The sequence below is a fragment of the Silene latifolia genome, chromosome X (assembly GCF_048544455.1).
Source record: "Silene latifolia isolate original U9 population chromosome X, ASM4854445v1, whole genome shotgun sequence".
Taxonomy (NCBI): Eukaryota; Viridiplantae; Streptophyta; class Magnoliopsida; order Caryophyllales; family Caryophyllaceae; genus Silene; species Silene latifolia.
In genome coordinates, this window is record NC_133537.1 from 171,295,701 (window position 1) to 171,367,789 (window position 72,089).

General features: G+C 38.8%; 2 long non-coding RNA genes across 2 annotated transcripts; one reads left to right on the top strand and one right to left on the bottom strand.

The window, feature by feature from the left end:
- The first annotated feature begins 22,758 nt into the window (after positions 1-22,758).
- Positions 22,759-23,957, top strand: LOC141621643 (uncharacterized). Its single transcript, XR_012532531.1, has 2 exons — positions 22,759-22,807; positions 23,590-23,957. It is a non-coding gene; the product is annotated as an uncharacterized LOC141621643 (long non-coding RNA).
- A 20,741-nt stretch (positions 23,958-44,698) lies between these two features.
- LOC141623709 (uncharacterized) lies at positions 44,699-46,237 on the bottom strand. Its single transcript, XR_012533529.1, has 2 exons — positions 45,978-46,237; positions 44,699-45,500 (listed from the first exon to the last, which is right to left on the bottom strand). It is a non-coding gene; the product is annotated as an uncharacterized LOC141623709 (long non-coding RNA).
- Between the last annotated feature and the right edge of the window lie 25,852 nt (positions 46,238-72,089).

The following is a 72,089-nucleotide window of genomic DNA, read 5'->3' on the forward strand; positions in this document are numbered from 1 at the left end:
GTGGACTCACCGGATCTTGCCTATATATATATATTCAAAAAAAAAAATCGAAAAAAAAAATCGTGATATTGTTTTGTAATACAATATCACACGTTACACTAAACAATATCACAGCTAACATAAAAAAAAAAAAAAAAAAAAAACTTTTTCAAAAAAAAAAAATTTGAAACAAAAAATCGTGATATTGTTTTGTAATACAATATCACACGTTATACTAAACAATATCACATCTTACAAAAAAAAAAAAAAAAAAAAAAAAAAAAAAAAAACTTTTTCGAAAAAAAAATGAAAAAAAAATTCGAAAAAAAATCATGATATTGTTTTGTAATAAAATATCACACGTTATACTAAACAAAATCACAGCTTACAAAAAAAAAAAATTGAAAAAAAAAATTTCCGAAAAAAAAAATCGAAAAAAAAAACTTTTGAAAGAAAAAATTCGTGATATTGTTTTGTATAGTGCGTGATATTGTTTTATGGGCTAACGTGACCAAATATATAGGTGAATTTCCACTGGGATCTTTGCTATATATATATATATAGGATCCGGTGAGAACGATCACTCGGTGAGAATGGTGAGAACACTATTAAATAAAGATTCTCTCTTTTTATAACAATTAAAAGACCAAACCCCTGGTTACGACTTCTCCTCAATTTTCACCAACCACTTCACCTAACTTCCTTCATCCCTGATTCATCACTCGTCGAAAGATTCTAGACCACTCCCGGCGACGACCTTCTCCTTCGTCTGCCACGCAGATCCCGCCTTCGTTCACATCCTTGGTTGCTCCATTCGCCGGTAAAAACTAACCTCGTCGGCCTTTTATTGTTGCTGACCTGACTACACTGTCGCCTCATCTACTCCTCATTCTGACATAATCCTCATCCTCTCCCTGACCATGCCGGAGGTGAAGCACACCCCACGGAACTCCGACATCCAACAATTGCCAACGTGACAACAACTATTTACTTCGTGCACGACACAACATTAGGAAATTTCGAATTGGATCCACTGTTATTGACCAAACACGACACGATCGACGGCGGTGGTGATATGAGTGGGTTGACGACGACAATGGTGTATCAGCGTATGAGTTGTTTGATTAAGTTGGACCATTTGATGAATTAAATTAACTTGCTGCATTATTTGATTGAAATGGGAATGCTCGTTATTTTATTCCGTTTGAGGTGCTTAGTTATATATTCATGATGTATGGTCTGATCATTATGATCAATATGGTGTAGGGTCTGATCTCTATGGCCGATTAGCCGATGATAATGCAAATTGTGTATGTAATTCAATATTTTTTTTGTCATCATTACTATAGGTACTATCATGTTATTGTCAAGTTAATTATAATTGTCATGATAAGGCGAGTAAATTTGTTCAAACTATGTTGGACGATTGTTGAAGCTATGACCTGATAATGATTTCACTGTGTTAATGTGATGAGTAAGGAGAGCAAGGAATGGGGCTATTAGATGCATTAATTATAATATGAGATACATCAAAAGTGTATAGAATTTAGTAAAAAAAATGTAACTTGGATATATATAAATTAAAGTATATATCTTCATTCTTCAAAAGTATATATAAAATTCAAGTAAAAGTGTACCTACGATAGAAAAAAGTGTATCTAAATTCTTAAAAAATGTATGTAGAATTCGGGTAAAAAGTGTACCTACGATAGTCAATAGTGTATCTGAGATTTGGTAAAAAAAAGTATACCTAGTATGTATTCTAATGTATCTACACTTTATATTATTGTAGATACGTTTTTCACGTAAATTCTATATACACTTTTTAAAAATGTAGATACACTTTTTTCTACTCTAGGTACACTTCTTACCGAAATTCTATATGCATTTTTTTTCTATACTAGAATCACTTTTTACCTTGATTTTTTATACATTTTAAAAAAAAAATACACTTTTTTTCCATTTTAGAAACACTTTATACCGAAATTTTATATACGTTTTATTCTATCCTAGATACACTTTCTTTTTGCTATCATACGTACAATTTTTTCTATATGAGGTTGTTGTGTATGTTTGTTTCGAACTCAGTGTGCCCACTACTGATCAACTTCCTACTCCCAAATATCTATAAAATCTTATTAAAAGTCTAGCCTAAAAAGGCCACGCAGACAATGCCACGTAGGATAAGAAAAAGCCACGTATGCATTTGCAATGCCACATCTTAATCCGCGTGTCACTCTAATCTATAAAATTTTATTAAAAGGCTACTTGAAACACCTATTAAATGTCACGTAGACATCGACTAAAAGTCACCTAGTATTATAAATGTCAAGTAGACATCGAGTAAAAGCCACCTAGCAATAAATTATTTTTTAATCCACTCTTTTTTCCTTCTTTAAAAAAAACCAAAATCGGATTAGTAATCGTTGTTCTTTTACTTCACCCACATATGAATCAATATACAATTTTCAAAATATCATCTTCCCCAATTTTTTGCCAAAATGCCTTTGGATTGCCGATGTCCGCGTTGAAATATATTTCTATCTATACAATATAGTTAAATGACTAACTAAATCATCTACAAAATATCTTTAAAAGACTAACTTGGGTAGTATTTAATTGCCATGTGACAACTCTCAAAAACCTCCTAATATGCTATAATATTTCATGTCTAATTAAGTTCTAATAATAATAATAATAATAATAATAATAATAATAATAATAATAATAATAATAATAATAATAATAATAATAATAATAATAATAATAATAATAATAATAATAATAATAATAATAATAATAATAATAATAATAATAATAATAATAATAATAATAATGTTCCGGGTATAATTCCAGAGCAAGTATCGTTACCACCCGTGGCTTGTAGAATAATGTCTTGGATTAGACCCTTCGTGCTTTTATCGTCTCCCTCGGCCTCCCCTGCAACAATGAACGAGGCGAGGGCTTGGCTTTGTGCAAGCGTACCCACTCCGACGCCCAAGTCGGTGAACTTAGAGGTATAAGTTGTATGCTAATTGGCTAGGAATGTATTGTAGAGAGATAAGAGAGATGTTACCAGATGAATAGTGTATTTAGGTTTAGTTGTGAGATCCTTTCCTCAAAGAAGGTTGAGGAGTATTTATAGGCTTTCACCTTTTGTCACGTAGTGGCCAAGTGGCCAAGTGGCTTATCAGGTGGAAAGACCGTTCTACCCTCGGCCGATGAACCTATGGCGGGGCCGACAGAGGGTCTTGGATATGAGTACGCGGGTATGTGTCCGGTGGCGGGTTGTCGGCCGAGACGTGGCTAGCTGGCCGATGGGATGCATCGGCTAGGCGATCTAAGTCGTTGACTTCTTTGTGGATATCTTTGACCTTGCTCGGTGTGTTGACTTTGGTCACGGTGCGAGAATATGCCCCATCAATTTGCCCCAGCGTAGTCTATGCCGTGGTATGGGCCGGCGATGTATCCGAGCATATATTCTCGCACAAACTTCCGCAAATTTCTGATCGGTGTCTTCTTGTGTACCGGCGTGGCTCTTGTTAGGCCGCACCATATACCATATCCCCCCTCCACATGGATGCGTAAAGGGTATCCGATGTGGAAAAGGAACATGATTTTGGCCGAGACCAGGGCCGAGAGTCCGGTTGACTTTGATTGCCCCGGCGGTGCTCCATTACTTGGTTGATCGGAGCGGCGGAGAGTAGATACCAGGAATTTGCTTGAAATGAACGATCGCGAGAGATGTGAATAGGCTTGTTGAAGACGCTTGGTCACTTTGTTGCATTGATTGACATTCAAGCGTTGCGACGATTGACATTCCGCGGTTGCATGCTTGACACGTGTGTGTTCGCTGATTGGTTGACACTTCATGGGTCTGTGCCCGATTGGTCCCTCTTCATGGGCTTTTCTCTATAAATAGGGAAGTTATTCCGTGATTTTGGCCTCCATTTTATTTTCGAAAATTTTTCTCTAAAATCTTCATCTCTCCAAACTTTCAAGGGTTTTCTTCTTCTTAATCTTGGAGTATCCGATCCGTGCGAGTGTTTTTCTTTAAGGTAAACAAGCAAACTTTTATTTTTTTCTTCTTTGGTAATTTGTTGTGAATCATGTCTTCCGACGCCGGATTGGTACTTTCGCGCGGGGTTCCCCGTCGCGTCTTGATGAGGAGGAGGTGCTGGAGGCCATCCCGCTAAGGTTTGGGGGCCCTAAGTCTCCTTCCCCCGTAGCTGATCTGCCCCTCCTGGAGGAGTTGGAAGATGAGGATGATGATGAGGGGGCTCCCGGTGATGGCGGGAGGATTATCACTCCGGATCGTGGTGAGGGGGCTTCCGTTGGTGGTGGGAGGAGGGCTATTCCAGACCATGGTGAGGCCTGCACGACTGGCCTCGACCGTTCCTGGACAAATAAATTCGCAAGCAGCTCCGGGGAAACTCTTTTCGGAGATCACTTCTTCCTTGGTGAGGGGTATAAAATTGTTTTCCCTCAGGAGGGTCAGGCGGTCTGCTGTCCTCCCCCGGGTCATATCGGCGTGTACATCAGGCAATTGGAGTACGGGCTCCGGTTTCCTTTGAACGAACACCTCGTGCCCATCATCAGAGCTATGAATCTTGCCGTGGCCCAACTGCATCCGTTGGCTGTGAGGACGATAATCGGCTTTGTGTGGCTCTGCCTCTTTAAAGGGGAGATCCCTACGGTCGACTTATTCCGCCGACTTCATAGTCTTCGGCCGTCATTTGCCAAAAGGGTGGGGTGGTACAGCGTGCAGATGGAGCCGGGATATGTCTCCGTAAACAAGCTTACTTCCTGCAAAGACTGGCAAGAGCGATGGGTGTATGTCAAAGTGCCGGAGGACTATCCGTTGCCTCGGTCTTTTCAGGGCCCTGTTCACTTACGGTGTGAGACCCGGGCAGAGTATGAGAAATACGTCTCCCGGGGTAGCAAGGTTAAGATGGACGCTTCTTTTGTCCCTCTTTCGGAGGATGAGAAACGGGCAATGCAGCTATTTGACGCTGAGGAGGGATGGCTGCCCCGACTCGATTATTTTGGGACGAGTGTTATGCCGCGTCGGCCTCATACCCGCCCTCAATCGGGGTGAGTGGGGTCGGTGTGAGGCCCACCCCTGCTCGTTATGTTCCTTTTTCTGAGCTTTGTTTTTACTTCTTTTATGTAACTCTTGTTCGGTTTCTTGCAGATCGATTTGGCCGGGATCTGTCTGAGAGGGACCTGAAGAGGCTGGGGCTTGATAAGGACGGGAAGGTTCTCACCCGTCATCCTACGGCTGAAACGAAAGATCGCCGGCTATCCCCTAACGAGCTCATGGAAAAGCAGTCGAGGGCGTTGGATCGGGAGACGGCTCAGGCACGGGTTCTTGACGGCGTGCCGAAGAGACCGAAGAAGGCGACGTCCAAGTCGGCGGCTGTATCAATTGCGACTCCCTCTTCGACCCCAGCGGCCGAAAAGGCTCATGTGGAGGTGATCAACATTTCTGAGGAGGAGGCAACTGCTGCTAAGGTCCCTTCTCCGAGGAAGAGGAAAGACCCACCGCCTGCTTCCACCGTTGCCGGGAGGAGCTGCTCCCACCTGACCCTCCAAATAAGAGGGTTCAGATGTACGGACTTAACATGTGGTTCGGATTTGGCCGGCTCGTTGGACATTCTGGTGACGAGCTTTACGACGTGCCAACACAAGGTGACATGGATGCTCTGTGTCATTTTTTTGTAGATCAACGTCGGCGGGTGCCGTTCTCACCGAACGGCGAGCGGGGAAGCGACTGAGAAGGCGGTGAAGAAGGCGGCCGAGAAGGTGGTGGCCAAAACGTCGTCGTGGACTCCTTTCCCCAGAAGGTTACCCCCGCCGAGCTCGTGGCGGAGGGCGAGAAGATATATAAGAGGTTGGGGAGATGGAGTCGCCTGGCCGTGTCTCTTATCCAGGAGCAAGAAAGGGCCACGGCCCAGTCCGGACCGGTGATTGCACAGCTCAAGCTTGATCTCTCCGCTGCAAGGGAGGAAGCCGGGAAGGCTCAGTTGGATCTTCGTGTTGCTGTGGGGCGCGCGGAGGAGGCTGAGAGGCTGCTGAGGGCCGAGAGGGCCAAAGTTGAGAATGCTGATGGCGCCACGGCCAAGATGATGGAGGAGCGGGATAGGTACAAAGGTGCCTATGACGCTGTGGTTGCCAAGAGGGACGAGTGGGAGGAGCGATTCCACAAGCAGGCGGAGGTGCTTAGTGACGTGCAGGCTATCCTTGCTCAAAAAGAGAAGGATATTGAAATGCTCCAATGTGATCTCCTCCCTAAAATGTGCGCCCAATTAGGGACCGGCCGAGGAGGCGGCCGGGGAGGCGATCGAAGGTCTGTCCCCGACGGCTCCTTCCCGTGGGATAAATATGATCGGTTCTGGATGAGATAGGCGAGGTGCGGAGACAGCGGCTACTGAGAAGGCGGAGGCGGCGAAGGCGGCTCAGACAGCTGAGGCCAAGGAGTTGCCCGGAGACGGTCAACCTTCCTCCAAGCCGGCCACCGAGGATGATGTTGCTACTGATGGAGGGCAACAGCAGGCATAGGGAGACGGGCGGTCGTCACCAGACTCACCCGGCGTCTCGGATAGCTTCAGCTGTTCGGGGGCCAATTATTGAGCCTTCTCTCCCTGCCATTCTTTTGGCGCTTCAAATCCTAAGTCTGTAATCTTTTGCTTTCCTTTCGTTTCTTTGCTTTTGTAATGCTTTGGTAGGTAGAGTTTAGGCTACCCCAACGGGGACGGCCGTCGTTTGTACTCTCCTTGTGATCATTCTTAATAAAGTTATTTTGTCGGCCTTTGGCTTGGCCGGGGCTTTGATTACGGTTCTCTCGTTCGTTCTTCCACTTTACTAGTTGAGTGCGTTTGTTTTCACACATGACATGGCCGAGGCAGTTTGAATGCACGTCTCAACTGTGTCCAACGTCTTTAGCGTCCGTAACTGTGTAGGCATATTGACCGCTAGATGGGCGTCTCAATTGCGCTGAGTATACGTTTTTCTTTTAGCGTATCGGCCGTCGTGTTCCCCGTCGCTCTCGGCTTTGACCGAGGTAATCGGGGTTGCGGCTTCGAGAAGCGTCGAATCGTAGGCATATTGACCGCTAGATTGGCGTCTCAATTGCGCCGAGTATACGTTTCTCTTTTAGCGTATCGGCCGTCGTGTTCCCCGTCGCTCTCGGCTTTGACCGAGGTAATCGGGTTGCGGCTTCGATAAGCGTCGAATGTGTAGGCATATTGACCGCTAGATGGGCGTCTCGGTGCGGCGAGTATACGTTTTTCTTTTAGCGTATCGGCCGTCGTGTTCCCCGTCGCTCTCGGCTTTGACCGAGGTAATCGGGGTTGCGGCTTCGATAGCGTCCGTAACTGTGTAGGCATATTGACCGCTAGATTGGCGTCTCAATTGCGCTGAGTATACGTTTTTCTTTTAGCGTATCGGCCGTCGTGTTCCCCGTCGCTCTCGGCTTTGACCGAGGTAATCGGGGTTGCGGCTTCGATAGCGTCCCAGAATCTTGTGTAGGCATATTGACCGCTAGATTGGCGTCTCAATTGCGCTGAGTATACGTTTTTCTTTTAGCGTATCGGCCGTCGTGTTCCCCGTCGCTCTCGGTTTTGACCGAGGTAATCGGGGTTGCGGCTTCGACAGCGTTTCTTTCCTCGTCTGGTGGCAAATCTTGGAGGGGAAAGACACTTTGATGGAGAACCTGGGCGTTTCATTCATATGTTATGATTGTGCGTTGGGGTGTCCACAATGGGTTTGGATACCTCCGCCGCTATACAAAGTATTTTCTCAAGTTGTCGGTGTTCCAATGGCTCATCAAAGGCACGCCTCCCATGTCATTCACCGTAAGACGCACCGGCCTCATCTCTTCGACCACCCGTAGGGACCTTCCCGATTGGCCGTCGTTTGCCATGAATGTTTCCTTTGTTGGTGGCGGTGACTTCCTTAGGACTAGGTCTCCTATTTTTAAGTCCCTTTTGTGGACTCTTCGGTTGTAGGCTCTCTTCATTCGGTTCGATATACGGCCGAGGTTCGGCGTGCCGTGTCTCGGCTTTCTTCGACCAGGTCTAGGGAAACCCTTAGGCCCTCCTCGTTTTCAATCGGGTCAAAAGTGGTTGTTCGAATGTTGCACACGTCGCTTCGATCGGCGGGGATCGCCGAGCCGTAGACTAGATGGAAGGGGTGTATCCCGTTGCTTCTTTCTCCGTGGTTCGAAGGGACCACAGGACGCCGGGTAGTTCGTCGGCCCACCTTCCTTTAAGGTCTTCAACTGTCTTCTTCAGGCCGTTGAGGATGGTTTTGTTGGTCGCCTCCCTCGACTTTGGCACGTTACTCTGCGGGTGGCGAGACGGAGGAATACGCGAACTTGATGCCAAGCTCCTCTAGCGATTCATTATCGTCGCTCCAAAATTCTCCGTGGTCAAATACCATAACTTGGGGCAATCCGGCGGGTTATGACGTTTTCCCGATCACCTTTTCGATTTACCGCGGGTCTTTGTGGTCTTTCTTTGCATCGCTACGGCTTCAACCCATTTGGTGAAGTAGTCAACGGCGACGATTAAGAACTTCCTTCCTCGGGAGGTGTTGGGAATGGCCCTAGCATGTCCATCCCCCATTGCGCGAAGGGAAGGGGACTAAGCACCGGTTGTAGGTCTCTGGAGGGAGCATGAATCACCGGGGCGTGCATCCGGCGATTCGTGCACTTCTTGGTCTTCGTTCTAGAGTCTTGAAGCATGGTGGGCGAGTAGCCGGCTCGGAGAGCTTTGTGGGCTAGTGTTCTTGCCCCCATGTGGTGCCCACAGATGCCTTCGTGAATTTCTGTCAGTATCAGTTCTGCGTCGGCAGGACCGACACACTTCAAGAGCGGTCTTATTACGGATCTTCTGTACAGTTCCCCTTCGAACACCAAGTACCTGGCGGCGATCCTTTTTATTTTGGCAGAGGGGTTGCGGCCCTCCTAGATTCACCTGTAAGTTTATATCTCATTATCGGAGTCATCCACGTTGTCTCGGTCTCTATGTTACCTATCATGCCGACGGTCTCAGCGATGCTTTTCGCATTCCTGATATCTACCAGACGGTCGGTGACATTCTTGATGGTTGAGCTGGCCAGTTTAGAGAGAGCGTCGGCTCGGTTGTTCTCGGATCTGGGAACGCACTGGATTTGGAAGGATTTCAATTTTGCTACATCGGCTTTTACCCTTTCCAGGTACCTTACCATTCCGTCGTCCCGAGCCTCATACTCCCCTCTGATTTGGTTGGTAACCAACAGCGAGTCGATTTCGGCCAAAGACAATGTGTTTCGCTCCGTGAGCCCTAGCTAACTCGACCGGTTATCACCGCCTCGTATTCGGACTCATTGTTCGAGGCCGAGAAGGTGAATTTCAGGGCGTACTCAAACTCGTCCCCGTTTGGGCTGATGATAAGGATGCCGGCTCCTGAGCTATTCGTCGTGGAGGAGCCGTCGGTGTAGACCTCCCATATGCCCGGGTTTGGCTCTTCCTGATATGTGCATTCGGCCAGGAAATCTGCAAGCGCTTGCCCCTTTATCGAAGGCCTTGGCTTGTATTGAATGCCGAAACCAGAAAGTTCCACTGCCCATTTGATGAGCCTGCCGGATTGCTCGAATTTTTCCAAGGCTTTCTCCAACGGCTGATCGGTCGGGGCCAGTCACGGGGTGTGCATCGAAGTAGGGTTTTAACTTCCTTGTGGCAATGACAACGGCGAAGGTCGCTTTTTCAATTAGTGGGTAATTTCTCTCGGCAGGCAACAGTGTATGGCTGACGAAGTAGATTGGGTGTTGCTGTTTGTCTTCTTCCCTGATGATCACGGCGCTGACCGTGGCCGAGGTAACTGCTATGTATAGGTATAGCGTCTCCCCCAATATCGGCGGGAGCCAGTCGGGAGGGTCCGAAGGTGAGCTTTTAGTTGTTTGAAAGCCGTGCTCTGTTCTTCCCCCCAGCTGAAGTCTTTATTTCCTTTCAACACTTTGAAGAATGGGGTGCTCTTGTCGGTGACAGGGAGATGAAACGGGCGAGAGCCGCCATCCTCCCTTGGCCAAGATCATAACCTCTTTTCGATTCCTTGGTTCCGGCAGGTCTAGGATTGCTCGGACTTTGTCCGGATTGGCATCTATGCCTCGGGCGCCGACAAGTACACCAAGGAATTTACCCGCCGGACAGAAGTTGCATTTCATTGGGTTGAGCTTCATCTTGTATTTCCTTAGTGAACAAAATGTCTCGTGTAAATCGGCCGGATGCTCGGTTGTCGGACTTGCTTTTTACAATAGCATCGTCGACGTAAGCCTCAATGTTTCGTCCTTTTTGGTTCTGGAACACTTTGTCCACCAGCCTTGTGTACGTTGCTCCGGCGTTCTTCAAACCAAACGGCATCATTTTGTACATGTACGTGCCGTTGGCGGTGATAAATGCACATTTAGGCATGTCTTCTTGACCATAAACACTTGGTGATATCCCCGAGAAGGCGTCAAAGAGGCTCAAGATGGTGTAGCCCGCCGTGGCGTCGATCAAACTATCTATTCGAGGCAAGGGATAACAATCTTTGGGGCATGCTTTATTAAGGTTGGTAAAGTCTACACACATTCTCCATGCCCCGATGACTTCTTCACCATTACAACATTGGCTAACCACTCAGGGTAGGTACAAGGCATGATAAAACCCGCCGCTAGTAGTTTATCTACTTCGGCTTTGATGGCGTCGTCCTTCTCGGCGGAGGAGTTCCTCATTTCTCGCTTGATCGGGCGAGCGGCGGGGAGTACGTTCACTTGTGAACAATCACCTCCCGGCTCACGCCGGCATCTCGGCCGCCGAGTATGCGAAAACATCTTTATTTCTCCTCAGCAGATCTAGGAGGTCGGCTCTGAATTTTGGTTCCAGGTTGACACCGACGGTTACGGTGCGGCGTGGTCAATCTCTACCTCCTCGGTCTCTGCTCCTTCGACCATGCCAATGGTCCGGTCGCTCCGGATCCGGGGTGTATCGATCCGGAAGGTTTTTAGTTCGAAGCGATGGCTCTAACCTCACCAGACACTGATTGTCCCGTAGTCTTGGGCTTCGCACTCGCCTTTGATCTGGTTGGCCGCTAATAGTGAGTCCGTTGTCACCATGATACGCTCTGCTCCGGCGGCTTTAGCTAGCTCAACTCCGGTTATTACCGCCTCATATTTGGATTCATTGTTTGAGGCCAATGAGGTAAGCTTCAAGGCGTGCTCGAACACGTCTCCGTTTGGGCTGATAATAACGATGTCGGCCTTCGAGCTATTAGCGTAAACCTCCCATAAATCGGGGTCTTCGTCTTTCGAGGTGAGCTCGCGCCTCCCCGGTCCGAGACATATATCGTGTCGGGGTCCCGATGGATACCACGGCGTCGATCTCGCTCAAAGTGACCCGGCCTACGAGAACGTTGTGGGCGGACACGCCGTCGATGACTATGAATTCAGACATAACGCTTTTGGTCGTATTCCCTCGCCGAACTTCACCGGCAATCTAACCGACCCTGTGGGTACCGGCCGTCCCCGGAAAAAGTCGTACAATGGGTCGGTGCGGGGTTCAGATCTTCGATCTTCATCCGAGGCCGAGAAAGCATTCTCTGTACATAACGTTTGTGTAGGCGCCGTGTCAATCGGCATCGCTTCACCAAGTGGTTGGCTATGTCCGGCGGATGTAAGTGGTCTGCTATGAAAAGCGACGACTCCATCGTAGTCTTCTTGTCCAATGGTCATGTCCGGGATCTTTGGGAGCGGGGTTCTTTGTGTTGGGCACAAAGTTGATGGCGGATGACGAGGCTCATCCTCGGGGCCGTTGTGCCCATGAGCGGACCCACCGCTTCTGTTGTCCCCGATGACGACATTGACTACTCCTAAACGCTCGGCGGCGGACTTTTTGTTCGGTCCCGCAGATCGGTTTTCGGCCCTTGGCAACATATTTGCCGAGGCTCCCCTTTCGGATTAGTTCCTCAATGGCATCCTTCAGGTGTCGGCAATCGTTGGTAAGGTGTCCGGTGTGGCCGTGGTACTTGCAGTACTGGCTCGTGTCACCGTCACTCCTCGGCCTAGGGGGTCTTTCCCATTTCTGGCCCTCGTTCTTGCTTAAAGCGAAAACTTTGGCACTGATATAACCGGGGGTGTGATTTTCGTACTGTTTTTTGTAGTACGTTCCCGAGCTCCCCCGGGTATCCGCCGGGCTTTGTTTCCAGGCAGGCTTGTCTGACCGCGACCTATCATTCTTACGGCGTCTTTCGTCGGACCGTGACCTGTTGTCGCCACGGCGTCCTTCCCCTGGGTGCTCGGCTTCGCTGGGGCCTACCCAGGCCTTGTGATAGTCTTCTACCTTGATGGCTTGGTCGGCCAACTGCCTGGCGGCGTCCATGCTCAGGCCTCCGCACTTGATGAGCTCATTTTTCAAATCTCCCTTCGGGAGGCCCCTCATCCCGCGAAGGCCGCCGGCTCGGATTAATTTCTCGAATCTGCTGGACCTTTTCATCAAACCTCTTCACGTAGCTCCGGAGAGACTCGCCCCCCACCTGTCTGACGGTCAGGAGGTCAGATGTCTCTACGGCCCTTCTCTTATTGCAGGAGTATTGGGCTAGGAAAGCGCCCTTTAGGTCGGCGTAATAATACACCGAGCCGTCAGGAAGTCCTTTGTACCAGCTCTGAGCCATCCCATGCAAAGTTGTTGGGAAAATTCGGCACCAGACCTCATCGGGCTGCTCCCATACCGACATGTAAGACTCGAAAGCCTCAGCGTGGTCGACTGGATCACCATCTCCCTTGTACGACAGAGGTGGTAGCTTGAGCTTGTTCGGCACCGGGACTTCTAAGACGTAGGCGTTGAGGGGCTGCCTAACCATGTGTCGAACGACACGCGGCGATCGGCTTCTTGCGTCCCTAACCTGGCTCCTTCCTCCGTGACGGGAGGGGCTCCTTCTTCGACTCGGGCTTCTTCTCCAACTCGCCGAGTCGGACTCCTGACGGCTTCTTCGGGGTGAGCCTCGTTCGTGTGGCGGGGACGCTGTCCTCCCCCGAGTGCGGGAAGGACTTAGGTCTACCACGCCCACTTTGGGCTCCCCCGGCGTCTTGATTGGGCGGCTTCTCCTAGTGCTCCGTTCAAATTTCTGAGTCATATTTTGGGCCCTGGTCTCCCGGACAGTTTCCGCCGCTCTTGTCGACGTGACAGTGTGAGCGGGCGTATTACTAATTAGGTCTAGGAGCATCTTCAGCCTTGCCACGTCAACCACATGTCCCATGATGGTGACCTGGTTGGCTGGCAGCGGCGTGTCGGGTATTGATGGCATCCCGAACTCCGGTTGGATTACACCGCCGGTGGAGGGCTGTACGACTCCAGAATTGTGGAAAGTATCATCTTGGTAAAATGCGGTTTCGTCGGTTACGACTGCATCTTGTTGTTTCGACATTTTCTTAGCTTTTTGGGTGGGTTTTTGTTTTGTGTTTTTTGTTTGGGAATGAATGTGACTAGCTTCTAGTGTCTTTTCCCCACGAGATTTGGCGCGCCAATTGTTCCGGGTATAATTCCGAGCAAGTATCGTTACCACCCGTGGCTTGTAGAATAATGTCTTGGATTAGACCCTTCGTGCTTTTATCGTCTCCCTCGGCCTCCCCTGCAACAATGAACGAGGCGAGGGCTTGGCTTTGTGCAAGCGTACACCCGACGCCCAAGTCGGTGAACTTAGAGGTATAAGTTGTATGCTAATTGGCTAGGAATGTATTGTAGAGAGATAAGAGAGATGTTACTGGATGAATAGTGTATTTAGGTTTAGTTGTGAGATCCTTTCCTCAAAGAAGGTTGAGGAGTATTTATAGGCTTTCACCTTTTGTCACGTAGTGGCCAAGTGGCCAAGTGGCTTATCGGTGGAAAGACGTTCTACCCTCGGCCGATGAACCTATGGCGGGCCTACAGAGGGTCTTGGATATGAGTACGCGGGTATGTGTCCCTGGCGGGTTGTCGCCGAGACGATTAGCCGGCCGATGGGATGCATCGGCTAGACGATCTAAGTCGTTGACTTCTTTGTGGATATCTTTGACCTTGCTCGGTGTGTTGACTTTGGTCGGGCGTGCAGAATATGCCCCATCAAATAATAATAATAATAATAATAATAATAATAATAATAATAATAATAATAATAATAATAATAATAATAATAATAATAATAATAATAATAATAATAATAACAACACATTCAAGATGTTTTATTATGCAATTACTCCACTTTTGTTTTTCCTCTTCTCCCATTCATTGTAAGTTCGTAACCTAATTTCAACCTTTCATCTTACTCTTGAATTCTTAATCTTAATGAATGTTATAGCATTTTTTTATATATATATATATATATATATATATATATATATATATATATATATATATATATATATATATATATATATATATATATATATATATATATATATAGAATCGGGATCCGCATTTAACTAAATTAAGTTACGAACCGTACGAACTCAAAAAAAAACAATGACACGGCATCACTTTAAAAGCCCAAAACACGTTGAACCCAATCTACACTCCTTACACTGTTCTCTCTCCATATCCACTCACTAATCATAATACTCCACTGCCTCCCAACATCAATGGCGACACCACCATCGACCACCAACTCTGCCTTCTCCGGCGAAAAAAACAAAGCAAATTTCCATTTTCTGGTTGCAAAATTCCCGATGATGTTGCTGGCTTCGTTAGTTTTTTGAAATTTTACTTCCTTTTTGGTAGATCTAAAATTTAGATCGAATTCTGAAACAAAAAAATCGAGCCTTAACTAATTCCGGTCTCAAAATTCCAGGTGGTTTGGGCCGTCGATGACGTGGCCTAAAAATCGAGCCTTAACTAATTCCTCTTCCGCAGATCTGTTAAAAATGATGGTGAATTTTGAAAAAATAACACCAATGGTGGCTTAATCGGAGAACGTTGAGTCTAAAAGCATCCTTGTCGTCCAAGGTCGAGTCTGCGAGTGTTAGTGGTGGAAAAGGTCTTCGGTCTGTTTCATCTTTGTTTTTCCTTTTTCAAATGTCAAATCTACTGAGAAATAGAAATAATTTCGAAAAAATAATCATATAATTGCAATCCTTGTAAAATTTCCATGGTGGTTGAGATGTCAATGATGGTCATTTGATTGCCGGCTTCATTCCGGCCGGATTGCGATAGTTAGGATTGGAGCTGTTCGGTGGTGTTTTATGTGGCAGTTTTGTGGTGTTCTTTGGTTGGCGTGGCGGTACTAATACGCGCTGATGGCCGGTTCCGACGAGTTAATGTAGTTGGTTCGGTATTTTTTTTGATATTTTACTTCCAATTTGTAAATCTAGTATTCAAATCGGAATTGTGGATAATTTCCGACGAGTTGATGTTGCTGGTTCGGTCTTTTCTTTATATTTTACTTCCAATTACTAAATCTAGTATTCAGATCTGAAATTTTAGAGTCTGAAACCGTCCTTACCGGCGTCGTAATTTTGTCGTGGTGTGTGTTTGGTCTGCGGTGGTGATGGTGGTGGTTCGGTGATGATCGTGATGTTCAATGTGTGGGATTGATACACGGATACAGTAGGTATACAAACTAGATACCGTGGTGGGCTGTGTATCTAGATTTGGTGTTTGTGTATCTAGATTGTTGTGTTTGTGTATCTGAGTAGTGGTGGCCGACACCGTGGTGATGGTGGTGACAGTGATGGTGGTGGTGGTGGTGGTAGGCTGGCAGTGGTGGTGGTGGCAGCGGTGTCATTATCAGTGGTAGTGGCGGTAGTGGGGGCAACGGTGATGGTGGTGGCAGTGGATACACAAAATACCACCCCAAATACACACCGTATTAATACGGGATACATGTGTATCCGACAGTATAACCATGTGTATCTGGTATTAATACGATGTGTATCCGGAAGTATGAACGTGTGTACCCAAAAGTATTATAATGTGTATCTGGCATTAATGTCATGTGTATCCGCAAAAATTATAAAATGTATCCGCAAAAAATATAAAACGTATCCGAGAGTTAGTGTTAAAACTTGTAACAATTTACACAAAGTGTATCCGCTAATAATATAAAATGTATCCGAAAATAGTATAAAATATATCTAGGAGTCAGTTTTAAAACTTCCAAAAAAAATAGTGTTAAAAAAGTGTAAAAGTGCATCTAGAATTGTAGTGTAGAAAAAGTGTATCTAGATATGTTATAAGATGTATCTGAATAAATATTGATCATTAATGTGACAATGATAAAAGGTAACAATATCACTAACACCAACGGCTTGAGAAATAAGGAATCGACCCATCAGGCAACACAAGCCTCTTGAGCAGAGAAAAGTTATGCTTGCCTACAGCATCACTAACATAGATTGGACCACCAGATATAGCGCGAGAAGCAGCATGAAACTCGGCACAAGGGTGCGTGGATTGGAACATATCCCAGTCAGGGTGGGAGCACAATGAGAGAGAAAGTAGTGAGAAACTTTCCTCTCAAATCATGAAAAATCTGAAAAAAAGAAATCCAAATTTTAGAAAGCAACTTTCAAAGTACAGGGCTCCTCCTTCTCAATCTTTTCAAGCCACTCTCACTTTAGCACAAAAACATTCCAGATATTATTATTATGCACAATTTTTTCCTGCTAATTTATTTGTTTTGGTTAGTATCAGTTTTAAACCTCCAAGATCTATCTATTTTCTCTCGATTGAGGAAATTCATGGTGGGAGCTTATTTCTTTCTAATCTGAAGCCTTCTTTTGGTGTGTCACCATGGGTTTGGTGCTCTACCTCTCCTTTAAAGGACTTTCCTTTATTTGGGATGTGGGCTGCTGGTGTTCGCATCGATTGTGTCGATGATCGATTTTTGCTTCCTTCTTTGCTCTTGCCGTCGTTCTGGAGTACAGAGGCTCCATCGTGCCGACTGCCGCTGCCGATGTACGGAAGTATCACGAGTCGACTTGGGTCGATTTCCGACTGGTTTTTGCCGTTTCTTTGTCCTGGGGTTGACGGGTTAGTTCCTAGATCTCCAAGCTTCTTCCAGTACAACAAATCTTTGACGATCCGTGGGATGGATTGTTTTTACTCTCCTCCGAGTTATTATATTGGGGTAAATCTTTTTTTCCCCAACTTGCCCTTGTGTGTGATTATTTTCATCTTTTTTTCAGACTTTTGTTTTGATCTATCCCTTTCTTTCTTAGTGGACACATGGTTGCTCTCCTATTTAGCCAAGGAAAGCTCTATCCAGCACCGTGTCTACTTTGATGAAAGTGTCGATCAAAACACTTTTTCAGTCACAAGATCTTCATTGTCTTGGAACATCATGTCTTACTGTTTCGTACAGTTGAACAAGTTGTTGTGTGGTAATCTTTTTGGTTATCTTGTCTATTATTGTTGGCCATTTTTACTGATCCTTATCAGTTTTCAGCATTTTTCTAACCATCAAACATGTTTCTCGATTTGGCTTCGGCAATGCCTTCTTATTTTGAGTAAGATGGACTTTCAGTTCACTGTTTTTCTTAGGATTCATTGGGAACTTGTCATCTCGTTTAGATGGATTTTCCTAGTTCAAGGATTTAATTATACTGCTGGTTGTCTCATTTGTCGCCACAGTGCCTTTGTCAAAGATAATGCATACCTATACTTTAAGTATGCTGATTTTTATTTGTATGCTACTCAAATGCATTACTCTTGCTTTATCTTAGCGCTTAGTATCGTGTGTCATGATTTCTCGCCTCTCCCGGACACTCTTTTATCAAGTTGTTGTCATGACATAAGATCAATCCAAGCCACATATTTCCTTGTCACTTTTTTCTTCAGCAAGATTGTACTTTATAGCTTTGACCTTATTTGGTCACTTGTTCTGTATTGGGATGAGTATCACTTAACTCTTAGACCATTTGTGTTAAGTACGTTTGGTAGTAATCTTATGGATGAGTTTGTTTTGATTATTGATCAGGTTGTTCTTGTTTATCTCTTTGATAATCAAATGCTTTTTGTGTGGGACAAAAAAAATGTCATATTGATTAGAACTAAACATAGTCTTGAATCTTATATGATTGCTATTACAATCCTTTGTACGTGTAACAGCGCACACGAACTTTATCGGTTATGGTTGCTATTAACTTTAATTAGTTTAGCGCCTTGCGACATTATAAAGTCACTTATGCGTCAGTTTATTTTCATGTATTTTCCATGAATATTGCCTTTTGGAATGTTAGGGGTACTAAAAGAAAGAATTTTGCCGAAGAACTTAATTTCTTTTGCTCGTCAAATGGAATTAAAATTTTAGCTATTTGTGACACTAAATCGGAGTCTAAGCCCCGATTCTCATCGATAGCTAGTTTTGGATTTAATAATTGCGATTTTATCCCTAGTTCAGGTTTATCAGGCGGTATTTGGTTATTTTGGAAAGAGTCTATCTCCATGACTTTTTCGATAAATGTCATTTTTAAGTCCAGAAGATTCATTGCTTGTGAAGTATGTGATTTAACGATTAATGTGAAATTTTGCCTTATTTTTATTTATGCTCCGGCTCAACCGACTGATAAACCAGATTTTTGGAATGAAATTCAAAATTTTGTCCTTAATCTTGATTTGCCTTTCTTATTACTAGGGGATCTTAACGAGATTAAGAGTCCTAGTGAAAAAGATGGGGGCGCAAAGGTTACCAATGCGCGTTGCGTGAGATTAACTAAGTTTTTAAGTAATACAAATTGTATAGATCTCCCTTTTTCCGGTAATTTTTTTACTTGGAGAAAAAAGAAAAGTGGTTCTGAAAATGTTTTTGAAATACTTGATAGAGCTTTAGCGTCTCCTAATTGGATAAGTAGATATCCAAATATGCAGTTTGTGCATCATGCTTTCACTAGCTCCGATCATTGTCCTATCTCTGTGAAGTTTCACGACCAAGTTCATAAGAAAGCCCCTCCTTTTCGATTTGAACTCATGTGGACCCTCCGGAATGATTTCAGTAAAATGGTTAAAAGTAGTTGGCAATACTGAGTTTGGGGGGGATCTTATATGTTCGTCTCTCCCAAAAATGCAAATTGCTAAAACAAAAAGCTAAGAAATGGAATCAGTCTACTTTTGGAAATATTTTTAGACAACTTTCAATTGCTGAAAAAAAGTTAGAAAATATACAAAACCAACTAGGTACATTTCATATTACCAATTTAGAAGTCGCGCAATTGAGATGGTTGAAAAAGCGCGATGCACTCCTTGATTATAAACGTGTTTACTGGCAACAAAAAGCTCGTATAAACAAAGCTAATTTTGGAGATAATAATACCAAGTTTTTTCAAACTCATGCCACGATTAGACGTAGTAGAAATGGTATTAAACAGTTTATAAATAAGAATGGTGCTTGTAGACATCGATCAAAACCTTATTAAGCAAGAAATATCCGAGGAGTTTAAACTTAGGTTTGCGAAAAATCATCTTTGTAATTTCGACAAGAATGAGGATTTTAAGTCTATTTGTGGATTAATTCTGATTTAAGATAACATGATTTCTTACATGTAATATTAGTACGGAAGAGGTTAAACAAACTGTGTTTAGTTTAGCCGCAGATAAATGCCTGTGTCCCGATGGATTTCTACGAGTTTTTTCAAAAATACTTTGGGATATTGTAGGAAATCTGTCACTAAAGCTAGATTTTAGCATTTTTTCATTCGAGAAATTACTAAAAGAAATAAATCACACTTTCATAGCATTGATTCCTAAAATTGAAAATCCTCAAAAAAGCAAAACCATTTTCGCCCGATTAGTCTTTGTTCAACAATTTATAAAATTATTGCAAAAATCTTGACTAATCGTCTTCGAAGTGTTTTGCATAAGATTATACACCCGTTTCAAGGTGCCTTTACACCTAATCGCTTCATTCAAGATAATATTCTTTTAGCACACGAGATTTTTAACTCGTTTAAACGTAAAAAAAGGCAAAGGAGGTTGGATTGCAATCAAACTTGATATGGAGAAAGCATACGATAGATTAGAATGGAATTTTATCGAGGAAACTTTTAAGCAAATGGGTTTTAATGCTAAGTGGATTTCATGGATTATGGCGTGTATAAACACTGTGTCTTACTCAGTGTTAGTAAATGGAACACCGGGAGACGTTTTTAAACCCACTCGAGGTATTCGACAAGGAGACCCACTTTCGCCATATATTTTTATTATGTGCGCCGAGATTTTAGCAAGATCTCTACAAAAAAATAGCGATGTTAGCTCTAGTGATATTGGTATTAGAATTGGATCCGGGGTGGAGAAAATTCCTTTTCTCACTTTTTTGATGATGACACTATCATTTTCGCTAAAGCCTCTAACCGAGTTGTAGAACTATTAAGTCTATTTTAGATAAATTTTGCACGATTTCCGGACAATTTGTTAATTTTGACAAATCCACTTTTCAATGCACTAGAAATATTGAGCGTTCTCTTCGTGAATCCTTTAGAGGCATTCTTCATATGAACGAGGAAGCTCATTTGGGAAAGTATTTAGGATGTCCTATAATTGATAGCAGAGTGACTAAAAATACTTTCGAGAACATTATTCAATCTTCTTGCACTCAATTATCGAAATGGAAAGCGAATTCTTTATCTCAAGCAGGTAGACTCGTTCTTGTAAATGCTAATTTAGCCGCGAAGGGGACTTTTCAGATGCAAAGTTTCCTCCTTCCTTCATCGATCCATAATAGATTAGATAAAATTAATAGAGATTTTCTTTGGAATAAGAATCCTTCCCAACGTTCTCCTAATTTGGTTGGTTGGCATAAGGTTTGTTTACCAAAGTCGGTTGGTGGTTTAGGAATTAAATCTTCTGAAGCAGCTAATAAAGCTCTTCAAATGAAACTTTTATGGAAAATTCTTATGGATAAGGAAAGTATATGGGTCAAAGTGGTATCTAAAAAATACTTGAGAAATTGTTCACTCTTTAATCATAAGCCTAATTCAGCCTCTTCTTGGCAATGGCGTAAACTAATGAGTCTTCGGACTCTATTTAGAAAAGGACTGAGATGGCAGGTAGGTAATGGTAGCAACATTAAGTTTTGGTCTGATAATTGGGTTTTTTCACACCCACTAACAAGCAGTATGGTTGATGATGATAGTAACCGTGATCTTAATCTTTTGGTTAAAGATTTCATAACCTCAGACAAGCAATGGGATGTTTGTAAATTATCCAGTTTAGTGAATAACGATATTGTTAATCAGATTACTAACATTCCAGTGCCACATAATGATATTCCAGATACCCTCATTTGGGGATTGTCCGTAGATGGAAATTTCTCTACCAAAACAGCAACTTGGTTAGCGCAAGGTTTGTTCGATCAAGCTCTTGACAAATGTGAATTTCAGTGGATTTGGAAATTGAATATTCCTCCTAAATTGAAATTTTTTCTTTGGAAAGCATGTGTTGACTGCCTTCCAACGAAAAGTAGACTTCTCAAGAGTCATATTGATGTCCCACCTCATTGTGTTCTGTGCAACAATCCTATTGAAAACAAAGATCATTTCTTTTACGAATGTCCCTTGATTGGGTCTGTTATCCAAGACCTGAACATTATTAGTTTCAACGAGTTTTTGTCAAATTATGATACTATTACAAGTCAAAGTTTTCTAACGAAACTTAATTATCTCAAGGATTTAATTCCAAAAGATGAATTTATAAAGATTATTTTTATTTGGTGGAATGCATGGTTCCATAGAAATGATATTATCTTTAATAATGTTAATTTAAGTATCATCAAACTTATTACTTTATGTAATAATAGCACTAAGACATGGAATGTGACTAGATTTAAGGATCTCAACAATCCCGAGGTAGAAGAGTCAGCTAGAAACAATTCTAGTAAGGGGGAGATTTGGTGGGAAAAACCTACAAACGGTTTCCTAAAGCTAAATTTTGACGGATCGAGAATAGAAGGTAATAAAGCTGCTTTAGGATATTCTATAAGAGATCACAATGGTAAAATTGTTTTGTTAGGAGCAAAAAAGTGCGGATCCAATAGTATCCTTGTTGCGGAAGCACTTGCTATAAAAGAAGGTATTTTAGCAGCCAAATACTTAGGAATCTCAAAGTTAATTGTGGAGGGTGATAACTTATGTGTTATTAACTCGATTCGAGGTACTTGGCAAATTCCGTGGGAAATTTCTAGTATTATCAAGGATGTGAAATTAGACCTTCATTTTTTCGATGAAGTGATAATTAAACATTGCTTTCGTGAAGCCAACAAGGTTGTTGACTTCATGGCTTGATTGGACATTCATGTCCAACTCTTTCGAGGTGGTTTGATAGCAGGTGGCTTCAACTTACCTCCCTCATTCGAAAGGATGAGATAGGTTGGTCCTACCCAAGAGGATCAACCTAGTTTTCTTACCTAATCAAAAAAAAAAAAAAAAAAAAAAAAAAAAAAAAATAAGATGTATCCGAATAAGAGGTGTATATGGTAAGTAGATAAAGTGTATCTAAAAAAAAAAAAAAAAAAAAAAAAAAAAAAAAAAAAAACTACCTAATTAAGCTAGTTCGTACGGTTCAGACGTTAAGGCGGTCGCATTACTGAACCCGCTATATATATATATATATATATATATATATATATATATATATATATATATATATATATATATATATATATATATATACTTCATCTCTTTAAGTGAAATTACATATCTTTTGTGTATATCTTGGTATTGATTTTTTTTTTTATGGTTTTTTTAACATTTCTATTAGTAAATTATAAGTCTCACCTCTTTATTTTTTTGTGTTTTATAGGATTCAATGTCATGATCTTCTTTGATGTGAACGCTTAATTGTTATGTTGTAAGTTACTACTTTCGCCTATTGTTTTATTTTTCCATTTTTTTTATTTGTTTAACCCTTTAATTTTTATATATGTATAGTTTCTATTCTTACCAGCTTTGAGTTCAACATGACAAACAAAACCTTATATTTCACCTCATTCATAAATTTTTTAAAAAAAAAAAAAAAATATAAGTTGCAAACAAAAAAAAAATAAAAAATTGATGCAAACATTTTATCTCCCTCCCATAACTTTGGTTATCAATTTACCCTATTTATTTAACTTTATTATCTTCTTAATGATGAGTTTTTTGCTTTCCCCTCACCATTATATAACAATAATCATAATTTTCATGTTATTCAAAAAATTGGTAGGTAAAGTACAATATTATAAAAAGGCAAGACTAAATATTTCACTAAGTCATCTTACTAAGCCATGTGTCATAAAAAAAATTCATTTTTTATTATCATGTGTCACATGCTTATTAGTAAAAAAATTTAAAAAATATAAAGTCTCAAACATACAAAATAAATTAAAAAAAATTGATTCAAACTTTTTATCTCCCTCTCATAACTTTAGTCATCAATTTACCCTATTTATTTAACTTTATTACTTTTATTTAATGATGATCTTTTTGCTTTCCCCTCACCATTATATAACAATTAAAATTTCCATTTTATTCCAAAAATTGGTATGTAAAGTTTACATAGATAATTAGAATATCTTTTTACTTTTTTTCTTTATTGTATATTAAATTAATTAGAATCTTATTTTTTATTATTTTTGTGTTTTCAAATTGCAGGAGGATGATACATACTCACATAATTTAAAAATATTACCTTAAGCAACTTTTTATTAGTTGAATATGCAACTCTTTTCACTATGAAGTTTCATGCGGCGGCCCTAAAACCCCATCTATAATCTATACAATTTAATTAAAAGGGTACTTAAAATGACAAATTTTATTAAATGTAACATGGAAATTTTAATGTGACGTGGATTATCAATTTATAGTTACATGGCATTGATTTCATTCACTCATCTATAAATAAATCTATACAATTTATTTAAATGGTACCTAAAATGACAAATTTTAATGTGACAAAAGAATGTAAATGTAATAAACTTTTTAGTTTCCTCTCATCTTTATACCTATTAATAATTAATACATTCTACTAATTTAGCATATCACTTTTTTCTTAAATGATAATTTTTTGGCTTCCCTTCTCATTTATACTATCTATACACATTGCCATATTTTTGTCTACGATTATCGTCTCTTGTGTTATCACAATATCTTTACTTGTCTACCTTAAACACCTTTGAGATTTTATTTTGTCGGTCTAAACACTCTAATTCATTCAATTAATAAAGAGAACTTAATAACTCCTAAATATTTGTTGGAAGATAAACTTTCATAGTCCATAATCTTTAAGCAGATTAAAACAATGAATTATTAACGATCCCGTGATTTTCACGGGCTCCAAAACTAGTTTATCCTTAAAACCAATATCTCAAATACACAAGCAACCTATCAGGTACCTGCCCTCCCAATTTCATATATCTAAGATTCCAATTACTATGATCAGTTGTTTGTTCATCCACGATGAGCAATTCCATTCCACAATCACATTTTTTGTATTTTGTTTTAGCAACTGAACTAACAAGTAAGAGACGAGCACAAGGATAAAGTGCCTTGAAGGCGGATAGACACAGACCCACAGAAGCATCGCCGTCGTTACTCTTTCCCCAATATTAAATCTGTGAACAAACGCAGTGACGCACGACTGCAGGAGCCACCATGGATCTCTCCACGAAACTTGCAAAATCGACTAAATTTAAAACATTCAATAGTCTACCACTTCATCAGCCAATAGTTTAATGATTCAATCGATTAGTACAATCGATCGATCATATGATACACAAAATCGGATTCCAAGGATTCAGCATTAAATGACAACAAACCTACAAGTTCAAGCTCTCTGAGCAATGCTTCGACAAAATTACCTTCTGAGAAATAATAAGATGGCCTCCCGGAGTTGTTATCATCGGTATGACGGCGCCATTGGCACGATTGTTTTGGTACAATGATAAGGAGGGGCATACAAAAGGGGACGACGAATAAGGGCTTAGTCGGAGCTCCGGCGATCATATGGCGGGGTGGCGAGATTCTCCGACGAGAGTCTTGTCGGAGCTCCGGTGTTTGGGAGCTCTAGGTGGAAGTGGCGGGTGTAAATTATGAAATAATGGAGGAAAAGAGTGGGCTGCGTGTACATATAGGATGTTTTAATTTTAATCATGGTCGTTCATATTTGTCTAATCTAATGGTAGATATGTGTTCTCACCGTTCTCACTGAGTGATCGTTCTCACCGGATCTTGACTCTCTCTCTCTCACTCTCTCTCTCTCTCTCTCTCTCTCTATATATATATATATATATATATATATATATATATATATATAGGCGGGATCTCGTGAGTTTGGTATTTATGGTGAGTTTGTGCTCACAAATCTTAGCCATTAGATGAGGAGAAATAGACCGTTGAGATTGAATATATAATACTTGAAAAACACGCGGCCTCAATAAGCTAAACACAATTTCGCTCTAAATTGTTTTTCTTCTCTCTTCTTTCATCCCCATTCCTCTTCTCAGATTCTCAAATTAAAATTCTTTATTTTTTACTTTAAACGTTCAGCACTTCCAATCCCTACATTTTCATCATCTTCCTCAAACCGCAATTACAAGTACAATCATATTCACACTTATAATTACAATTTACTACCAACTAAATACCCAGCTTGATAGTAATGTTTTGTGTCGGTCTAAGAGGGTGGTTTTATCGCCCTCGTGTCTTTTAATATGGGTCTTTTAGTATACTTTTCCTAGCATTCGACAATTGGGTACGATGTGGTAACTTGTGCACTTTACCTCGGTTGGACATTCGATCTTAAGGCATGGAACCCGAGAGGCAAATGAAGCACCTTTCAAAGGCCAAGACATGGAACGAGAGGATCACTTGTAACCCGAAAACCAGTTGGGAGAAGTAGGAATGAAGACTAGAAGAAATGAAGGCATCTGAAGAGGTCTAGCTCTTGGAATATAGAAGTCCCAAAAAGCGAGTCTGTGCGCAGCCTGCGCAAACAGGGTGCGCAGGTGCGCATGATTGCGCAGGCAAGAACAGTTCTTACGCAGCCTGCGCAGCTCTGCTATACGGATTTTCTAATCTCCATTTTGGGCTTCTTAAGTGGAAATCTTTCTAGGTTTTCGTGAAGCCATATATATACCCGAGAGTTTGAAGACCTAAAGGATTCACCTACCATCCTATCATCTCATCTAATCTCATTTTGAGGGCTCTAATCTTGTAATAATTTAGAAGACTATTTTCCATTCAAGTTGTAATCTTTCTTTGTTTTTGGGTTTTATGAAGACTATGGAAGGCTAAATCCTTCCCTACTTGGTGTAATCCATTGCAAGCTTTCATCTTTATTATTGTATTGACTCCTTAATCTCTACTCTTTCATTTATTTCAATTTCTAAGTTTCAATAACATGATGAATGTTTTGTTGTGAGAAGTAATTACCCCTGCCTCTTTAATGTTCATCTATTGCTTGTTTATTGCAAAGTTCCTTGCTTTTGTGTTTAGTTGTTGAAGCATCTCATGATTATTAATATCTTGGTTTAAAGTATCAACCTTTGTGAGTAGAAATTGATTATATCATTGAGTTTGTTGGCACTACTACAAATTTAGGCAACTACAACGCCCCTTTAACAACGATTATTCACGAAAATCACAATAGACGTTGTAGAATGTATGGCGCGAATTTTACTAAAATCAATTACAACGGGTATAGTTATAAAAACCGTTGTTATTATTTTTAACAACGGGTCACACATGCGGAACCGTTGTTAATAATTTGGCGCAAAATTGGCGCAAAGTTAGTGAAAAGTAATCACAACGGTTACTTTTGAAACCCGTTGTTAAAACTTATTTAACAACGGGTGTTTTGTACAACCGTTGTTAAAACATATTTCACAACGGTTGTTGTTTAATAACCGTTGTCAATACCTTCCATACTATAAACCACACAAATAAACAGAAGTCTGCTGCTGACCACAAAACACAACCCTTAATACACAAACACAAACACAAAAACAAACACAAACACATACACACTCTCTTTCTCTCTTTCTCTATTTCTCTCTTTCTCATCGTCACTTTATCTTCTCGCCGTCATTGTGATTTCATCGTCTATTACGTTCGTATTTATCAAGGTAAATCTCGCCGTCCTTTGTCATCGTCATTATTTTCTTTTTCTATTTATTTCTTTTGCATATATGTGTTTTTATCGACCATTATGTTATTTGTTTAAGTATTGTTCGCATAATTAGTTACTAAAACAATGAAGAAGCAAGATGAAGAAGTAAGATAAACATAATTAATATATATATATATATATTTATAAATACATAAATTAAAAAAAAAAAATTACATATGTAAAAATGCAATTCTTATATTTTCATGGAGGATCTTATTGTGCTCTATCGTATCCATCCTCTCCTCCTTGGCTATTTGGAGGTTCCGTTCGTGATTGCTATATCGTCATATAGCCGCAAATTTGCTCCGTCAAGCCATCTTCTTTGGCGTGCTTGGTGCGGATCGAGCTTCCGCAAGGTAGCTCCTGAAACTTTCCTCAATATGGAGGAAACGGCGGATGAAGTTGTTGTTGTTCTCGATCATGGTAAGAGTCTTTAGGATGAAATCATTCATTTTCTTAGAGTTTTTTGAGTTTGATTTGAAAGATTAAGTAGAGTTTGTTTTAACGATTAGAGTTTGGAGATGAATATATGAGATAATGGAAATGTTAGTTGAGATATGCAATGTATTTATACTAAGCAATGTGTGGGTTGAGTTAATTGCTTTTTAATTAATATATATGTTAGGAAGTTGTGCCATAATCATCATCATCTCTCTCAATAATGTTGCTTCAAATCCTATTACTAACCCTTCTCATTCCATATTATCCGTTCATATATACGGTGAATGTCGGTAATAATGCATGCATTGGAATTCTAACAGCCGTAATTATGCATGCATCTAGTAATATTTAATTTTTTTTTTTTTTTTTTTTTTTAAGAACAAACAACAACGGTTATTTTAAAACAACCCGTTGTCTTTAGTTATAACAACGGTTTTGTATATTACAACCCGTTGTTATAACTTTCCCCCCAAAATTGAGTCACACTTTCCACAACGGGTTTTTATACATAAAACCGTGGTTAATAGTTTTAACAACGGTTTCCTTAAGTAAACCAACTGTTGTTAAAACCTTCTACAACGGACGCTTTAACAACGTCCGCTTTTTTATATAACAACGGTTTTTGACCGTTGTTATAGCCTGTATCTGTAGTAGTGTGGTTTAAACATATCTTTGTGATATCCCATTTACTTTCCTCTTGGTTTGCTCTTCATGCTCTTAGTTGCAATTCCTACATGGTTTAATGTTAGAATTTGTAGTCTAAGTAGGATTATCATTGTTGGCTTAGATAGTGGTAATCACTTGCTTGAGGATTGTTGTTGGGTAAATGAAATTGGAGAGAAAAGAGTCTTGCTTTGAGAAAAGTTGGAAGTTGTAGGATTACACCAAGTTCTCACCTCTTATAATTGTTACTTGCATACCAAGTGTTTGTTACCTTGTATCATAGGAAAAATCACATCTCCTTGATTTTGTTACTTGTTTTCTCCATGACAATTCTCCATATATGTCTCTCTATTGTTGTTCATTGTTAACACTCATAGTTTGTGCATAGTCTTGTGCTTTGTCCATCTAAATTAATCTAAATTCAAGTTTTTAGTCTTAAATCCCTTCTCTTGGGTTCGACCCTTACTTCCCTTTGCTACTATTCTTAATTGCATAGTGTAGAGTTGAGTTTGGTTTATAAATTGTTAATTTGATAGGTTAATTCTAGTATATTACGACACCTAGTTTTGTGCTTATAAAATTTTGGTGCCGTTGCCGGGGAAGGGCAACATAGCTAAAGGCTTGATTGTTAAATTGCATGTTAGTGATTTCTCCTCTCTTTGTTTTGATAAGTAAGTGGAAGTTCTAACTTGTGTGTGTAGTGCGAAGGTTTATGTTTAGTTCTCCACAACACGGTGAATCAACTCCCGTGGAAGAGGACGCTTTTGGAGCATATTCGTGGTTATTTACTAATCCTTGGTACCAAAGAGCACAAAGAGAACATCGAGTAGAAGAAGCACCTTTAGAAGAACCTATTGAAGTAAATCCGATTGAAGTAGAGTATCCCCCTATGGCGAATGACATGAGAACCATCCGGGAGATACGAGCAAGGAATTATGATGAGCAACCTTTGTGTATCACCTATCCCCCTTTAGGAGCCAATGCAAATTTCGAACTCAAAGGCTTCTTTATCCATAACTTGCCTAAGTTCCATGGCCATGCGGAGAATGACCCAAACCGTCACCTTTCGGAATTTCACATAATGTGTGAAGGTGCCATTCCGAATGGGGTGACGGAGGATCAATTCAAACTACGGGCCTTCCCATTTTCTTTGTTGGATTCGGCCAAAGATTGGTTCTTTTATCTTGCTCCGGGATCTATAAGAACTTGGAAGGAAATGAAGGCGTATTTTCTTGAGAAGTACTACCCCGATGCCCGTCACAACCGTGCTAAGAAGGCCATTACTACCATAGAACAAGACCTCAATGGTGAAACCATGTATGAGTATTGGGAGAGGTTCAAAAAGTTGGTCGCTCAATGCCCATACCATGGGTTGAGCGATGATGATCTTCTTGTGAACTTCTATGAAGGTTTGGGCCAAGATGATCAACGAATGGTCAATTCCGCTACCGGAGGAGGGTTGGAAAATTTTTCCATAGTGTATGCCAAGGAAATCATTGAGAGACTTGCCTCTACTACGAGGAATTATGGAAGAACTCAAAAGGGAACAAGGAATACTTCTTCAATGGGAACCTCTTCCTCATCTACTCAAAACCTTGAGCAAAGTGTGAATGATTTGACTCACTTAGTGAAGAATATGATAGTGAACAATCCAAACAAGGATGGGGGGAAAAGGAAATCAAGTGGATTGCAACTATTGTCAAGGTCCTCACTTGGAGGAAAATTGCCCCATCATGATTGAATAAGGAATTGGAGTGGAGAATGTAAGTGCAATGGGGTATGGGAATTACAATGCTAGGAATCCTTCCGGAGGAGGATACTACAATTATGACCCTAGTGGAAATACTTACAATGTTGGGAGTAGAGACAATGCTCGACTTGGTTGGGGTGGTGACACCTCAAAGAGCTTTGTGAATGGTCAATTCAACCACTTGAGAGACCAAAATTCCCGACAAAGTCAAGGTTCAAATTCTCAAGGAAATAGGAATGGGAATTTCAATCAAGAAGGAAATAGGAATGGGAATTTCAACAACCAAGGTAGAAACCAAAACCAAGGTCAATCATCCCAATTTGGCAATCAAGGTAACAACAACAATTCTCAAAAGGAACCAAGTGTTCAACACTTGCTTAAGAACCTTTTGCAAGAGCAAGTCAAAACGAACAATAGGTTTGACAAGATAGATGCCGACAAGAGTGTTAGTGATGCCAAAGTTACCAACCTTGAAGTCCAACTTGGCCAAATTGCCCAAGAACTTGCCAAGAGAAATCAAAGGAATTCCACTTCTATCCCCTCGACTACATTTCCTCCTAGAGAGAATGCTAGTGCTATGACATTGAGGAAGGGGAGAACTTTAGAATCCCCTCCCAAGAAGAAGAGAAGAGGCAAGTCACAAGAAAGGGTTATTGAAATTGAAGAGCAAATTGAAGAAGAGCTTGTGGTTGAACAAGAGAAAGGATCATCTTCAAAAGCTAATGAGGAAAAAGAAAGGAGTCCTTTGAGCATTGACAAAGGAAAGGAAGGAAGCACCAACACAAAGGATCAACTCAAAGAGATTGAAAAAGAATATGAACCGGAGGTACCATTTCCAAGTGCCCTCACAAGTCCCAAGAAGTTTGATAAAGACTCCGATCTTTATGAGACTTTTAGGAAATGTGAGGTCAACATCCCTCTTTTTACTATCATTAACACCGTTCCTAGGTATGCAAAGTTCCTCAAAGAACTTTGCACCCCTAAACGGAAGCCAAGGAAAGGAGTTGAAAGAGTCACGGTTAGTAGGCATGTCTCGGCAATCTTCAAACAAAATCTTCCCAAAAAGTGCGATGATTCGGGCATGCTAACTATACCGTGCTCAATTGGAGGCAAAGCTTTTGCTAGAGCTATGCTAGACTCGGGGTCCTCTATTAATGTCATGCCTTATTCCATTTATGAGACCTTATAATTGCCTCCCTTGTCTAGGACCAATGTTGTGATCCAATTGGCGGATCGTTCTACAATTCACCCTAAAGGTCTTGTAGAAGATGTGTTGGTAGAGGTTGATAAATTCATTTTCCCGGCCGATTTTTATGTTTTGGACATGGAACCGGACTCCAAGGCTACACCCCTTTTGCTAGGGAGGCCTTTCATGAGAACCTCCAAAACCAAACTTGACATGTATGATGGAACTTTGACCATGGAATTTGAAGGGAAAGTTTTGAAATACAATGTGTATGAGACGATGAAAAAGACCGATGATTTGAGTTGTTGCTACTTTCTTGATAAAATTGAAAATTTGGCAAATCGAGTTTACCAAATTAGTCATAGGGACCCACTTGAGGTGGCCCTCACTAACAATGTCGAGAAGGAAGGGTTGTGGTTTTTGTTCTCATGATGTGCAGGAAAATATAGAGGCATTGGAAAAGGAAGAACCACTAGAAGAATCAAAGGAATAAAAAGAAATGAAAGAAAATGAGGAAGAAATGTCGAGCACAGGCGCAGCCTATGCAAGCCCAATGCGCAGCCTGCGCAATTCCTAGCTCACCCAAGTCATGTTTTTCTTCCTATTCTTTTGACCAACCATCCAAATTCCTTCCCCTAGAGGCCTCCCTTGAAAGACCACTTCCATCCATCATTAAACCACCCACCCCCAATCTAAAACCACTCCCCGACCACTTGAAGTACGTCTTTCTTGGGGCAAACAACACTTTACCCCTCATAATTTCAAACCAACATAAGGGTGATCAAGAGAGGAGATTGGTGGATGTTTTGCACAAGTACAAGGAAGCTTTTGGGTGGAGCATTGCGAATCTCAAAGAGATAAGCCCAAGCGTTTGCATGCACAAGATCCGTTTGGAAGGGGAAGCTAAGCCGGTTCGGCAACCACAAAGAAGATTGAACCCACCAATGATGGAGGTGGTGAAGGAAGAGATCATCAAACTACTTCAAATGGGAATCATCTACCCCATTAGTGATTCTCAATGGGTAAGTCCCACTCAATGTGTGCCTAAAAAGGGGGGTGTGACGGTAATCGAGGGCAAAGAAGGAGCTTTGATCCCCACCCGGATTCAAACCGGGTGGAGAGTTTGCATCGATTATCGTTGCCTAAATGCCGTGACTTTCAAAGATCATTTTCCTCTACCCTTTCTAGACCAAATGCTAGAGAGGTTAGGGGGGAAGGAATTCTATTGTTTCTTGGACGGATATTCCGGATACTTTCAAATTCCCATACGTCCGGAGGATCAATCCAAGACAACATTCACATGCCCTTTCGGAACATATGCATACCGAAGGATGCCCTTCGGTTTATGTAATGCTCCGGGTACATTTCAACGTTGCATGGTGAGTCTTTTCTCGGATCTTGTAGAAAGAGTCTTAGAGGTCTTCATGGACGACTTCACCGTCCATGGAGATAGTTTTGAAGCTTGTTTGGACCACCTAACTATGGTCCTATCACAATGCACGGAGTCACACCTTGTGTTGAATTCCGAAAAATGTCACTTTATGGTTAAAAGCGGCATCATGTTAGGTCACATAGTCTCAAAGAGAGGGATTGAGGTGGATATGGCTAAGGTTGAAGTGATAAAAACCTTGCCATATCCTACTAATACTCGGGAGATAAGGTCGTTCCTAGGACACGCGGGCTTCTACCGTCGATTTATTAAGGACTTTTCCAAGATTGCTTACCCCTTGTGCAAGCTTTTGCACAAGGATGTGGAGTTTGTTTTTGATGATGCTTGTAGGTTGGCATTCGATAATTTGAAGGAAAAGCTTGTAACGGCCCCGATAATTCAAGCTCCAAAATGGGACCTCTCATTTGAAATCATGACCGATGCTAGTGATTATGCCCTTGGCGCGGTTTTAGGCCAAAGGGACGGGAAGATTGCTCATGTGATACAATATGCTTCTTCACTCTTGAATGATGCTCAATGGAACTACACCGTCACGGAAAAGTAATTTTTGGCGGTGGTGTATGCCATTGAAAAGTTCCGGGCTTATCTCTTGGGTGCCAAGGTCATCATCTATACCGATCACAAGTCTATAAGGCAACTTGTAGACAAGAAGGACACCAAAGCAAGACTAATGATATGGGTGCTTTTGTTGAGCGAGTTTGACATCGAGATCAAGGACAAGCAAGGGAGTGCTAATGTGGTAGCCGACCATTTGAGTAGGCTTCACATCAATGAGGATCTTGTGAAGACCATGGGCGTAGTTGACGGTAGCTTACCACATAAATCTCTATATTCCATAAAGGCCGTTGAGCCTTGGTATGCCAACCTTGTCAATTACATGGTAACCAAGAAGTTTCCCACCTCACTCTCATCGAGTCAAAGAAATAAGATCAAGTCCGATTCTAGATTCTATATATGGGATGACCCATATCTATGGAAAAAGTGTCAAGATCAAGTCATCCGACGTTGTGTACCGGATGTAGAAATCCCATCCATCCTCAAACATTGCCATGAGTACGCTTCTGGGGTCACTTTGGGCCTCATAGAACGGCACGTAAGATCCTTGAGTGTGGGTTCTATTGGCCCAAGTTGTTTAAAGATGCTCATGTTTTCGTCAATACTTGTGACAAATGCCAACGGGTTGGCAACATCTCACGACGAAACGAAATGCCCCAACAACCAATGCTTTATTTGGAGGTTTTTGATGTGTGGGGGATAGACTTCATGGGTCCATTCCCCAAGTCGGATGGGTATCTCTATATCCTATTAGCGGTGGACTATGTTTCAAAATGGGTCGAGGCTATACCAACTAGGAATGATGACGCAAGGACGGTCTCAAGCTTTGTTCACAACAATATCTTCTCAAGGTTCGGCTATCTTAGGGCGTTGATAAGTGACCGGGGGACTCATTTTTGCAATAGGATTTTGGAGGGATTATTAAAGAGGTACGGGGTCGTGCACAAAGTCTCCACCGCCTACCACCCACAAACCAATGAGCAAGCGGAAGTATCCAACCGGGAGATCAAGAATATCTTACAAAAAACAGTGAACCCGGATAGGAAAGATTGGAGTCAAAGGTTGAATGACGCTCTTTGGGCGTACCGCACCGCTTACAAGACACCAATTGGTATGTCCCCGTACCGACTCATTTATGGGAAGGCATGTCATCTTCCTTTGGAAGTGGAGCATAGAGCCTATTGGGCCATCAAATCCTTCAACAAAAGCATAGATGATGCGGGCCTCTATCGGAAGCTTCAACTTCAAGAAATTGAAGAAATCCGTCTTGACTCTTATGATAATGCCGCCATATACAAAGAGAAAGCTAGAATATGGCATGATCGAATGATAAGTCGGCGGGTTTTCAAGGAAGGCGCCAAGGTTCTTGTTTTCCAAAACCGGTTAAAGTTATTCTCCGGGAAGCTATGATCAAGATGGGTTGGACCATTCATTGTGAGCAAAGTCCACCCTCATGGAGCGGTCGAAGTTGAGAACCCAAGCACGGGAAAGACAATTAAGGTGAATGGGCAACGGCTTAAAGAGTATCATGAAGGCATGGAAGCACAAATCGTTGAACAAGTCACTTTGGAAGACCCCATTTACCAAGCATGAGCATGAGAAGCACTTTGTCGAGCCATCGACGTTAAATAACGGCAAATTTGTAAATATTCTATCCCAATTTAATTGCTTTCTTAGCATAGTTTATTTCCGCAATTTATTCACTCGCATGTTAATTTCGTTAAATTAATTTCATTTGCATTGATATGTAAAAAGGCACTTGAGGTTTGTTTAATGATATAGTGATTTGCAAGAACCCTCTTGGAAGGCGTGCCCAAGAAGAGATGAGAGCCGGGTTTAATGGACAAAGTCATTGGAAGAGACCAAGGGAAAGGGAACAAGAAGAATTGGGTCAAAATTTGGCTAAGTGAGAAAAATTGGAATTAAACGAAGAAGGAACCAAACTGCGAAGCTATGCGCAGCCTGCGCATAAGGCTTGCGCAGGTGCGCACGATTGCGCAGGCAAGACTGAACTTTGCGCAGGACTTAAATCTCGGTTCTTTATCCTTCTAAATCCCGATTTTCCCCTCATTCTTCATCCTTTCTTCATCGACAAAACCCCAAAGTTCCCCATCTCATTCACTCCAAATCAAACCAAATCACCTATTATCATCAACAAACCTCCATCTCATCACCAATTTCTTCACCAAATTCATCTTTGCAATCAAAAACACCTTCAAACATCCCATTTTCGGACAAAAATCCCCCAATCTCCCAAGAACCCAAATTTTTCCGGGTTGATTTGAAGCAATTTCAAGAGGATTTCTGGGTTACCAAGGGATTTTTATGCAACTTTCCTCTTCATTCAAGCAAGTTTTGGGAATATTCGGGAAGGTATAACAAATTTCTTCACTCTCTTTGTTTCCATTGATTTAATTCACTTTACATTGTGTAGTTGAGTTGGATTCTTGCTTGTAATTGTTATTTGGGGATTGTTGGCAATCATTTTCTGTTAGGGAAGGCAACAATTCAACAAAATTACCTTAACTACACAAGATTGTGCTAGTGCACACAAGGTGTTTGTTGAATTGCCCCTTAGAAAATTTTTCAGATTTTTGGTTGTTTTAAGTGGTTGTTTTTGCATTTTTTGAAAGAAAGCAAGATGGTTTTTGGTCTTGGCAAGGGAAAATTAAAGAAAAAGGGTGAGTCCTCAACCCAACCTCCACCAAATGCACCACCTAAGCCTTTTAGAGGGGATGAAGGGCTACCAAACAACACCAAGACTTACTTTAAGTTCCTTGAGAGTAAGCCCTTACCAATTTCAAAATTCCTTCACCCGGGGACCTTGAGGGACATGGGGATCTATGACCAAACCCTTGCCTTCCTCACCAAGGTGGGATTAGAGAGGTACATGAACCTCCAACCTCATACGTACTCCGCCTATACCTTAGAATTCCTTTCTACCATAGTAATCACGGGGGAAAGAGGGAATGAAAGGGTGAGTTTTAGGTTGAACAAAACATGGCACACTCTAACCTTTGAGAGGGTGAGGGAGATTTTGAGGATCACCAAACCACCTTCCCCCATAAACCTACCGGGAATGGCCTTGAACGATACTTGGTGTGCACTCACGGGGAAAACACACATGACCAATAACGACAAGATCTCCTCAATCACAACCTCCCCCCCCCCATCCGGATCCTTACACGTATAATTTCGTGTTTCTTCTTTACGATGGGGGAGCCTACCAAACTAAATGAGGAGGTCCGTGAGTGCATGTGGGTGATGTTGCCCGAGGGGGAGGGGGTGCCGGATTGGACAAAGCTTTTTGTGGTTGGTGCATCAAAGCAACGAGAGAAGAAATGGAGCATTAATTGTGGAGGTTTGGTCACTCTTTTTGTGGCTAGCTTGGTTGGTGATATTCCGGATGAACAACCTCGAGTGTGGGGGAATCACCTTTATAATGAAGCAGGGTTGGTGGAGACACATATGATTCATCCTTTGGACACGGTTCCATGGAGTTGTCATTGGTTGGGGGAAGGGGGTATCCAATATATGAAGCTACCTTTGAATGGCCCCCTTCCAAGTGGGCCAAGAGCCCGGGATTTCTTTTGCCCCGCCGAGGGCAACCTCCCCAACCCACCCCCACAAATAATGAGGAAGAGAAGAGCGGTTGAATCCTCCCAAGGTCCCCAACGAGAGGAAGAGAGAGAGGTTGAGATCATTGAGGGGGGATTCCATGAGACCCCACACATTCCTTCATCCTACCAACCGCCTCAGGACACTCCTATGTTTGAGGTCGGGGGTTCCTCAAGTCCACCTTTAGCACCATGGCAACACCAAATGTTCAAGTACTTTGAGGAGACCCGAGGGACGTTGCAAGCAATTAGTGGGAGGGTTGAGAGCTCCCATTCTTGGCAACAACAACAAGAGCCAAGATTGGAGAGTTTTGATCAATTTTGGAAATCTTTTGAAGAGCATAAAAGGTTGGGAGATGAGGCCGAATTGGCCCAAAGAAGAATGATTGAGGGGATTGCAAAGAGGCAAGAGGAGTCTCTTGCGTGGCAACAACAAAGCGCCAAGGCTTGGGCGGAGAATCAAGCAATGTGGCAAGAGCAAAACAAGTAGCGTGAACAAGTGAGCCACCAATTTGGGGTGCAAAACGAAAGGCACCACCAATACCTTGAGGATTCTTACTATGACGCTCAAGCCCATGAAGACTCCTTTGGCCTCATTCAAGGCCTTTTCGGAATGACTCTCCACCACAATGAACCAACCTACCAACCCACCATTAATGAAACTCAAGTCAATGCGGCCTACATGAGGGCCAAGCAAGAGAAAGAAAGAAGAGAATGAAAGAAGAAGAAACAACCGGGGGGCATATGAGCGAGGAGAAGGCTCGAGCCCCTCCAACTAAAAGTTTTGAAGAAGTTGGCACTCCTCCACATTGAGGACAATGTGAGATTTAAGTGTGGGGGAGTGAGAAATTGTAACATATGTAAATTGTCTTTCAAATCAATGCAAATCAAATTTGAAAAAAAAAAAAAAATTGAAAATTCCGGCTAGGTGAAAACCCACAAGGGTGAGCACCTAGGCAAGATTGGAAAAGGTGGCCGAGCACGGAATGAAAACCCGAAAGGGCATTCCGGGCAAATGAAGAATCGAGTTGCGAGCCACCGATGAGAGGAAAGGAAAAAGCTAAGGTGAAAACCCGAAAGGGCACCTTAGGCAAAATGAGGGATTTTCAAACAAAAAAAAATCGAAAAATTGAAAAATGCAACACCAAAAAGATGGAGGGATAAGAAGGGAGCAATAAGGAGGGTCTTGGAAGGAGGTTAGATTTAGGATTTAATTTCTTTTTGAGTCAAAGAAAATTGTTTCAAATTGGTGGTTTTTCATGTTAGCTACTAGGTTGTTGATCTTTATTGGTTTTTGGCCAACTTAGTAGCATAACTTGCTTTGCTTGGAGAGATAAGGGGGTGATATAAGGGGAAGATGAATGATTTGGAGGATTGGTTGGGTCACTTTGCTATTGCCTTGGGATAAGGCAAGAGTGACCACTTCTACTTTGGTGATATAAGAAGGGTGGAGTTGCGTGATGAGTCGGCGTTGGTGGTGTGTCGTGTCTTTGTTTGAGGGAGACATAAGGCGGGGGAGTGAGTGAAGAGTTGTGTCAAATTTGAGTCAAGTTCTTTTTCTTTTTAATTGGTGGTTGTGTTTTGAGGGAGATATAAGAAGGAAGAGGAAGGGGAAGGGGAAGGGGAAGAGTGATCATTCTCTCCTACACTCTCTTGTAGACTTCATGGTTGCTTGTTTCGGGTTTTGCTCGGGACTAGCAAAAGTCTAAGTGTGGGGGAGTTTGATAGTAATGTTTTGTGTCGGTCTAAGAGGGTGATTTTATCATCCTCGTGTCTTTTAATATGGGTCTTTTAGTATGCTTTTCCTAACATTCGGCAATTGGGTACGATGTGGTAACTTGTGCACTTTACCTCGGTTGGACATTCGATCTTAAGGCATGGAACCCGAGAGGCAAATGAAGCACCTTTCAAAGGCCAAAACAAGGCACGAGAGGATCACTTGTAACCCGAAAACCAGTTGGGAGAAGTAGGAATGAAGACTAGAAGAAATGAAGGCATTTGAAGAGGTCTAGCTCTTGGAATATAGAAGTCCCAAAAAGCGAGTCCGTGCGCGACTGCTGCAAAAAAAGTCTTGCAGTGCGCACGATTGCGCAGGCAAGAATAGTTCTTGCGCAGCCTGCGCAGCTCTGCTATACGGGTTTTCTAATCTCCGTTTTGGGCTTCTTAAGTGGAAATATTTCTAGGTTTTCGTGAAGCCATATATATACCCGAGAGTTTGAAGACCTAAAGCATTCACCTACCATCCTATCATCTCATCTTATCTCATTTTGAGGGTTCTAATCTTGTAATAATTTAGAAGACTATTTTCCATTCAAGTTGTAATCTTTCTTTGTTTTTGGGTTTTATGAAGACTATGGAAGGCTAAATCCTTTCCTACTTGGTGTAATCCATTGCAAGCTTTCATCTTTATCATTGTATTGACTCCTTAATCTCTACTCTTTCATTTATTTCAATTTCTAAGTTTTAATAACATGATGAATGTTTTGTTGTGAGAAGTAATTACCCTTGCCTCTTTAATGTTCATCTATTGCTTGTTTATTGCAAAGTTCCTTACTTTTGTGATAACTTGTTGAAGCATCTCATGATTATTGATATCTTGGTTTAAAGTATCAACCTTTGTGAGTAGAAATTGATTATATCATTGGGTTTGTTGGTTTAAATATATCTTTGTGATATCCCATTTACTCTCCTCTTGGTTTGCTCTTCATGTTCTTAGTTGCAATTCCTACATGGTTTAATGTTAGAATTTGTAGTCTAAGTAAGATTATCATTGTTGGCTTAGATAGTGGTAATCACTTGCTTGAGGATTGTTGTTGGGTAAATGAAATTGGAGAGAAAAGAGTTTTGCTTTGAGAAAAGTTGGAACTTGTAGGATTACACCAAGTTCTCATCTCTTATAATTGTTACTTGCATACCAAGTGTTTGTTACCTTGTCTCATAGGAAAAATCACATCTTCTTGATTTTGTTACTTGTTTTCTCCATGACAATTCTCCATATATGTCTCTCTATTATTGTTCATTGTTAATACCCATAGTTTGTGCATAGTCTTGTGCTTTGTCCATCTAAATTAATCTAAATTCAAGTTTTTAGTCTTAAATCCCTTCTCTTGGGTTCGACCCTTACTTCCCTTTGCTACTATTCTTAATTGCATAGTGTAGAGTTGAGTTTGGTTTATAAATTGTTAATTTGATAGGTTAATTCTAGTATATTACGACACCTAGTTTTGTGCTTATCACAGCTCCAGCTGTATATAACTTATTTCTGTCGGGTACTAACCCGGACATAATCCGAGTATTTGAAACGGTAGACCGTGATAGAAGTGGGTTTGTTGAAGATTATGGGTTGCAGAATGCTTTGTGTTATTGTTATCGTAAGTTACAATTTTCGTACAGTTCGCTTGCTTATTCGTTACTCCGTATTTAAGAACCCTAATCAAAGTTCTTCTAAAATTGGACTAGTTTTGGGGATATGCGTACCAGATTATTGTTCTATTGCCTCATTGGATGGTGTTGTGAAAGTGTTTTTTTTTTGTTTCATTTAAAGCGTTTACTCGGCTTTGATGATGTGATAATTGTGATTGGGTATTGATATCTTACAATAATGATATTGTAATCAAGCCTTCACACATTACCAACAACCCCTTTTAACACTTGCTTAGATTTTGAACTTGCACCCTACTCTAAATTCAGCCTCATGATGAATTGACATCTTACAATAATGATATTCCCTTAGTTGTTGATTTCGAGTTTTGTTGCACCATCATTGCTTCCGCTTATCCGAGATAATATTAACTGGATTGCTACAGACATTGGGCAGAAGGAGCCATGGCGGCTAGGTTTCGTTTCCGAGTTCGCAAGGAGAAGTACAACTAGTGGTTGTTTGTGCGCGAAGAAGAAGCTGTAGTCTCAAGTCTAGTGCTCCGTGGTTGGTGCACGCTCGATGATGCGAGTTGTGTTACTTTTTGTTAAGGTTCGGAATGTTACACCAGGTGGTGGGAGACTGAGAGATAGTAGATGAGAGCAGACACAATTCGAATCTGTTAGCACCAATGTTTGTTCCGTTCTTCATCCTCTCGCACCAGGAGGTGCTAATAAACTCTGACCCGCTAGTTTAAATTGCAGAAGGAAGTTGCAAGAAGGAGCGTGATACTACTCTTATCACACCCTCATTACCATGGACCTGAGGTGTTTGCACCCTTTGTATTGGATGATCAACATTTGTATTGTGTGAATGCTTTTGAGAGTGTAGCAAGTGCAATGGAAACCGGGGCTATTTCAGCCGAGAATATAGCACGTCTTATATTATCAAGACTCTCCATTAACTATGCCTATATATTTCTAGTCTGTCGAACACCAAGACCTCTGTATTTGGCATCTTCACTCTGATTTGTAGCTTATTACCTGATTGACTAATGGTCCTTTGATTTATGACACATTAAATATTATTATTGGCTCCACTTTGTAATTATATCATTTCAAGAGATACCTCATGTAATTTATGCTTGTAGTATAATTTGTAATTTGTGCAGGACAATTCTTAATTAAATAACATCATCATTGCCCTGTTTAATTTTGTGCTCTTTATTGTATTTGTACGCTAACCGTGCAGGTAAGGAACTCAAAGTGTATGTGTATATATATGCTTTATTTTGTGACTCCATCTTCCTTGGTGGAAGAAAGTTTGATTTAATTTAATGGTATATGAGCTTCCTTTGATAATAAATGGTATATGAGCTTCGAAACTGATCACCATGTGTCTTTTTTACTAATTCTCGGTCGCAAGTTTGGATAAAGTAGGAGAGTTGCGTTAATAGAAGAGTGTTATAAGATTGGGGAGGACAAAGTGATTCAAGTCACACTTAACAAACTGAACGCTAAAATGATATTCAACACTAAAATGAGTGAATAATAATGAAGGGTCCTGATTTTCGCAGTACGCATTTTACTCATCTCAGTACGCTTGTGACCATATTGCCCTTCTCATTTCCACTCGTATTTTCCCTCTCTAATCTCTCTCTAAAGTTTTTTCTCTCTAATGTGAATACATTATCATTCGTCTAAAATTTACTGTATAAATAAATATGTACTGTGTTGATAAATTATGTACTTCGTTCATATATTACACACTGTATTCATTAGTTTTGTGCATACTACATAAAAAAAAATAAAAAGAATAATAAAAAAAAAAAAACAAAGCAATTGCAATTGCAATTGTCAATACAGTACATTGAGAAAAATGAAGATTTGATTATGTCCAATCTTCACAAACAACAACCCACTACTAGGTACTACGTACTGGTCACTCCTTCGCCTGCCATCACTTCGTCGGACACCACTTTGACGTGAACCACTTTACCGGCCAACCGTAAAACACCCATCCGTCACCATAAAACAGCCCCTCCATCAGACAAACAATATGCTAAACCTCCATCGAACAACTCCGCCGTTAATAACACCACACCCTTCGTCACCGTCGTTACTACTGTCGAGAGCCAACCACCATCGACTGACATTGACAACTCAATATGCTAAAACACCAACAGCAAACCCTGCATATACTAATTAACAATTTATTAATTTACATAAAACCCTAATAAAAAAGGAATACAAATTATAAAAAAAAAATCAATTTAATTATTTATATAGGTAGCTAATTAAATGATTGCTCTTGATTCGAATCGTCGTTCATAGTTGAAAATTTTTGAGGAGGTTGAAGTAAATTGGTTTTAACAAATTTTTGAGGAGGTTGAAGTAAATTGGTTTTAACAATAGAGAGAAGGTATAGAAAATAGGGTTAATGTGTTTTTTTAGTAAAGGGTATCAAATGGAAATTTTGGTGTAAAAGTACTAAAATGAGTAAAAGTTGTACTGCGAAAATAAACTCCGATAATGAATTGGGTACAAATACCACTTAATAAATATGAGTCAAAAGTTGTTAAAATAATGTGTTATCAAATTGGTCAAAACCATCTTTTTATTGATTAGATTGACCCGTCTTATTCCATTATTATTCTATTGTTACCATGTGTTATTCCATTATTCTATTTTAACTATGTGGTCCCGGCGGTTCCTTGACACTAACTCCCCTTCTTCTGGGCGAGTTTATTTTATTGTTACTCTTATGTTATTCCACTCTTACTCTTAAGTTATTGTGTGCTATTCTATTGTTACTCTAATGTTACTGTGTGTTATTCCATTGTTACTCTTTTGTTACTCTTATGTTACTGTGTGTTATTCCATTGTTACTCTAATGCTATTTCACTGTTACTCTTATGTTACTGTCTGTTATTCCATTGTTATTCTAAATATATTCATTGTGTTATTCCGCTGGTATTCTTGTGTTACCGTGTTGTTAATTGATGTTATTCTTGTGTTACCGTGTTGTTACTCTTGTGCTACTCAGATGTTATTCTTGTGTTATCATGTTGTTACTCCGGTGGCATTCTTGTGTTATCGTGTTGTTACTCTTGTGTTAGCATGTTGCTACTCCGATGTTATTCTTATGTTCTCACGGTAATAACACGACAATAACATCCCAATAACACTACAGTAACACCACAATAACATTACACTAACACTAGAATAATACTACAATAACACTACATCAACATTAGAAACACCACAATAACACTACAGTATCATTACACTAAAACTAGAATAATACCATAATAACACTACATTAACATTAAAGTAACACTACAATAACACTACAATAACAGTACACTAACACTAGAATAATACCACAATAACACTACAATAACACTACATTAACATTAGGCTAACATTACAATAACAGTAGAGTGAAACTACAATAACTCTTGTGTTACTCCGTTGTTATTCGTGTGTTACTCTGTTGTTATTGTTGTGTTACCTTGTTGTTACTCCGGTATTATTCTTGTGTTACCTTGTTGTTATTCCAGTGTTATCCTTGATAGCTCATTGTTATTACTCTATTATTGTTATCACGGGTTACTCATTGTTATTCATATGTTACTATATATTACTCCGCGTTATTTTACTTCTAAACGCTAAAGGAAACTTTTTTTCGTAATTATTATTAAGGAAATGGGAGGCGTTTATTGGTTAACCCACGTCGAAGACAAGGAAAAAAATGATTTGAAAAGTTCAATAAATGATATTAAATTAACATGATCAAAGCAACAGGGGCCAAAAGTAGCACAAAACTCCACTCAAGAAGCCAATAGCTTCCAAAAACATAAACACGGACTAAGTAGTAAGTAGCAAAGTGTTTTGGAAATTCAAGACTTCCAAGTTATAACGATACAATAAAAAGAAGCTGAACATCGCGCAACAACTTCTTGATTATGTGTTGAGTTTAACTCTCTGCGGTCTGCGGAGATGGTTTTGATTAGGGGGAATTTCAAGTGGTTTCCTCCTTTAGCTACCACCTATTTACTCGCTTTTCTTGGCTATGGGGTTCTGGTCAGCGGGGTTTGTGTTACAAAGTGTAGGAGATTACTCTCCGTTGGAGACAGATTTTTGTGGTCTGCTTTCCGCCTTTTCTTTCTACGTCCTTGTGGCGTAAGTGCACTTTGTTTTCTCTCGTTGGGTCAAGGGGCTTGTTGGTTTCCAGATAAGGTGTATCACAGCCAAGGAGATGAATCTCCGAGACGCTTTCTTGGGTCTTGTAGTAGATATTTCTCCGAAGCTGATTTGATTAAGACGAGTAAAATTGAGTTTGTGGAGGCTCGTTGGTTTTCTGAGGAAGATTTACAAAGCCAAGGAGATGAATCTCCGAGACTCTTTTTTGGGTCTTGTTGCATTGGTATTTCTGCGAAAGCTACATCAATCAAAACAAGCAAAGATGGGTGTTTTCCTTTGGCCAGCGTTGCTCATCCATTAGAGATTGGGGTGGATATTGAGTTTGAAGAGCGTGTTCCGACTTCCGTCGTACGCCATCAACACGACGTTGTTTACCGATGCAATTGTTACCATGCTTTAGTTTATGTTGTTAGTAGTTCTATGGTGTTTTATGTTGTAGTTTATAGGTATGGTTTAGTTAGCCGTACCACTATAATGTAAAACTCTTTTTTCACAGCTGCCAAACTTCTTGATTATTTTATTCCTAGACAAAGGCCTCGAAAAAAGCGTGTTCTTCATCTAGCACTTGGACAACCCGAGCAACACCTTCTGCTATTTCTTTTTGGATGGCGCCACTAGGCATGTTGGAGGTCCTCCCCCTCATTGAGAGTGATCAAGCGAACCAAGTTGATACCGTACTAGCTTCTCCACCACGAGTCCAGATTCAAGCAACCATACCCCTGTGGCCCCGTTGTTGTATAACGGACCAGTAGCAGCAATGAAAGCAACCTCCATTCCGATTACCTCTGCTCCCTCCATCGACGACCAGAATTCACCTCTGACCCTCAGCAGCAACAACATCATAACCTGATACTGTTCGCACTACCACCAACAACCTCGACGCCGAGAACAACCTCAACTCAATCTCCAACGACGGTCACTAGTTAAGACGAATACAAGCATGTTCTAATGATCTAATCTCAGCTAAACTGACATTCTGAAAAGGTTCGATTTGAACTGCCCGAATTTGATGCTCAAATGATCTAACAGACTTAATCAGCCAGACTGCAGACTTGTTTGATTGAACTGATCCAAATGACTCTATTTTAACTATCCTCAACTGAAGCTCAGAAATTTATTTGCTGCAGCCTGCTCAGGTGATTTAACTCAAACCTGAATGCAAATATATTCAACTGATCCGATACAAACAAAACTGTTAGTATATTTGTCATGCACTCGTATCCGAATCGATTGATCGACCTGCTTTGAAAAAAGATAAATACTCTTCTGAATTACTCCCTTGGTCCCGGTCATTTGTTGTCCTTTTTCTATTTTAGGGTGTCTCAGTCAATTGTTGTTCTTTCTATTCTAGAATGCATTTGATGAGCAATTTGATCATTCACACTAAATTTGGTTCACTTATCATCTAATAATTGGCTCTCACCTCTTTTCTTGGTCTTTGTGCCAAAATCAAAAGACAATGACCAGGACGGAGGGAGTATATGATTACAAAACTAGTACAATTGTAGACGAAATACACAAATTCAAAACATAGTCGACTTAGGGTTTCAATATTTAGGGGTAATTAAAATAAAAAAAAAAAATTGAAGAGTAAACAACAAATCTAATCCAGCAATTGTAACAACAAATATCTTGAAATCGTGATTAACCTGATCGATGGAGGAATCGTAGGCTAATTTATAAATCTTAGAGTCTTGTTCAAGTGGAGATGGTAACGACATCTCCGCCATCATTGATTCGCTCATTCATAGTTTAAATCGAAGAGATTGAATGAAAATTGGTGCGTGAATTTGGGGATTAGTGTTCAATAATCGATTGTTAGGTTTCTGTGTATCGAAAAACTTTGAATTGTAGAAAGAGAGATGTTTTTTTCTGGTAAAGTGTAGAAAGAGAGATATTAAAGTGCAGTGATTTTTTTTAAAGGATGAGGAAGCAGTGTTTATTTGGAACGAGTGAAATTAAACGTGGATCATTGATCTCTAATCTAATTCAATGGCCGTGAGCACACTCACCATAAGAAACTAAACTCCCAAAATCCCAACTCTCTCTCTCTCTCTATATATATATATATATATATATATAAAATTGAGATTCGGTGAGAACCACCAACATAATGAGAACCGTGAGTAGACCTGGCAAACAGATTGGGTCGTGTCGGGTTCGTGTTCGTGTCACATGTAAACGGGTCACAAATCCTCCAACCCAAACCCGACCCAATTAAATCTCGTGTCGTGTTCGTGTGAACCCACTTACATAAATGGGTCATAAAGCCTCAACCCTAACCCGTTAATTTCGTGTCGAGTTCGTGTCGTGTTTTCGTGTCATGTCCATATTTGGAAAATTTCAGTATATTTATGTGATGGGGGATCATGAAAAATTAGGATTAATTTAGTAAACAGGTCATTCGTGTCGGGTTCGTGTTTAGAGAGCTCAACTCAAACCCAACCCAATTAAATATCGTGTCGTGTTCGTGTCGACCCACTTACATAAATGGGTCATTAGGCCTCAACCCAAACCCATTAATTTCGTGTCGGGTTCGTGTCGTGTTTTCGTGTCGTGTCATTGTTTGCCAGCTCTAACCGTGAGAACTCCACCTTATGGAATTTTTTCAGAAAAATAATGACATACTAGTAGAATCCCGTGCTTCGCACGATAAGTTTTTATAAGCTATTTTATATCTTTAGTTTTAATATTTTTAAAACATTATATACCTAAAATTATATACATATTTATAAATTTCAAATTTATCACATAAACTACTTTATATGGAGTATATGATAATTTTAATTTTACTTCTACATATTTCGCTAAATACCAAATTTACTTGTCAAATACATAAAAGTTTTGTATATAAATTATTACATGTTACGGCTGTTAGTCTATTACTCCATCTTCTCAATCATTTATTTATCTTTTTGAATTCTTGTAAGAGGTATTTTGATCAAAGTTATGATTAGGATTGAGAAAGTATTAAATTTATGATTAATTACAATAACGTAATACATATTTTATAAATAGTAAGTTGTAAGAGTAATTATACGCTAGTTTTAATAATTAAATGATATGTTACTCAATTACTCACCATTGTGCATTATCAACTTAAGAGTTTAACAATATATCTTTTCAAACTTTTAAAATTATTTAAGTTGACTATATATTGAAAGTAAGGACATAGGAGTATTAATTTGAGTCTTTTTTATACTCCCTAATGTAGCTATTAAGCTGGATATTGTCGACCGTGGCAATGCCCTAGTTGATGCTCGTATGCATTCTTTCTGAATGAACAACTACAAAAAATTAAAGTAAAAAGATACCAATTTCACAACTTTTACTCTACAACATCACTTACCCTTGCAGTAGAGGATCAAAACCAACACATGATCAATATATTGATATAAATATTCAACAAAATTTCATAGTTTTATATTATTACATATGTACCTCCTTGCATAAATTCATCATTCCTCAAATATGCAACATTGAATTCTGAATCATTGTCGTTACTATGATTATTTAAACCGGTCTATTTTCACGTATAACCGTTTTGTTACTACTTCCAAGTTCGCCATCCTTTATAGCTCTAACTTAAAGAGTATTGTGCTTGACAAAAAAAATGACCATTGTGAATAATATATGTGTTTTTTTGGGAGTGGGGGTTTCAATAATATATGATTCTTACTATAATATTAAGGAGAACATAAAACGAAGTTGTATAGGATGAGATTTGAAAAATAGGAATACCATATTTATATATGCATGGAGACTTTGAGGTACATTCACTTTATGAAATATCAATGCATATAATACGTTTAATGTGTATTTCTATACAATGAATTTGAAGAATGAAGTTCACAAATAAATTTCTTTCGTAATGATACATTAATTAAGATGATATTTGACGCATTTTTAGTGAGGAATACCTAAACATTACATGCATTCAACTATAGTGTACGTGTACATACATTAAAAATAGGGTGACGGGTGAGTATTGGAAATGTCACACGTTGGTAATCACCCTACAATTTGGCTCTCTACTTCTAACAAATTTTTTTCTTTTTAAATTTATCCCATGTGCCAATTATATATAGATATAAGAAAACTTACCTCTTAGTATTTATCTTTCTTTTTTAATAAATATAATCATTATTATAAATATATTTTTCGTGGTGGATCTAATGGTTTAAGTTTTTAAACACTTTCTGAGTGTTTTCTTACTTAAGTGTAAAGTATTATGAGACGCTCACTTAAATCATCTATATACGGATAAAAAAAATCAGTAAATATAACGGAAACTATAATCAATTGAAAACCTTTTTTTATGATAAAACGTAATTACTTATATTTTGGGATTTTTTTATCAAAATATTTTATTTTAATAAATTATATCGAAGTCTCCATACTTATTTAGCGTAACTAAATAAATATTCGTAACATTTATTAAGCTGCAATTAATTTTCTGGTGAGATTCATGCAACATTTATTAGGTTCGCATTTAATAATTACTGTAATTAATGCTTGTAATTAAGGTTGAAACGCCACGTGGCGCATCCACAACGTTTCAACCCAGTTTTATATATATATACTAGGTAGTATCCCGCGCGAAGCGCGGCCTGTTTTAAAATTTTATTATTTTAATTGAAGAAAAATAATATAATTCATATATGATCTTTAATATTTTTACTTAGAAATAAAAATAAATTAATTTTTCTCAAATTTAATTTTTTTTAGGTTTAACTTCAATGTTTTAAAATAAAATACATACAATTTAATTATTAAAACTAATAAATGATAATCAATTATGTATGATAAACGTTTTATAAATAAATTTGTTACTTATCTAATATCACACTCCCTTCTAGCTAGTCGCTTATTTCTTCCCTCTTTCCTTTTTGAAGCTAGTCGGAATTTCTTCCCCCTTTCCATTTTTAGCAAGTTTTTTAGTTGTGAAATTACCATATTACCCCTGTCTATTTTTTCATTTTACAAAAATTGCCATTTATTAGTGGACCTAATTAGACTTGAATAACGCAACGATGAATATTGAGTTCTCACAGTATTATTTAATGATATATTATGTCCCAAATCAGTTAATATTTTTTCAAAATGATGTGAATATAATTTTATGTAAATTATACTCCCTCCTATTCCGAATAACTGTCCCATTTGCCATTTTTGTCTATTCATATAACTGTCCCATTTGCCATATTTGGACATGTTTTTTGACCTTCCTACCCTTGACTCTTTTCTTTATTTACCACCCCAACCACCTCTAAACCATCATATTCAATACTTTTTATTATTTAACTCTTATATTCCTACCTCTATACAATACTTTTCATTATTTTAACTCCATTCCTTAATTTTTGTGCCATTGTCCAAATGGGACAGTTATTCGGAATAGGAGGGAGTATTTTTTTTATGTATAACGTGTGATATTTATGTATCAAACATATAGCGTCCAAACTCAACTAATTCAATTCTTTTGATTGTGTGCTGCAAGTGCTATGTGTCAAACATATCTATAAGAAATTTACACCTTTTATTTTTTAAACAGCTATTAGTTATATTATTTTTATACAATGATGTTTAATAAATTACCTGTAAATAAAATAATTTGAACTTTCTCAAATTCTTTTTTTTTTTGAGGTTTAACTTCAAAGTATTTAAAAGATAACATATAAAATATTTAACTAAAAGTAATATTTAGTTAGTCATAATCAATATTTTATACTTGACGCATACATATTTAATTGAAGATATTAAAGAAAAATGTAACGTGTTTTTTACTTGTTCATGTCGTTTATAATACTATATTACTTAATAATCATTACTTTTATTTTGATTATTTAAATGTACTCGCAATCAATGTGTTACTCTGTACATACATACTCGTTATCACACTATTTAAACCTATCAAAATCTCACATGTATTCAATTTCTTGCAATATAATTTTTTTCATTCTCACACTATATAAACTTATCTCTTAGTAGTTTTCTTTAAGTTCTATTTTTAATAAATACAATGACTCTCCCAAATATATTTTTCTTACCGGATTTAATGGTCTAAGTTTTATAACTTTCTCAAAATGTTTTTTTTTTTGTAAATGTAAAATATCAAAATATTTCAATAAATATAATCAAAATTATACTCAATTGAAAGCATTTTTCGCATTGAACGTAATTATTTACATTTTAGAGTTTTTATCAAAATAATTTTTTACTAAATTTATAGTCAAATTACCGTAATTTTTTATGTAGTTTTATAATAAATTTATTAAACTATAATTAATATTTTGCTGAAATTTATACAACATTTATTATGCTCATATTAAATGATTAGCTGTAATTAATGCTTGTCATTAAGGCTGTATAGGACACGTGGCGCATCCACAGCGTTTCAACCCAGTTTTATATATATATATATATATATATATATATATATATATATAGGGTCAGGATCCGGTGAGAACCACTAACATAATGAGAACCGTGAGAACCCTTACTAAATTATCATCAAATCTTGTTCTGAAAGTTTTGATGGATCATTTACCCTTGGTTTAGCTTATTTTAATACATTTTTAGTCTAGCTAAACAAAAAATTTTGATTTTATTAACAAAATATAAACTAAATGTAGAAAAATACAATTAGGTATACTAAAATGGATATAGATGCTCGAAAACCAATACTAGGTGCATGAAAATTGTTACATGCATGAAAATGATTACTAAGTGCATGAAAATAACAGGCTCTAGGTGCACGAAAACGAGTTATAGGTGCGTGAAAATTGTTAGATACATGAAAAATAAGTACTAGGTGCATCAAAATTAATAAAATGTTTCTCGTCTCGATTCCGGTCAATAATTATGCTTTTTGGACCAAGAAATATGTTATCTAGACATAAAATTCTATGGTGAATCCAAATATGTCGTTATTTTTTAGAAAAAAAAAATCATTAAGGTGGAGTTCTCAAGGTTCTCACTATGTAGGTGGTTCTCACCGGATTCCAAATATATATATATATATATATATATATATATATATATATATATATATATATATATATATATATATATATATATAAGATATAAGATTTGGATTCGGCATAGAATTTTATGGCTAGACAACATATTTCTTGGTCTAAAAACTATAAACTAGTGACGAAAATTGAGGTGAGATATATTTTATTAATTTTCATGCACCTACTACTCATTTTCATGTTTTTGACAACTTTCACGCACCTAGAACTCGTTTTCGTGCACCTAGAGCCTATTATTTCCATGCACCTAATAATCATTTTCATGCATGTAACAATTTTCATGCACCTAGTATTCGTTTTCGTGCATCTATAACCGTTTTAGTATACCTAATTGTATTTTTGTACATTAAGTTTATATTTTGTTAATAAAATCAATAAATTTTGTTTAGTTATAATAAAAAATGTGTTTAAATAAACTAAACTAATGGTAAATAGTCCCTCAAAATTTTCGAAACAATATTTGGTGGAGATTTAGTGAGGGTTCTCATTATGTTAGTGGTTCTCACCGAATCATGACTCTCTCTCTCTCTCTCTCTCTCTCTCTCTCTCTCTCTCTCTCTCTCTCTCTCTCTCTCTCTCTCTCTCTCTCTCTCTCTCTCTCTCTCTCTCTAGTATAATGAGAACCATGAGAACCACATACAGCCATCCGATCTAAATAATTCTACGGAAGGCTGGGATTAACTCAACCATACTCCAAATCATCGCAACTGTAATACTCCGTATTTTATAATTATATAAATAATATTATATTGTATTTACACTACAACAAATACCTTACAGTTTCGACGCTTTTTAAGGTAATTTTCGACGCTTAAAAGCGTTGGAATTTTATATCTCGACGCTTACATAAGCGTGGGTTTTTGGGACGTCAGGATTTAGTGATAGCGCTAACCTTGTCGACGCTTTTTTCTGTCGAAGCTTTTTAGGACCGACGCTTTTTTGCGTCAGAATTAAACTCTTGACTATTTCATAGGTTTTTCAATTCTTTCATATGTCTTATGCTCCTAACCTATTTGAGGAAGTATTCAAGGAAATTAAAAGGAGCTAAATGATAGTACAAATTTACAAAGTTAAGATCCGTGAAGAATATCTCATCGAATTTTATTATTGTTAAATGAAATAGCAGAGTATAGTACATAGTACAATAGATGAAAATTTATACGAGTACAAAATTAGGATTACATTGTATTAAACTTTAACCTACACTCTTCCGAAAAATACAGGAAATATACATATTATTACTTCAAGATCTTGTCTGCTTCAGGGATACCAAGATGCTCGATGTCGATGTCCATCAACTTCATTTCAAAATCCGATATCTTATCTTAGCCTGTCATAAACACACACAACAATAACAATCAATATCACTTCAGCTAATCAAATATAGAATCACAACAATGCAAGTGAAGAATCACCAAATTATAACAACAGATAAAGCGGTTTCAAGTATTGTGATACCCGAAGCTGAAACTTGTTACTTCAGATAATAAGATATTCTAGGATGTCTTATTCTACTTCAGCACACTTGAGAAGACAATCGCTTGGAATAATGTAAGACATGTTTCAAAAGTAGTGTCATGTTTCAAAATTTCGACATATTCTCCAAGGATCTCAAGACACTGAATGCAAAACTTCTCTTTGTTGAGCAAGAAAGTCACCATCTGGAACAGAAAGCTCTACAACATACTCATCCCCTTCTGGTTCCGCATTTGGTAAAACCACATTCACATTATCAGTATGTGTATACACCATACAATTAGACACTTCTGGAGCCCCATGACAAATGACAATCCTATCTAGTTGTATCAGGGAGTGATAGCTTGACAAAAAAACAAACTGACTCAGTCACTCCCCTTCACAAAGATTTTCCACGTTTAGCCAATTTCACAGAGATTTTTCTACTTCAATTTATTTATTTATTTTGGTGAAATTAAGGACCACATTGTACTAACTCTTAATTAACAATTTCAATATTACAAGAAATTCCATCAAATTCCCTACTTAACCCCATGTGAACCACTTATAGTTTTCTAGTACCCCCACTTATATAACTTACAGTGTTTCAGTATTATATTTTTTAAAGCAAAAAACCAATGTGGAAGGGGATGTACTACGCTATTCGCAAATAATAGATCAAAGTCAGTACCTGGAAACTTTGGTTGCATTAGCAGCATCAGTCACTGTAGAAGCTGCTCTTGAAGCAGCCAACACTGCAGCCTCTTCATTGCTAGAATTTTTAAACTCCTGCTCATGTAAATAAAAAACAAGAAACTTAAAAAACGCAGCAACAAGGAAAAAATAAAGATTCCCCCTTCCAATTTTCACAGATGAGGGATGTTAGGAAGGTGTTCCATTGGGTGTAACTACGTCAATAGCTGCGATTTTGACCAGTTCAGCATCAGCAGCGCGTGCAGCTCTAACAGCTTGAGCTTCCAAAGGTGCATTGGCAGCCCTAGCTTCAGCTTCGGCAGCTCTAACAGCTCACTTCACAAGGTCTAAAATATCCTTTGTGGTAATTTTGCACTCCTGAAAGCAGTCATCAGTATCTTCATCGTGAATTGATCTTCCATGGCCACTTCTATCCAACATTTTTAGCGTATCATCATGTAAGTCTCGAACATGCCACTAATATAGAAGAAATTAGAAATAAGCGAGTGTTTGACAACTTACATAGCTAAATTTTTGCTCAAGTTGATTAGATGAGTATATGCCCTATTCCCACCAGCCCACCACCCTTGTTCTACTCTCTTTCATAACTTCTAAACCTGAGAAATAGAAAAGAAAGAATGAAATTTGAGAGACTGAAATCATAACATCAATACTTATCATCAGAAACAATTCTAATGTAACACAAGGACTTGTTAAATCGATTAGTAGCTAGCTACGATCAATGAGTCTTAAGCTTAACATCATACTTCACTGCCGAAAATAACTCAAGATTTAGTAGACAATCTTTCTAAATGTTCAATATACCATCTGTGGAGTCTATTGATCGAATACGAAAGAGGGGGGGGGTGAATTGAGTATTAAAAACGATGACCACTTTTTCGAAATATATGATATAAATTAATTACTTGATTTTATGGATTAAAATCAACTAATTAAATTATTAATAATAAGTGCAAAATCGAAATAACAATAATAAAGAGAGAGAGAAAGAGAGACACACAGGATTTTGAAGTGGTTCAGTTTCACAAGTCGAAACCTACGTCCACTATTCTCGATTAATAATTTTTAGTACCTTTCTCCGGATTACAAAAATTACCAATCCACTCGTATAATCAACTATATGATTATAACTCAGATTGAGTATCGCTAAATACTCTAGGTTGCTCTTACGTTAATAAGAAAAATACAACGACAAATACTAATCTCACGTTATGCGAGTGAGTATACTATCCTTGTATATTTAATATCCTATAACGATTTTTCTTCGAGTGATTGACAAATTTAATGCGTGATTTTTGTATAAGCAAATATGAAAATAAGAATTAAAGCTCAAATGATTTTTGCTTAAAATATTTTTCTCTCTTTGAAATTTGTAGATGTGTGTGTCAACAATTAATGTTGAATGAATGAGAGTATTTATAGTAGAGTGAATTAGGGTTTGGAATGTTCTGGAATTAGGGCATAGGAATGTTCTGGAAATATAAAACTTGAAGAACAAGTAAGAAGCAAAGGAAGGAGTTTGGCCTCCTAGGGTTCGGCCTCCTAGGGTTCGACCACCTAGGGTTTCGGCCTCCCTAGGGTTCGGCCGGCCCAAGGCCTCCTTCGGTCCTTTCTTGCTTCTAAAGCCCGCAACAAATCGAGATAGAATTTAGTTAAAGCCCTAGGTTGCATGACGATACAAATATCGTATTACAAACCAATAGTTTATTTAACTTAAATTCTAATTAATTAATTCCAACCAAATAAATACTCTCCTATTTTTATAAACCATTAAAAATATATTTTCCAAAAATTAACGCATCATTTTTGTCTAGCAATGAAGTTATGTCTATTAGGTCATAACTTCACTAACCTTTAAATCAAACAAAGTAAAACCATTGCCGGATGACGACCTATACTAACTAATCTTCGTAGATCTTCAAGAACGAATCGTCTCTTCACAAGTCTCTCATCTTGAGTCTCGTGGTTGATTTTCAATCTTGATCTTGCTTGAATGCATCGATCAAATGTATTTGAAGTTGTACCTCCTTGGTCCAAACTTCAAGCTTGCGTCTTTGTAATTGTTCCTTTCTAAATTAAAACTTAAGCACACAATTACACGCATATGTTTATATATTAAGTCCACATACAAATCATTACTGTCATTATCAAAACAATTAATTAGGACTAAAGGTCCAACAAATTCCCCCTTTTTGATGATGACAAGTCTCCTATGATTTGTGTCTAAGTCTAGTTCCCCCTCAACATTATACTTCCCAAATTATAGAACAGTTGAGCGCAGAAACTAATAATCTCTTCAAAGTTATAACTATAGAACGCCATGAGAGAATAACTTTGAGACGGTCGCAAATCATAAAAACAATTCCCCCTCTTGGCATCATTGAAAAGATAAGAACAAACATAAAACGACCAGAATAATATATTATGAGACAAGAAATAATCATGAAAAACATATTATATTAAACGCAATCTAGTTCTTAATTAGCATAATAATATCATAAACTGAAATCACACAAGGAATAATGCGGAAATGAAAAAGCTAATATCCATAAGAATGGATTTTTATTGTGAGCAAAGGAATTAAAAAGATAAGGCTAGGTTGAATGGATTAGGGCAAAATGGTCAAGGGTATCGTTGGCTTGGCGGGTTGGACCGAGGTCGGGTGCGGTATTCCAAGTCCTCGAGGCGTGCATGACAATGGTCGAGAAGTGCAGCTTGAGCGGTTAATCGAGTATCGAAGTTACCAATCCTCAAAGTCATTGCTTTAACTGCTTCATATATAGTTTGCATCTCAGACCTCATCTCCTTCCCAGATTGCAAAAGATCATCACCAAACTTAACCAAACTAGCCATACCTTCCTTTATTTGAGTAGACTCGGAGTGAGTTCGTACGGCGGCTTTAAAGACACTTTCCAGCCGTGTATCAAACCGTGACAACACGGTCTTTAGGTGAGCCGGGCTGACTTCACTTGGTCCACTAGTATCAACTCTCCTTTCCTTTTTAATTAGGTCAAACAATTCTTCCAATTTCTTGTCTTGTTCATTAATCCGTCCAAGAATAGAAGTAAAGTTTGAATCCATCTTAGAATCCAACATATCAAAACTCACATTGCTTTTTCCTTCTTTTTCTCCTTTTTCTCCTTTTGTCTCAAAACCTAATTCGTTGCCATTAATAACGAGCTTCATGTAAGATAGATAAAGATCGCTCATCTCGTCATTAGTGATAACTCCATAACTCTGCTTCCCAATTACTCCTTTCTTCTCCAAAATTCGAGATATCCAATTCCCATAAGGCAAACTTAAAGTAGAAGCAAAATCCTCCAACTTAGCCGTTACACTAGCTTGTATAATTTTATGAAACACAAGCAAGGGTAGACTAACCTTTTCTCCTTCAAGCCAAGCCTTCATAATAATCATCTCATGTGCCCCGAATTTATCTCTACCTTCTTTTCTAGGAACAATGGTATTCAAAAGAAAGTTAAAAAAGAACCTCAATTTAGGTGACAACTTTGCAGTCAAGATAGTCTCAGACGAAGTTGCATCTTGTTTGAAATACCGTTTCACTATCAACCTTTTTTCAGGTGACACACTTCCCCATTCTACGCTTGGATTGATCTCAGTTCCTCCTTCAGGAACTCGAGCCAAGTCGCAGAAATCACCAGGTGAGACTTTTATGGAAGTCTCATTGACCACAGCAAACAAATTTCCTTCCTTAAGATGAACAGAAGCATAAAATTGATATACCTCAATAGGAAAGACAGGACCACTTACAGCAACAATATTTTCCCATCCTTGATCCTTGAGAAAATTTCTGAAAAACCCAAGCGCTTTGTATTTCTTTAACCAATCAATCGAATATACTCGTCCTGCGTGAATGCGATATTGAGCAACTTGATTGACATCTCTTCTTTCTACTTGAGTTAGTCTAAGATTATTCAGTCCATTGTTGGTGTAATCATCCATATGCTGTGCGTAAAGAATACGTGAAGAACCATCTTGAAGTTTATAGTTCTCAGTCTTTGTACTTACCTCAATTTCCGAAACCATCTTTCCCTTACCCTTGAACAATTTTCTTCGCTTTGTGAGGTTGGCGGGTTGGTCGACAAAGGACCGTGGGGAACGAGGGAGTTCAGCCGGTGAGGTGGAGCGAGTGCGAGGCGGTGATTGGCTTACCTTCTTTCTAATAACAACATGTTTCTTTGATTGAAAACGGGTTGTAGGTTGATTAGTCATTATGAAAATAAAAGAAAGTAGTAAAGGTAATTAGGGTTTAGAGGATTATAATTGATGAGAATTATGGTGTGATTAAAGGGGTATATATAGCATAAGGAATTTGAGTTTAGGTAAGAATATGATTCCTTAAAAGATAGAAAATAATACCAATTTCCTTATTTCTTTAATGCCTTCCTTTTTTTTTTCGGCATCTTTCTTTTCTTTTTTTTTTTTTTGTTTTTCGTGCCTTTTTTTTTCACGGCACTTTCCCTTTTTTTTCGTGCGTTTTTTTTTTTCGCACTTCCCTTTTTTTTTTTTTTTTTTTTTTTTTTTTTTTTTTTGATTTTTGGCATTATTTCCTATTAGATGTAAGATTAGGAAAGAAAATCTTAGGATGGAGTTTAGGCAGGATTTGTGTAGGAATATAATAAGATAGAATTATCTTTATTATATTAAGGCAGTTTATTGTAGATTTTGTCGATTTTTGTAAGGAAATGTGATTATGCAGAATATAAAATACTACCATACACATAAGCAAGATATAACACGTAAAATAAATATTATTTAACATAATTAAACTTGCAACAAAAATATACGGACACAATCGTACAATCTTATCTTCCTAGCCAGTCATTCAGGTTCCCAGACATAATTATGACGGATTTAATTATCACTAATTAAACCAATCTCAAGTCTCAATAACTCAAAGCGTTTTCTAGCTAATGCCTTAGTCAAGATATCAGCCCATTGCCTTTCAAGACTACAAAATTCAAGTGAAATGTTGCCTTTCTCTACATGATCCCGTAGAAAATGGTGTCGAATATCTATATGTTTGGTCCTCGAGTCTTTGGGCGGGGTTCTTAGAAATTACTATAGCACTCGTATTGTCACACATAATAGGCATACGACCTACATTTATACCATAATCACATAGTTGTTGCTTTAACCAAAGTAATTGAGAACATACCAGACCCGCAGATACATACTCGGCTTCAAAGTAGAGACATTGCAATCGAATTTTGCTTCTTTGATCCCCATGTGATAATACAAGGTCCAACAAACGTTGCATACCCAGAAGTGCTTTTCCTATCTAAAGAACATCCTGCATAATCTGCATCTAAATATCCTACTAGATCGAAATTACACTCAAGTGGATACCATAAGTATAAATTAGACGTACCAATTAAATATCTCAAGATACGTTTAACTGCAATCATATGTGATTCTTTAGGGCACGATTGAAATCGAGCATGAACACATACGCTAAACATTATATCGGGACGACTTGCAGTTAAATATAAAAGTGAACCAATCATACCTCGATATGTAGTCTCATCGACACACTTACCATGTTCATCTATAGTCATCTTCTTTTCAGGTACCATAGGTGTATCGTATGATTTTGTGTTTTCCATACCGAACTTTTGGATTAGTTCCTTGATATATTTCTGTTGGTGTATCTTTATACCATCCTTTGTTTGTTGAATTTGTAAGCCTAGAAAGTACTTCAGTTCTCCCATCATGCTCATTTCAAACTCAGAAGTCATTAGATCAGAAAAATACTTGCACAATTTTTCATTAGTAGAACCGAATATAATATCGTCTACATAAATTTGTACAACAAGTAAATTAGAACCCTCGGATTTTAGAAACAAGGTTTTATCGACAGATCCTCTTGTAAAATTATTTTCTAACAAAAACTTGGATAATCTGTCATACCATGCCCTTGGAGCTTGTTTCAAACCATATAAAGCTTTGTCTAATTTATAGACGTGGTTTTGAAACTTGCTATCTAAAAATCCGGGAGGTTGTTCTACATAGACTTCTTCCTCCAAATAACCATTAAGAAATCTTTGTCTTAACGTCCATTTGGAACAGTTTCATTCCTTTATGAGCAGCAAAGGCAATAATGAGACGTATAGCCTCAAGTCTCGCTACAGGAGCAAAGGTCTCGTCATAATCGATCCCTTCCTGTTGATTGTAGCCTTGGACAACTAGTCGTGCCTTGTTTCTTGTAATAAGTCCTGTATCGTCCAATTTGTTTCTAAACACCCATCTAGTACCAATAAAAGTTCGATCACTAGGTCGTGGCACTAAGTGCCATACCTTATTGCGTTCGAATTGTTGAAGCTCATCTTGCATAGCGGTTATCCAATCAGGTTCAGCAAGAGCTTCTTTAATATTGGTAGGTTCAATAGTTGATAGAAACGAAAAGAACGAGCAGAAATTATTCAAGGACCTTCTAGTTTTAATGCCTTGCTCTAGATCCCCTAGGATTTTGTCCAAAGGGTGGGAGCTTTGATGTTTCCACTTTTTGAGAACTCTAGGCTCATTATCATTTGATGGACTAGCATCATCTGCAGACGAAGAATCATGATTTGTTCCCCCTGAGTTGGACTCGGGATTTTCTTCAGAAGCATCACTAACTTCATTAGAAATATCATGATTTGGATCGGAAGTTACAACATCATTAGGTATAACTTCAAGATCTCTTTCTTTATCCAAGGAAGGGTCGATAGTATCATTAACTATGGACTCATCACTTCTCTTAGGATTGTTTGCAGAATTTTCTAGTTCATCATTGATACCTTGAATATCTTCATCTTCATTTAAAGGCTCATTTCTTGCTAGAAAGAAATCGGGCTCATCTGGATTCTCTTCTTCCTGTTCAACTTTATCAAACACATTATCTTCGTCAAAGCGAACATGAACACTTTCTTCTATGCGCAAGGTTCTTTTATTGAACACTTTGTAAGCTTTACTATGATCCGAATATCCCAGAAAAACAGCTTCATCACTTCGGGGGTCAAATTTTCCTAAATTTTCTTTTCCATTATTGTGAACAAAGCATTTGCTCCCGAAGCAACGGAGATGTGATATATTGGGTTTTCTCCCTCTTAAAAGTTCATAGGGAGTCTTTTTCAAAATAGGTCGGATCATAGCTCTATTATGCACATAGCATGCGGTACTAACAGCTTCTGCCCAAAAGCTTCTAGGAAGGCCACTACACAAAAGCATAGTACGAGCCATATCCTCTAAGATTCGATTCATACGTTCCACGACACCGTTTTGTTGTGGGGTACGTGGTGCGGAGAAGTTATGCCCCACACCATTTTCCCTACAATATTCTATAAATAATTGATTATCAAATTCCGTGCCGTGATCCGTCCGAATCGAAATAAGCTTATTATCATATCTATTTTGGGCAAGCTTCATTAATACCACAAATTCATCGAAAGTTTCATCTTTAGAGGAAAGAAAAATTGGCCAGACATACCTTGAGTAATCATCGACTAGAACAAAAACATACTTTGATCCACCACGGCTTCTAACTCTCATAGGTCCACATAAATCCATGTGTACCATCTCAAGTGGTCGTTTAGTGCTAACTATTCTCTTAGGTTTAAAAGAGGATCTAACATGTTTGCAACGGGCACATGAGTCACACATTGTCTCTTGCTCGAAATTAATTGAGGGCAAGCCTTCAACTAAATCCATGGACTTAAGTTTCTTTAAAATAGTTGGACTAACGTGTGCAAACCTCTTGTGCCACAAGCAAGACTCATCGGAAGTTACTTTCATACACGTAAAGGAATTTGTATTGACAACATTTAAGTCAATCATATACACATTCCTCATACGGTGACCCTCAAGTAAAACATTACTAGTACCTTCAATTATGATACGACAAACATCGGCATGAAAAACAACTCTATTTCCTTTGTCACATAATTGAGAAATACTAAGTAGATTATGTTTAAGACCACTTACCAGATATACTTTATCGATTGAATGAGAGGTTGAAATTCCAATTTTTCCTACTCCAATAATCGTACCCTTCTTATTATCTCCAAAGGTAACCTTGCCACCAAAGAAGGGTTCTAGTGAAAGAAAAAGATTTCTGTCTCCTGTCATGTGTCTCGAGCATCCGCTGTCGAGATACCATAGATTATTTTCTTTCACTTCTACCTGCAGATGAATCAAATACAACTTTTAGGTACCCAAGCTAGGTTGGGTCCTTTATGGTTAGTAATTCTATATATTTGATCCTTTCTAACCCATACTTGTCTTATTATTCTTTTGGCTTTAACATTGGGTTGTCTTGGTCTTTGTCTAACAATCGGAACATAAGGTACTCTAGGTTTTGTTCTATCGAAAGTAGCTTTAGGTCTAGTACCTTCATGAGACGCTTTAGGTTTAGGGTTATGAACCTTAGGCTTGAATGTATGCTTTCGATTCTCATTTATTTTGTTTGATTTTGAAGGAACAGATGAGTAATCAAAAGCCATATCATAAGTCCATCTAAACTCATTATTGCGCTCTTCATTGTTGTTAGGTTTATCTATAGTAGAGACATCATCTTCTACTATGAAATCACAAGTCTTAACAGTTTCAACATTCTTTTTCTTATCCCAAGCGAGTTTGACACAATTGACTTGTATATGTCCAGTAGAGCCACAGTAATTGCAAATAAAGTATTCTGGAAGATTAACGTATTTTCTTTTTCTGATATCATTTTCAGAAGGATTAGATTTGCATTTATCATGGTCTCTACGACTATAGCATTCATGACCAAGTCCCATCTTCATGTTGTTGTCAGATTGTTCAGTAAGGAAGTTTAGAACCTTTGTGCTTCCTTCCCACTTATCATGAACTTTTCGAGCATGTAAAAGTAATTCTTTCAAGGACTCAATTTCTTTTTCACATTTCGAATGATCTACATTAGAATCCTTGGAAGAGCTACCTTTCTCAAAGTTTTCACGAAATTTATCAAAACGTTCATTTAAGACACGTTTCTCAATTTCATGTTGTTCCTTAAGTTTGGACATACTATTACTAGTTTCATCCAATTGCTTAGAGAGAAATACAATTTCTCTCTTGTGTTCGGAAACCACACTATCTTTGCCATTAAGCTCATCTTTTAAAATCTCATTGACTTTCTTCAACTCAGAAGTTATAGCATCACTAGCTGTAACTTTAGCTTGAAGATGCTTAATGTTGAGTTTAAGCTCTGAAGTTATGGCATCACTAGCCTTAACTTTTGATTCAAGAGCGTTCTTCTCAGCATTTGTCATGTCTAAAGTTATAGCTGGAGTAGCCATAACTTTAGATTTGAGTTTTTTGGCGTTGGCTTTTGAAGTTGGTTCTCCTCAGCAATATCTAAAATCTGTTCCTTAAGGTCTTTTAACTCTAGACTTTGTTCATGACAATGATCAAGGGAATGTTCACAACACTTAAGTAAATTATCCTTAGAAAGTTTCCTAACACGCTATTTAAGGTCAAGAGAATTTACCTCTTCATCCTCTGAATCTGAATCTGAATTTCCAACAAGACATTTCTCAGCATTTGAAGCATTGCTTTCATTGTCGCTTTCGGAGAATAGGTCAAGACTGACGCTACTTAAGCAAAGATTGACTTCTTCTTCTTCTTCTTCGGACTCGTCATTTTCAGCGTCCAAGTCTCCCCAACAATAAGCCATCAAGACTTGCTTGAACTCCTTCTTTGTTTTGTCACGTTGATTTTTGTCTTTAATATTCTTCCATGTAGGGCAATCTTTGATCATGTGATTAATATCGCCACACTTGAAGCATCCAGGGTTAGAGAAAGACCCTTTTGACTCAAAATTTTTCTTGGGAGTTTGTTTTGATTTGTTATTTGTTTTATTTTGATTTTGAAAGAAAGCCTTTTTTCTTAAAACGTTTAACAAACAAAAAGGTTTCATCTTCAATATCTGAAGAATCATTAATCTTGCTAGACTCAGCTTGTAAGGCCATCTTTTTGCTTGTGCCAACTTCCTCCTCATCCTGATTAAGAGTAATCTCGTGAGCCATTAAGGTTCCGAGTAGCTCCTGATAGGATAATGAAGTTAGGTCCTTACATTCTTCTATGACAGATACTTTATGTCTCCATCTGCGAGACATACTTCTGAGTATTTTTCTAGCAATTTCCTCGGAGTCAAAAGTTTTTCCTAAATTCTTTAGCTCATTGATGATGCTAGAAAAGCGAGAGGACATGCTATCAACTGACTCGTTTTGCTCCATGGCAAACAGCTCGTATTTTCGCATTAGTAATGCCATACGTTGCTTTTTGACAACAGTGGTTCCCTCATAGGCTAATTCTAGACCATCCCATATTTCCTTGGCAGATGAACTGGTTGAGAAACGATCGAATTCAGTGGCAATCATACCGTTTTGCAATAAACTTATTGCTTTTGAATTCTTCTCAGCCTTTTTATAATCCGCCTCAATATAGTCTTCTTCTTTCTTTTCGACGGTAGTGCCATTACTGGTTGCAAGTAAGATTTTATTCAGACCATTCTTGATAATCAACCAACACTCCTAGTCGTTTCCCTTAATGAAGTGGGTCATCATATTTTTCCATAAACTATAGTTCTTCCCATTGAATATAGGACACTTTAGGTGTTTGGAATCCATTTGATAAAAAATAAATGCAGCGGAAAATACGATAAATAGACTACAAAAAAAAAAACGATCAACTCTAGCTGTTAGGCTATCAAGAGCACGAGGCTCTGATACCAATTGTGGAGTCTATTGATCGAATACGAAAGAGGGGGGGGGGGGGTGAATTGAGTATTAAAAACGATGACCACTTTTTCGAAATATATGATATAAATTAATTACTTGATTTTATGGATTAAAATCAACTAATTAAATTATTAATAATAAGTGCAAAATCGAAATAGCAATAATAAAGAGAGAGAGAAAGAGAGACACACAAGATTTTGAAGTGGTTCAGTTTCACAAGTCGAAACCTACGTCCACTATTCTCGATTAATAATTTTTAGTACCTTTCTCCGGATTACAAAAATTACCAATCCACTCGTATAATCAACTATATGATTATAACTCAGATTGAGTATCGCTAAATACTCTAGGTTGCTCTTACGTTAATAAGAAAAATACAACGACAAATACTAATCTCACGTTATGCGAGTGAGTATACTATCCTTGTGTATTTAATATCCTATAACGATTTTTCTTCGAGTGATTGACAAATTTGATGCGTGATTTTTGTATAAGCAAATATGAAAATAAGAATTAAAGCTCAAATGATTTTTGCTTAAAATATTTTTCTCTCTTTGAAATTTGTAGATGTGTGTGTCAACAATTAATGTTGAATGAATGAGAGTATTTATAGTAGAGTGAATTAGGGTTTGGAATGTTCTGGAATTAGGGCATAGGAATGTTCTGGAAATATAAAACTTGAAGAACAAGTAAGAAGCAAAGGAAGGAGTTTGGCCACCTAGGGTTCGGCCTCCTAGGGTTCGACCACCTAGGGTTTCGGCCTCCCTAGGGTTCGGCCGGCCCAAGGCCTCCTTCGGTCCTTTCTTGCTTCTAAAGCCCGCAACAAATCGAGATAGAATTTAGTTAAAGCCCTAGGTTGCATGACGATACAAATATCGTATTACAAACCAATAGTTTATTTAACTTAAATTCTAATTAATTAATTCCAACCAAATAAATACTCTCCTATTTTTATAAACCATTAAAAATATATTTTCCAAAAATTAACGCATCATTTTTGTCTAGCAATGAAGTTATGTCTATTAGGTCATAACTTCACTAACCTTTAAATCAAACAAAGTAAAACCATTACCGGATGACGACCTATACTAACTAATCTTTAGTAGATCTTCAGTAAACGAATCGTCTCTTCACAAGTCTCTCATCTTGAGTCTCGTGGTTGATTTTCAATCTTGATCTTGCTTGAATGCATCGATCAAATGTATTTGAAGTTGTACCTCCTTGGTCCAAACTTCAAACTTGCGTCTTTGTAATTGTTCCTTTCTAAATTAAAACTTAAGCACACAATTACACGCATATGTTTATATATTAAGTCCACATACAAATCATTACTGTCATTATCAAAACAATTAATTAGGACTAAAGGTCCAACACCATCTCTGCAATTCTTGACAAGTTAATCTTCAAAATTACATTAGTTATTCTATTTAACCAATGGGTTGGCCCGAAATATAGTGAATGAGCATGACAACGCGAAAAGCGGTTGAAAACAAGTTCAGTATTACCCAAAGTCAAATTATTAGGGAACATGAAAGTCAATGTCTAACAAAGTCATTGTCCAAATGGGGAATATCAGGTATGCTATTACAACATTTCTTTCATCAAACACTTATTAGGCATGATGTTAAACAAGAATTGAATACATGAAGATTAACCTTCCCCTACTACTAAGAAAATAAAATTTCTCTTAGTTTTCCCGCCTAAAGTGACTTTTTCTGAATTGGGCCTATTTTTCTGGATACTACTAACACAACAAGATTTGATGGATTGTAAATTGTGGACCATATACGTAGCCCACTTTTTCTATCTCATCTATCAAAGTAAAAATTATTAATAGCCCATAATTTTGGACTCTACATGTCATATTATAAGCTAGATGAGTGAACTTGATTTCGTATAAATTTAAATTTATATTATATTTATATATTGCCTCTTTTGTAAGAAGTCATCAGTTATTTATTATGTAAATTTTTGTCTTAGTAATATGGACTATTTTTTGAAGGATGTAAAAACATTTATGTATTTTCTATTAGAAATAAAAAAGTGAAAACATTATTTTAATATTTCGTAAATCGTTTTTTCGGCGCGAGGAATAGTTTTTACTGCTTTTCGTTTTAAGGTCAATATGCGTTTTAATAAAATTATACAACTAACTTAATAATTGTACTATTAATGTCATAAATTAGTTGCATGTAATGGTATAAAATTATTGTATTATTTTTAATAGTAAAAAAAGAACTTAACTTAAAATATCTTCTTATGGTAGTAGACTTTTTTTTCAACCTCTTATTAATATTATATTTAGTAGATTTATAACATTAAATTAAAAGTATACTTCATTTATGTAAATAATTTAATTGATAATATCTCTTTATAAAATGAATCTAAAAAAATACCGTGCTATAGCACGGGAACTACACTAGTTCTAAAACAAACAATTATTGAAATAAACAAACCAAAGCATTATCCTCCATAAAGCTGAGAGAATTATATACAAACACAATCCATAACTATAAGGATTGAAGACAATAAAGAAAACTAACACAACCAAAAATACAAAAACCTGATGAAAGATAATTGACTTGTTTTGTCCAACTCCGACTGAAATCACTAGATATGAGGTATTTGCAATCACATAGATGAAATATCCTACATAGAACAACATGAAATATCAATCAACAGATTGAATAGACAGCCGTTTAAGATGAATAACCTTGTTTTGTGTGAGGTGAGGGCCAAAGGATGAGGGATCGGAACTAAGGAGTGAGAACCAGTTGGGGTTTATTTTTGGTTTTCGAAATGTTTAAGCGCTTCTTTTATCATTTTCAATTTCAATCGCGTTCTACCAAGATTTTTATTTTTGAAATGCAGGTTAGTTGAAAGCAGGCATGCCCTATCGTTTGACCACATAACAAGTGTAAAAGAGGATGCGCTTTAAGCAAATATGAGGTCTGTGCCTTGGTAAAATGATGGTTCAAAGTTTAACCTCGCAAGTGTACGGTTGTCACTGCACAATATAAGGGTCGAATCCATAAGGAGCAGGAGAGATTACCAATCATTTTTAGTCTTATGTTTAGCTAAGTCGGCAATAAAGGAGATGAGTTTTTTAAACTAATCAACTAAACTAATTAATTTAAAATGCAATTGCACTAGTGATGAAAATAAAGCAAGTGAATGAAAATGATGTAATCAATATTAAGGAAGGCCTAGGACCCGACTTCTCCTCCGACTACAAGCTTAATTTCCCGTTAAGTGGTCGATTAGGTAGTGTTAAAGAGGATGACGACTCTAGGTCGCCAAACACCTCCCTTTCGGTCTCGTGCGTGGACACTAGTAAGCCCTTCCAACCCCCTCTCGAGTTCGAAGGTCGAGTACCTAATTCCAAGTTTCAACTCCCCCAAAATGATGCATTATCTCAAGGGTGGTTCAAACTAGACTTAGGTTCGTTAAGCTCGCGTCTCAAATCCGGGTCATCCCACTCCCTCTCTCAAGGGTCGATTTCAAACACAAAATTAGGGGTGTTCTCCCAAGGTTCTCCCCTTCGGTCTCAACTAGACCTGGCAAAATCAACCCGGCCCGATTGACCCGACCCGAAAAGGTTGACTCGAGACCCGAAATCGACCCGAACTGCCGCACCCGAATGACACCCGAAGTCCGAATTGACCCGACCCGACCCGAAAATGACCCGAGCTTTCATGGACCCGTAACAGACCCGACCCGAAATGCCCGACCCGAAACCACTCAACCCGAAAATGACCCGACAAAATATAACTCTAATTGACCCCAAAAGACTTGAAATGCCTTTTTCTCTCTTAATTATTGACCCGAAAATGACCTGACCCAAAATAACCCGACCCGCTTGACCCGAAATAGACCCGACAAACAAACCCGAAACAGACCCGGAATCCGAAATGACCCGGCCCGACCCGAGCTAACCCGAAAATTTGAGAAACCTGAAATGGCCCGACCCAAAATGGCCTGACCCGAACCCGACCCGTTAACCCGATTTGCCAGGTCTAGTCTCAACCAAAGTTAACGAAAGACAAGTTAAAATCACACCATCCTCCACCTAATTGATTATCACCAACGGTCAAGGGTCAAGGACAAGAAGAAAATTCCAACAAGTCAATAACACAAATCATTCCCCTTAATTCTCCTTTACCACCACCTAAAATGACCAATTAAATGGGTCTTAACCAAGTAGGAAACTCATGTTGGGGATAATCGAATCCTAGTAAAAGGACTACTCACTAATCATGGTTATTAAGACAAAATAATTAACAAAGATGGATTCTTTAACCATAGACATGATATAAAATTGAATACTACAATTAAACAAGCAATAAACCAACAAAACTATGAGAAGAAACAAATTAAGTTAGGATGGAAAAAGATCAATACAAAAAGTGACAAGCTGTGACACAACAACTCAAAAGATTCAAACTTTTATGAGAAATATCAACTACAAACATGAAGAAGATAAACAAGAGAGAGAAAATTATAATCTAACAACTAATAAGAGAGATTCAAGTGCAAACTGTAACACCCCCTCATACCAAGGTGCCTTACCAGGACCACTCTATTATGAAAGAGTGTTACCATCTCGGTTGCTCGAGGTTAGTATATATCAAAAGCGTCTGTCCTAACACATTTATTAGAAGTACTTGTAAAGTATAAATGTTTACAACAAACCAAATCCAAAACCAAATCCAACTAAGTGAATCCAACAGTTGACGACTACAAAATCATAACTAAGACTCGTAACTGTGATACTACAACTGGTGAAGACGACTCCCCCATGACCGCCCAAGCTCACCAAATGCAATACCTGTCAAGCCTGCTCACCATCTCCGAATGGATCACAACATATTCCACAAACAACAACAACGGGGTCAGTACCGTTCAATCAAGATAAGACAAACAAATAATGTAACCGGTTGATCATCCTCCACAGTAACTGACTATACACCGAAGTGTGAAGCCCTGCCGGATTACCCATCGCAACAGGTAATCCACTTCGCCGGTGGGGGACCGCAGCCCATCCCCACCTAAATCCCGCTCATCAACGAGCGACAACCATGTCGCTTAATGTGCACATCCTCTTCCGTGACGGGTTCCACAGAGGGCGAACTAGGGTGTGAAGTCACTCCCGCAAGTGACTCCACCACAATCAACACACACACATCACAGTACCACAGCATCACCGCTGTCGTAACATCACCACCATCACAACACATCCACATCACCACCATCACCACAACACCCATACTCCGATGATCGATCAGTAGATAACAACAATTATAATACAAAAACAATCTTAAATCAATTAACAGTAACTGAGTAGGGGAAACCCTACCTTAGCAACAACAGCAATATGGAGAATCGGGCAACTAGAATGGCTCCTCTACGAAGTCTTCTCCTATTCAATAGTCACATAACACAATTACACATTGCACAATCCCCTTTTCCCCCAATTCATACATAAAGTAAACCCTTAGAATAAATCATCAATGACATGGGGATAAGGACTTACCGACAGTGGAATGAACGATTGAATGCAAAAGCTACGATGATTACCCACACAGTGGAAGATTTGAGAGTGATTAGGATATCGTAAAGGTGATTAGGGTTGTGAAAATGATGTTTAGAAACTGCTTTGCCAATTAAATAATCCCTAAACACTCCCGCATCAAACCGCTGAATAAATACACGCTAGACCGGATACTCGGTCGAGTATAGAGTATACTCGGTCGAGTATCCTCTACTCGGTCGAGTATTCATTATACTCGGCCGAGTATTCCTCGACAGAAGCTAAACAGAACACACACTTAGCACTACTCGGCCGAGTAGGCTCTACTTGGTCGAGTACTTAGCTTAATAAAATCCGTAGTATTACAGTCTTCCCCCCTTAAAAAGAACTTTGTTCCGAAGTTCACACTCTACCCTAAAACAAAAAACAACAACACACAAAAGACTTCCAAACACACACTTATCAACACCAAAGAACTAACACAAAGTACCACAAAACCCACTAGCTCGACTCAAATTAAGACAAAACACACACGCGACCATCTCCTACCCCCCTAAAAAGACAATGGTTACGTCCCTGTAACCAATCATACCTGATTAAAAATATTTGGAAAGCGCTCTCGCATAGCCTCCTCGGGTTCCCATGTGGCCTCTTCCACATTATGATTAGACCAAAGTACCTTGAGTAAGACGGTCTCACCATTCCTTGTCTTACGGACTTTGCGATCTAGAATATCTTTAGGAACCTCGGCATAGGATAAGGACTCATCAAGCTCGATATTCTCCACTCGAGTATGTGTGACGGATCACTCACATGCTTCCGAAGCTGTGAAACATGGAAAACATTGTGGACTCTATCCAAAGTTGGTGGTAAAGCTAACCTGTAGGCTACCTTGCCAATACGGTCCAAAATCTCATAAGGACCTATAAACTTCTGACTCAGCTTGCCTTTCTTTCCAAATATCATCACACCTCTCATAGGTGACACTTTTAAAAGAACCTTGTCACCTACTGTGAACTCTATGTCTCTGCGGTGCAAATCGGCATAACTCTTCTGGTGATCTTGAGCTGCCCTAATCGTTTGCCGAATCGTCTGAACTTGCTCAACCATATCATGTACCAGATGTGATCCTAAAACCACAGCCTCAGAACTGTCATCCCAACAAACCGGACTTCGGCACTTCCGTCCATACAAAGCCTCAAAAGGTGCCATCCTGATACTCGTATGATAACTGTTGTTGTATGAAAACTCAATCAGATCAAGTATGTCCTCCCAGCTGCCCCCAAACTCCATGATACATGCCCTCAACATATCCTCTAAGGTCTTGATGGTTCTCTCCGTCTGACCATCAGTTGCCGGATGAAAAGCTGTGCTCATCTTCAAGGTAGTACCCATCAACTCTTACAGTTCTTGCTAAAACTTGGATATGAACCTCGCATCACGATCAGAAACGATATCCTTGGGTATACCATGTAACCGTACCACATGTCTCCTGTAACCCAACGCCAGCTGCATCTTAGACCATGTATCTTTCATAGGAACAAAGTGAGCTGACTTGGTTAACCGATCAACAATCACCCAGATCATGTTATTACCTTGCTGTGATCTAGGTAGTCCCACAATGAAGTCCATAAAGATCGACTCCCACTTCCACTCAGGTACTTCCAAAGACTGAATCTTACCCTGTGGTCTCCTCTGCTCACCCTTGACCCTCTGACAGGTCAAACATCTAGCCACAAACTCAGCTACATCCCTCTTCATGTTTGGCCACCATAAAGTCTTCTTAAGGTCTTTGTAAAGCTTGTCACCATCTGGGTGAACCAAATAAGGAGTGCAATGAGCCTCCGACAGGATCACTCTCCTCTACTCTACATCCTCAGGAGCATACCATCTCCTATCAAAGCGAACACTCCCATCTGAGTGGATAGAAAATCTGGAAACTGTGCCACTCTCCACTCTTGACTTCCATTCCTGAATCTTAGGATCAAGCTCTTGCTTACTCTTGATGTTCTCATACAAGTCTGGCTGTATCGTCAAATCCCCGATGGTATCCCCCTTCCTTATCATAAAGATCCCCATCTAAGACATCTCATCCCTCAGCTTCAGCAAGGACATGGCCGTACATAGCGAATGAACGCTCTTCCTACTCAAAGCATCTACAACAACATTAGCCTTACCCTCGTGATATATGATCTCCATATCATAATCTCCGATCAGCTCCATCCACCGTCTCTATCGCATGTTAAGCTCCTTCTGAGTGTAGATATA